General features: G+C 42.0%; 3 protein-coding genes across 5 annotated transcripts; 1 reads left to right on the top strand and 2 right to left on the bottom strand.

The window, feature by feature from the left end:
• Positions 1–13,903: 13,903 nt before the first annotated feature.
• On the top strand, positions 13,904–35,031 carry LOC129846011 (endonuclease domain-containing 1 protein-like). Of its 3 annotated transcripts, XM_055914009.1 has the most exons (5): positions 13,904–15,222; positions 24,992–25,112; positions 29,000–29,086; positions 32,659–32,912; positions 33,202–35,031. In XM_055914009.1, the coding sequence occupies exons 2-5, from the start codon at positions 25,103–25,105 to the stop codon at positions 33,925–33,927; spliced, it is 1,077 nt and encodes a 358-aa protein (XP_055769984.1). In that variant the 5' UTR covers positions 13,904–15,222; positions 24,992–25,102; the 3' UTR covers positions 33,928–35,031. The 3 variants fall into 3 exon arrangements, with proteins under 3 accessions (XP_055769984.1, XP_055769985.1, XP_055769986.1); XM_055914010.1 differs by lacking the exon at positions 29,000–29,086; XM_055914011.1 differs by lacking the exons at positions 24,992–25,112; positions 29,000–29,086.
• A 12,627-nt stretch (positions 35,032–47,658) lies between these two features.
• Positions 47,659–53,801, bottom strand: LOC129846013 (collagen alpha-1(IV) chain-like). The gene is made up of 2 exons (XM_055914014.1): positions 53,776–53,801; positions 47,659–51,538 (listed from the first exon to the last, which is right to left on the bottom strand). The coding sequence occupies exons 1-2, from the start codon at positions 53,799–53,801 to the stop codon at positions 48,202–48,204; spliced, it is 3,363 nt and encodes a 1,120-aa protein (XP_055769989.1). The 3' UTR covers positions 47,659–48,201.
• Positions 53,670–64,005, bottom strand: LOC129846012 (endonuclease domain-containing 1 protein-like). The gene is made up of 4 exons (XM_055914013.1): positions 63,928–64,005; positions 62,721–63,086; positions 56,443–56,699; positions 53,670–54,549 (listed from the first exon to the last, which is right to left on the bottom strand). Exons 3-4 carry the CDS (start codon positions 56,455–56,457, stop codon positions 53,860–53,862), a joined length of 705 nt encoding a protein of 234 aa, XP_055769988.1. The 5' UTR covers positions 56,458–56,699; positions 62,721–63,086; positions 63,928–64,005; the 3' UTR covers positions 53,670–53,859.
• Between the last annotated feature and the right edge of the window lie 8,084 nt (positions 64,006–72,089).

Here is a 72,089-nt window from a genome sequence, read left to right as displayed (position 1 = left end):
TCATTTAGTTGGACACATCTTCCTCTGTTCCAGTCAGTTGTACATATATCTGTAATGTAGGTGAGGCCTTTATGAGACATCATACTAAATATTTGGACTTCTTTGAGTTTTTGTGTCAAAGGCGTTAAATATTGTGGAATATGAATGAATGTGAACTCAGCAACCGTAACCTTGGTGCTGCTATTACATGGAAAGTGCAGACAACATTTCACAACATTTTCAACACTGTGGAAGCACCTGAATTGTGTCTTTGTATTTTGTGTCTGTTTTTTCTTTCTTCCGAAAGACAATCCACAATGGACCATTTAACTTATTTTATTTCAATTTTATTTCAGTTCATTCATCAAATTCACAAGATCAACCTTTACCTGTTTCTTTGGAAACAAAATGAGTGAAATAACGTTTTAATTGTCAACTGACTACTTCAGTAAGTCTTGTCTGAAACCAGAACGGCCCAAAGGACAAGAGCCTCTTGTTTCTGTAGCATGAAGCAGCTTGATGTACAAGTACTGGACAGGAAGCAAGTCTGTTAGAAGGCCTTGTACCCCATCATCTCCTTAATGCTGAGTGCCAAGCAGAGACGCATCTAGTCCCATTTTTTACAGTCTTTGGTATGACTCAACCAGGGATCAAACCCCAATCCCCTACCAGAGTGGACATTCTACCCACAAGCCACTAAGTTGGCAAATGACTGCTTGCAAGTCAGATAATTATGCCAGACAGGACTCATTTAACAACCAAGTACATGTTGATCTGGTCAATGTAATAAATAAACTGAAAAGGAAGTTGACTGCTTACAGGCCGGATGCTCTGTTTACTTCAGACACACCTTCTCCCAGATATCATGACAGAAGAGTTCCTCATTCAGTAAGATAATGTTTACTCAGTGACATCTTGAGGCATTGATAGATCATGAGAGAGGAAGAAAAACTCTGTGTACATAGTCACTACATCCGGGTTCAGCATCTAGGAGAACAGAGAGGGTACATTCATTCTGCATTAAACTAACAAGTCAAGGTTCATCTGGGGAATTTGATCATCAGTTGGCCAGACAACCGTCAGGAGAAGGAAGGGAAGGGGGTTAAAAACATTTAAATGATTTGTCCTGCTAAGATTTAGTTTATGAAATCATGGTCAAACAATGTCAATGTGTTAAAGGTTGACTTTGGGGAAAAACGCAAAAATAACAGCTTGAAACTGTACAGCTGATCAATGTACCATCATACCCGGTCATTTAATTATGAATTAGAAGTTCAAATCCTGACTGATCTCTACAGCTTCGATCCAAAAACAAATACCCAAGTCTGCCCATTTCTTTAAAACACTTATTCTAGGAAAAGTCAAGACATGACATTCTCAATGGCAGATTTAGGGCAAATGTTTAATTCAGATGAAGTTAATTAAAATGTCTGTGGTGGTTCTTGTGAAAAGGCCCAGAGGTGTGATCACAGGAGGTGAGTCAGTCCCATGGAATAGACCTACAGGAGGTGAGTCAGTCCCATGGAATAGACCTACAGGAGGTGAGTCAGTCCCATGGAATAGACCTACAGGAGGTGAGTCAGTCCCATGGAATAGGCCTACAGGAGGTGAGTCAGTCCCATGGAATAGACCTACAGGAGGTGAGTCAGTCCCATGGAATAGACCTACAGGAGGTGCATCAGTCCCATGGAATAGACCTACAGGAGGGGGGTCAGTCCCATGGAATAGACCTACAGGAGGTGCGTCAGTCCCATGAAATAGACCTACAGGAGGTGAGTCAGTCCCATGGAATAGGCCTACAGAAGGAGCGTCAGTCCCATGGAATAGACCTAAAGGAGGTGAGTCAGTCCCATGGAATAGACCTAGAGGAGGTGAGTCAGTCCCATGGAATAGACCTACAGGAGGTGAGTCAGTCCCATGGAATAGACCTACAGGAGGTGAGTCAGTCCCATGGAATAGGCCTACAGGAGGTGAGTCAGTCCCATGGAATAGATCTACAGGAGGTGAGTCAGTCCCATGGAATAGACCTAAAGGAGGTGAGTCAGTCCCATGGAATAGACCTACAGGAGGGGGGTCAGTCCCATGGAATAGACCTACAGGAGGTGAGTCAGTCCCATGGAATAGATCTACAGGAGGTGAGTCAGTCCCATGGAATAGACCTAAAGGAGGTGAGTCAGTCCCATGGAATAGACCTACAGGAGGGGGGTCAGTCCCATGGAATAGACCTACAGGAGGTGAGTCAGTCACATGGAATAGACCTACAGGAGGTGAGTCAGTCCCATGGAATAGACCTACAGGAGGTGAGTCAGTCCCATGGAATAGACCCACAGGAGGTGAGTCAGTCCCATGGAATAGACCTACAGGAGGTGAGTCAGTCCCATGGAATAGACCCACAGGAGGTGAGTCAGTCCCATGGAATAGACCTACAGGAGGTGAGTCAGTCCCATGGAATAGACCTACAGGAGGTGAGTCAGTCCCATGGAAAACACCTACAGGAGGTGAGTCAGTCCCATGGAATAGACCTACAGGAGGGGTGTCAGTCCCATGGAATAGGCCTACAGGAGGTGAGTCAGTCCCATGGAATAGGCCTACAGGAGGGGAGTCAGTCCCATAGAATATCCCTACAGGAGGTGAGTCAGTCCCATGGGATAGACCTACAGGAGGGAAGTCAGTCCCATGGAATAGAACTACAGGAGGGGAGTCAGTCCCATGGAATAGGCCTACAGGAGGTGAGTCAGTCCCATGGAATAGGCCTACAGGAGGGGAGTCAGTCCCATGGACAAGACCTACAGGAGGTGAGTCAGTCCCATGGAATAGACCTACAGGAGGTGAGTCAGTCCCATGGAATAGGCCTACAGGAGGGTGGTCAGTCCCATGGAATAGACCTACAGGAGGTGAGTCAGTCCCATGCAATAGACCTACAGGAGGTGAGTCAGTCCCATGGAATAGGCCTACAGGAAGGGTGTCAGTCCCATGGAATAGTCCTACAGGAGGTGAGTCAGTCCCATGGAATAGACCTACAGGAGGTGATTCAGTCCCATGGAATAGACCTACAGGAGGTGAGTCAGTCCCATGGAATAGACCTACAGGAGGTAGGTCAGTCCCATGGAATAGACCTACAGGAGGTGAGTCAGTCCCATGGAATAGACCTACAGGAGGGGAGTCAGTCCCATGGAATAGACCTACAGGAGGTGAGTCAGTCCCATGGAATAGACCTACAGGAGGGGAGTCAGTCCCATGGAATAGACCTACAGGAGGGTAGTCAGTCTCATGGAATAGACCTACAGGAGGTGAGTCAGTCCCATGGAATAGACCTACAGGAGGGGAGTCAGTCCCATGGAATAGACCTACAGGAGGGGGGTCAGTCCCATGGAATAGGCTTACAGAAGGTGAGTCAGTCCCATGGAATAGACCTACAGGAGGTGAGTCAGTCCCATGGAATAGACCTACAGGAGGTGAGTCAGTCCCATGGAATAGACCTACAGGAGGTGAGTCAGTCCCATGGAATAGACCTACAGGAGGTGAGTCAGTCCCATGGAATAGACCTACAGGAGGTGCGTCAGTCCCATGGAATAGACCCACAGGAGGTTAGTCAGTCCCATGGAATAGACCTACAGGAGGTAGGTCAGTCCCATGGAATAGACCCACAGGAGGTGAGTCAGTCCCATGGAATAGACCTACAGGAGGTGAGTCAGTCCCATGGAATAGAACTACAGGAGGGGAGTAAGTCCCATGGAATAGGCCTACAGGAGGTGAGTCAGTCCCATGGAATAGGCCTACAGGAGGGGAGTCAGTCCCATGGACAAGACCTACAGGAGGTGAGTCAGTCCCATGGAATAGACCTACAGGAGGTGAGTCAGTCCCATGGAATAGGCCTACAGGAGGGTGGTCAGTCCCATGGAATAGACCTACAGGAGGTGAGTCAGTCCCATGCAATAGACCTACAGGAGGTGAGTCAGTCCCATGGAATAGGCCTACAGGAAGGGTGTCAGTCCCATGGAATAGTCCTACAGGAGGTGAGTCAGTCCCATGGAATAGACCTACAGGAGGTGATTCAGTCCCATGGAATAGACCTACAGGAGGTGAGTCAGTCCCATGGAATAGACCTACAGGAGGTAGGTCAGTCCCATGGAATAGACCTACAGGAGGTGAGTCAGTCCCATGGAATAGACCTACAGGAGGGGAGTCAGTCCCATGGAATAGACCTACAGGAGGTGAGTCAGTCCCATGGAATAGACCTACAGGAGGGGAGTCAGTCCCATGGAATAGACCTACAGGAGGGGAGTCAGTCTCATGGAATAGACCTACAGGAGGTGAGTCAGTCCCATGGAATAGACCTACAGGAGGGGAGTCAGTCCCATGGAATAGACCTACAGGAGGGGGGTCAGTCCCATGGAATAGGCTTACAGGAGGTGAGTCAGTCCCATGGAATAGACCTACAGGAGGTGAGTCAGTCCCATGGAATAGACCTACAGGAGGTGAGTCAGTCCCATGGAATAGACCTACAGGAGGTGAGTCAGTCCCATGGAATAGACCTACAGGAGGTGAGTCAGTCCCATGGAATAGACCTACAGGAGGTGCGTCAGTCCCATGGAATAGACCCACAGGAGGTTAGTCAGTCCCATGGAATAGACCTACAGGAGGTAGGTCAGTCCCATGGAATAGACCCACTGGAGGTGAGTCAGTCCCATGGAATAGACCTACAGGAGGTGAGTCAGTCCCTTGGAATAGACCTACAGGTGAGTCAGTCCCATGGAAAATACCTACAGGAGGTAGGTCAGTCCCATGGAATAGACCTACAGGAGGGCTGTCAGTCCCATGGAATAGGCCTACAGGAGGTGAGTCAGTCCCATGGAATAGGCCTACAGGAGGTGAGTCAGTCCCATGGAATAGACCTACAGGAGGGGAGTCAGTCCCATGGAATAGACCTACAGGAGGGGAGTCAATACCATGGAATAGACCTACAGGAGGGGAGTCAGTCCCATGGAATAGACCTACAGGAGGGGAGTCAGTCCCATGGAATAGACCTACAGGAGGGGAGTCAGTCCCATGGAATAGACCTACAGGAGGTGAGTCAGTCCCATGGAATAGACCTACAGGAGGTGAGTCAGTCCCATGGAATAGACCTACAGGAGGGGAGTCAGTCCCATGGAATAGACCTACAGGAGGGGAGTCAGTCCCATGGAATAGACCTACAGGAGGGGAGTCAGTCCCATGGAATAGACCTACAGGAGGGGAGTCAGTCCCATGGAATAGACCTACAGGAGGTGACTCAGTCCCATGGAATAGACCTACAGGAGGTGACTCAGTCCCATGGAATAGGCCTACAGGAGGTGAGTCAGTCCCATGGAATAGACCTACAGGAGGGGAGTCAGTCCCATGGAATAGACCTACAGGAGGGGAGTCAGTCCCATGGAATAGACCTACAGGAGGTGACTCAGTCCCATGGAATAGACCTACAGGAGGTGACTCAGTCCCATGGAATAGACCTACAGGAGGTGAGTCAGTCCCATGGAATAGACCTACAGGAGGCGAGTCAGTCCCATGGAATAGACCTACAGGAGGTGATTCAGTCCCATGGAATAGACCTACAGGAGGTGAGTCAGTCCAATGGAATAGACCTACAGGAGGTGAGTCAGTCCCATGGAATAATCAATTTTATTTTTTATTTTATATAGCCCTTCGTACATCAGCTAATATCTCGAAGTGCTGTACAGAAACCCAGCCTAAAACCCCAAACAGCTAGTAATGCAGGTGTAGAAGCACGGTGGCTAGGAAAAACTCCCTAGAAAGGCCAAAACCTAGGAAGAAACCTAGAGAGGAACCAGGCTATGAGGGGTGGCCAGTCCTCTTCTGGCTGTGCCGGGTGGAGATTATAACAGAACTATGCCAAGATGTTCAAAAATGTTCATAAGTGACAAGCATGGTCAAATAATAATCATGAATAATTTTCAGTTGGCTTTTCATAGCCGATCATCAAGAGTTGAAAAACAACAGGTCTGGGACAGGTGGCGGTTCCATAACCGCAGGCAGAACAGCTGAAACTGGAATAGCAGCAAGGCCAGGCGGACTGGGGACAGCAAGGAGTCACCACGGGCGGCAGTCCCGACGCATGGTCCTAGGGCCCAGGTCCTCCGAGAGAAAGAAAGAGAGAAGGAGAAAATTAGAGAGAGCCAAGATTTTCAAAATGTTCATAAATGACAAGCATGGTCAAATAATAATCAGGAATAAATCTCAGTTGGCTTTTCATAGCCGATCATTAAGAGTTGAAAACAGCAGGTCTGGGACAGGTAGGGGTTCCATAACCGCAGGCAGAACAGTTGAAACTGGAATAGCAGCAAGGCCAGGCGGACTGGGGACAGCAAGGAGTCACCACGGCCGGTAGTCCCGACGTATGGTCCTAGGGCTCAGGTCCTCCGAGAGAAAGAAAGAGAGAAGGAGAAAATTAGAGAGAGCCAAGATTTTCAAAATGTTCATAAATGACAAGCATGGTCAAATAATAATCAGGAATAAATCTCAGTTGGCTTTTCATAGCCGATCATTAAGAGTTGAAAACAGCAGGTCTGGGACAGGTAGGGGTTCCGTAACCGCAGGCAGAACAGTTGAAACTGGAATAGCAGCAAGGCCAGGCGGACTGGGGACAGCAAGGTGTCATCATGCCCGGTAGTCCTGACGTATGGTCCTAGGGCTCAGGTTCTCAGAGAGAAAGAGAGAACGAGAGAATTAGAGAGAGCATACTTAAATTCACACAGGACACTGGATAAGACAGGAGAAGTACTCCAGGTAACCAACTGACCCTAGCCCCCCGACACATAAACTACTGCAGCATAAATACTGGAGGCTGAGACAGGAGCGGTCAGGAGACACTGTGGCCCCATCCGAAGAAACCCCCGGACAGGGCCAAACAGGAAGGATATAACCCCACCCACTTTGCCAAAGCACAGCCCCCGCACCACTAGAGGGATATCCTCAACCACCAACTTACAATCCTGAGACAAGGCCGAGTATAGCCCACAAAGGTCTCCACCACAGCACAAACCAAGGGGGGGCGCCAACCCAGACAGGAAGATCACGTCAGTAACTCAACCCACTCAAGTGACGCACCCCTCCTAGGGACGGCATGAAAGAGCACCAGCAAGCCAGTGACTCAGCCCCTGTAACAGGGTTAGAGGCAGAGAATCCCAGTGGAGAGAGGGGAACCGGCCTGGCAGAGACAGCAAGGGCGGTTCGTTGCTCCAGAGCCTTTCCGTTCACCTTCACACTCCTGGGCCAGACTACACTCAATCATATGACCTACTGAAGAGATAAGTCTTCAGTAAAGACTTAAAGGTTGAGACCGAGTCTGCGTCTCTCACATGGGTAGGCAGACTGTTCCATAAAAATGGAGATCTATAGGAGAAAGCCCTGCCTCCCGCTGTTTGCTTAGAAATTCTAGGGACAATTAGGAGGCCTGCGTCTTGTGACCGTAGCGTACGTATTGGTATGTACGGCAGGACCAACTCGGAAAGATAGGTAGGAGCAAGCCCATGTAACGCTTTATAGGTTAACAGTAAAACCTTGAAATCAGCCCTTGCCTTAACAGGAAGCCAGTGTAGGGAAGCTAGCACTGGAGTAATATGATCAAATTTCTTGGTTCTAGTCAGGATTCTAGCAGCCGTATTTAGCACTAACTGAAGTTTATTTAGTGCTTTATCCGGGTAGCCAGAAAGTAGAGCATTGCAGTAGTCTAACCTAGAAGTAACAAATGCATGGATTAATTTTTCTGCATCATTTTTGGACAGAAAATTTCTGATTTTTGCAATGTTACGTAGATGGAAAAAAGCTGTCCTTGAAACAGTCTTGATATGTTCGTCAAAAGAGAGATCAGGGTCAAGAGTAACGCCGAGGTCCTTCACAGTTTTATTTGAGACGACTTTACAACCATCAAGATGAATTGTCAGATTTAACAGAAGATCTCTTTGTTTCTTGGGACCTAGAACAAGCATCTCTGTTTTGTCCGAGTTTAAAAGTAGAAAGTTTTCAGCCATCCACTTCCTTATGTCTGAAACACAGGCTTCTAGCGAGGGCAATTTTGGGGCTTCACCATGTTTCATTGAAATGTACAGCTGTGTGTCATCCGCATAGCAGTGAAAGTTAACATTATGTTTTCGAATAACATCCCCAAGAGGTAAAATATATAGTGAAAACAGTAGTGGTCCTAAAACGGAACCTTGAGGAACACCGAAATGTACAGTTGATTTGTCAGAGGACAGACCATTCACAGAGACAAACTGATATCTTTCCCGACAGGTAAGATCTAAACCAGGCCAGAACTTGTCCGTGTAGACCAATTTGGGTTTCCAGTCTCTCCAAAAGAATGTGGTGATCGATGGTGTCAAAGGCAGCACTAAGGTCTAGTAGCACGAGGACAGATGCAGAGCCTCGGTCTGACGCCATTAAAAGGTCATTTACCACCTTCACAAGTGCAGTCTCAGTGCTATGATGGGGTCTAAAACCAGACTGAAGCATTTCGTATACATTGTTTGTCTTCAGAAAGGCAGTGAGTTGCTGCGCAACAGCTTTTTCTAAAATTTTTGAGAGGAATGGAAGATTCGATATAGGCCGATAGTTTTTTATATTTTCCGGGTCAAGGTTTGGCTTTTTCAAGAGAGGCTTTATCACTGCCACTTTTAGTGAGTTTGGTACACATCCGGTGGATAGAGAGCTGTTTATTATGTTCAACATAGGAGGGCCAAGCACAGGAAGCAGCTCCTTCAGCAGTTTAGTAGGAATAGGATCCAGTATGCAGCTTGAAGGTTTAGAGGCCATGATTATTTTCATCATTGTGTCAAGAGATATAGTACTAAAACACTTAAGTGTCTCTCCCGATCCCAGGCCCTCGCAGAGCTGTGCAGATCCAGGACAGCTAAGCCCTGGAGGAATACGCAGATTCAAAGAGGAGTCCGTAATTTGCTTTCTAATGGTCATGATCTTTTCCTCAAAGAAGTTCATGAATTTATTACTGCTGAAGTGAAAGCCATCCTCTCTTGGGGAATGCTGCTTTTTAGTTAGTTTCGCAACAGTATCAAAAAGAAATTTTGGATTGTTCTTATTTTCCTCGATTAAGTTGGAAAAGTAGGATGATCGAGCAGCAGTGAGGGCTCTTCGGTACTGCACGGTACTGTCTTTCCAAGCTAGTCGGAAGACTTCCAGTTTGGTGTGGCGCCATTTCCGTTCCAATTTCCTGGAAGCTTGCTTCAAAGCTCGGGTATTTTCTGTATACCAGGGAGCTAGTTTCTTATGACAAATGTTTTTCGTTTTTAGGGGTGCAACTGCATCTAGGGTATTGCGCAAGGTTAAATTGAGTTCCTCAGTTAAGTGGTTAACTGATTTTTGTCCTCTGACGTCCTTGGGTAGGCAGAAGGAGTCTGGAAGGGCATCAAGGAATTTTTGTGTTGTCTGAGAATTTATAGCACGACCTTTGATGCTCCTTGGTTGGGGTCTGAGCAGATTATTTGTTGCGATTGCAAACGTAATAAAATGGTGGTCCGATAGTCCAGGATTATGTGGAAAAACATTAAGATCTACAACATTTATTCCATGGGACAAAACTAGGTCCAGAGTATGACTGTGGCAGTGAGTAGGTCCAGAGACATGTTGGACAAAACCCACTGAGTCGATGATGGCTCCGAAAGACTTTTGGAGTGGGTCTGTGGACTTCTCCATGTGAATATTAAAATCACCAAAAATTAGAATATGATCTGCTATGACTACAAGGTCTGATAGGAATTCAAGAAACTCAGAGAGGAACGCTGTATATGGCCCAGGAGGCCTGTAAACAGTAGCTATAAAAAGTGATTGAGTAGGCTGCATAGATTTCATGACTAGAAGCTCAAAAGACGAAAACGCCATTTTTTTTTTTGTAAATTGAAATTTGCTATCGTAAATGTTAGCAACACCTCCGCCTTTGCGGGATGCACGGGGGATATGGTCACTAGTGTAACCAGGAGGTGAGGCCTCATTTAACACAGTAAATTCATCAGGCTTAAGCCATGTTTCAGTCAGGCCAAGCACATCAAGATTATGATCAGTGATTAGTTCATTGACTATGACTGCCTTTGAAGTGAGGGATCTAACATTAAGTAACCCTATTTTGAGATGTGAGGTATCACGATCTCTTTCAATAATGGCAGGAATGGAGGAGGTCTTTATCCTAATAAGATTGCTAAGGCGAACACCGCCATGTTTAGTTTTGCCCAACCTAGGTCGAGGCACAGACACAGTCTCAATGGGTATGGCTGAGCTGACTACACTGACTGTGCTGTTGGCAGACTCCACTAAGCTGGCAGGTTGGCTAACAGCCTGCTGCCTGGCCTGCACCCTATTTCATTGTGGGGCTAGAGGAGTTAGAGCCCTATCTATGTTGGTAGATAAGATGAGAGCACCCCTCCAGCTAGGATGGAGTCCGTCACTCCTCAGCAGGTCAGGCTTGGTCCTGTTTGTGGGTGAGTCCCAGAAAGAGGGCCAATTATCTACAAATTCTATCTTTTGGGAGGGGCAGAAAACAGTTTTCAACCAGCGATTGAGTGCTGAGACTCTGCTGTAGAGCTCGTCACTCCCCCTAACTGGGAGGGGGCCAGAGACAATTACTCGATGCCGACACATCTTTCTAGCTGATTTACACGCTGAAGCTATGTTGCACTTGGTGACCTCTGACTGTTTCATCCTAACATCGTTGGTGCCGACGTGGATAACAATATCTCTATACTCTCTACACTCTCCAGATTTAGCTTTAGCCAGCACCATCTTTAGATTAGCCTTAACGTCGGTAGCCCTGCCCCCTGGTAAACAGTGTATGATCGCTGGGTGATTCGCTTTAAGTCTAATACTGCGGGTAATGGAGTCGCCAATGACTAGGGTTTTCAATTTGTCAGAGCTAATGGTGGGAGCCTTCGGCGTCTCAGACCCCGTAACGGGAGGAGTAGAGACAAGAGAAGACTCAGACTCAGACTCCGACTCGCTACATAATGGGGAGAACCGGTTGAAAGTTTCTGTCGGCTGAATGAGCGACACCGGTTGAGCATTCCAACAGCATTTCCCTCCAGAAGCCATGAGAAAGTTGTCCGGCTGCGGGGACTGTGCGGGGGGATTTATACTAACGTTACTATCTATCTGTACTGAATAGACCTACAGGAGGGGGGTCAGTCCCATGGAATAGACCTACAGGAGGGGGGTCAGTCCCATGGAATAGACCTACAGGAGGGGGGTCAGTCCCATGGAATAGACCTACAGGAGGTGAGTCAGTCCCATGGAATAGACCTACAGGAGGGGAGTCAGTCCCATGGAATAGACCTACAGGAGGTGAGTCAGTCCCATGGAATAGACCTACAGGAGGTGAGTCAATACCATGGAATAGACCTACAGGAGGGGAGTCAGTCCCATGGAATAGACCTACAAGAGGGGAGTCAGTCCCATGGAATAGACCTACAGGAGGTGAGTCAGTCCCATGGAATAGACCTACAGGAGGTGAGTCAGTCCCATGGAATAGACCTACAGGAGGGGAGTCAGTCCCATGGAATAGACCTACAAGAGGGGAGTCAGTCCCATGGAATAGACCTACAGGAGGTGAGTCAGTCCCATGGAATAGACCTACAGGAGGTGAGTCAGTCCCATGGAATAGACCTACAGGAGGGGAGTCAGTCCCATGGAATAGACCTACAGGAGGGGAGTCAGTCCCATGGAATAGACCTACAGGAGGTGAGTCAGTCCCATGGAATAGGCCTACAGGAGGTGAGTCAGTCCCATGGAATAGACCTACAGGAGGTGACTCAGTCCCATGGAATAGACCTACAGGAGGTGAGTCAGTCCCATGGAATAGGCCTACAGGAGGTGAGTCAGTCCCATGGAATAGACCTACAGGAGGTGAGTCACATTTGATTAGTTACAGCATTTTCCGTAGAAACGTACAGAGGAGTTTATGCAAATCAACCCTTTCTGTTTTGACATCTGAAGGAGGAGTCTCTGAAATAACTATTTAAAGCAGTCTGTCCTGACTCAGCTCAACAGTCTCCAGTCTACCAACTGGTCTCTGTAACTTCATCTTTGTCTCTGTGGTGTACAGTCTTCAGGTGATGATGGGGGTATTGAATCATCTCTCTACTCTCCTCCTCCTCTCTTCTCTCTAAACTCCACAGCCGCATTTCATTAAAAATTCATGTGAGTTATGGAACAATGCTTGAAAGTGCAGATTGTTTGAAATATCTGGGACTGAGGATATATTTTGAATTGTCTTTAGGAAAAGCATATAGATTACATTAGTAAAACAATGAAGTATAAGAATGTGGTTACTATACAGATCTAAGAAATTATTTACTGTATCTGTTAGAAAGACCTTGGTAACCCAACTCAAATCAAATCTAGTTCTATTGGTCACACGTGCCCGAATACAACAGGTGTAGTAGACCTTACAGTGAAATGCTTACTTACAAGCCCTTAAACAACAATGCAGTTTAAAAAAAATACCCCTGAAAAGTAAAAGATAAGATTAACAAATAATTAAAGACAGCAGTAAATAACAAGAGCAACATAGAAGGGGGACAATGCAAATAGTCTGGGTAGCTATTTGACTAGATGTTCAGGAGTCTTATGGCTTGGGGGTAGAAGCTGTTTAGAAGCCTCTTGGACCTAAACTTGATGCTCCGGTACCGCTTGCCATGTGGTAGCAGAACGAACAGTCTATGACTGGGGTGGCTGGAGTCTTTGACAATTTGTAGGGCCTTCCTCTGACACTGTCTGGCATAGAGGTCCTGGATGGCAGGAAACTTGGGCCGTACACACAACCCTCTGTTGTGCCTTGCGGTCGGAGGCCAAGCAGTTGCCATACCAGGCAGTGATGCAACCCGTCAGGATGCTCTCGATGGTGCAACTGTAGAACATTTGAGGATCTGAGGAGCCACGCCAAATATTTTCAGTCTCCTGAGGGGGAATAGGCTTTGTCTTGCCCTCTTCACGACTGTCTTGGTGTGTTTGGACATGATAGTTTGTTGGTGATGTGAACATCAAGGAACTTGAAGCTCTCAACCTGCTCCACTACAGCCCTGTCGATGAGAATGGGGGCGTGCTCGGTCCTCCTTTTCCTATAGTCCACAATCATCTCCTTTGTCTTGATCATGTTGGGGGAGAGGTTGTTATCCTGGCACCACCCGGCCAGGTCTCTGACCTCCTCCCTATAGGCTGTCTCATCGTTGTCGGTGATCAGGCCTACCACTGTTGTGTCGTCTGCAAACGTAATGATGGGGTTGGAGTTGTGCCTGGCCATGCAGTCATGAGTGAACAGGAGATGACAGAGCACACACCCCTGAGGCGCCCCGTGTTGAGGATCAGCGTGGCGGATGTGTTTTTACCTACCCTTACCACCTGGGGGCAGCCCATCAGGAAGTCCAGGATCCAGTTGCGGTGGGAGGTGTTTAGTCCCAGGGTCCTAAGCTTATTGATGATCTTTGAGGGCCCTATGGAGTTGAACGCCGAGCTGTAGTCAACAAACAGCATTATCACACAGGTGTTCATTTTGTCCAGGTGGGAAATGGCATAAATAATACAATGGTCATAAACTGTACAACACAAGCAGAGAAGAAGTCTAAGAACATTGGAATCATTGTGAATGCAGCTTAACGTTTTTGGGGGTCTTCCTGATTTCCTCGGTGCAAGAAATCCTGTCGGTGAATGTAGCCCCATCACAGGCCCCTGAGCCGGTGTAGGGATGTATTTTGGAGTGGACTGGGATTAAAGACGTATGATGTTTTTTTTAGTTGACGTGTTTTATTTTATATGATATCGTTCTACCTCTTATCCGGGATATGGTTTTTACGTTTCTTATTTAATACCTCGTCCAGCTGGTGGCGGTAATGCACCTTAACATTGGATGTCAACCGCCGTTAAACTCCATCGAAGAAGAAGACACTTTCCCTTCATCGGATCATTGTTTAAACCACAAGGAGAGTTACAGAGGAAGTATCTTTAATAAGGTTGGATGAAATGGATTGTAATCTTATTGCTACATCTGGGAAGTTGTAAGAAGAATGGAAAAGCGAATTGAAAACATTATACAGTTCTATCTCTGCAGTCATCTACCTATGATACCCGTAGCATTGGTTTGGTATCGGTAACTACCGGTACAATCAGCGGCCACTTGTCTGCATTTTCAATAATGTTTTTACAATCGTAGCTATTTTAATGCATACTATCGCTTAAATTCGTGCTTTGTTGTATGGTGTAAGACGTCTGTGAAGTTGTGAAATCGTGTTTACGTGATGCAGGCTACAGTACAGTAACTTTAGCATGCTACTGTACAGTAGTTTATTTTCGGTTCCAGTGTATAACAGTTTTATTCAACATGTATCAGTCATGGATTAGCTAATACATGTATTATGTTATCTAGTTTAATGGTGTGATAATCGGGATATTTGCTTTGCATTTCAATCTGCACATGAATATGGTTCTGCAATGTATTGCAATGTTAGGTAGGCTACTCAAGTCCCTTGGCATTCTGCAAGCATGAATACTTTACAATAATGGAAGATATGCATTGTGTTAATCTTACTATTTGTCCATGTATTGAATGATACACAGCTTTCCATAAATGCAGTGTGGACTTTTTACAGATGAAACCCCTTCCATTATGACACTCCCTTCCTGTATCTGTCATAAAGGCCTATGCATTCTTTGTCCTTTAGTTACACAACTAAATCTAGTATCTGTCACTTACCTTTCATGCTGTAGATCTGCTGTCATGGTGCTGAGAATGCTTAGTACTGTATCTGTCACTTACCTTTCATGCTGTAGATCTGCTGTCATAGTGCTGAGAATGCTTAGTACTGTATCTGTCACTTATGTATTCTCTGTATGTATTAGGTATGAACCCTTAGACATACAGGTACCTCCTGCGCTCCCTCCTGCCTCACGTTCGGCCCCTGTCCTTGGTGATATACCCCAGACCCCCTTGTATCCACCCCAGGCTTCTGAACTTGCCCCAGTGGGGTGAAGACCAGAAGAGGGTGATGTCCTTCCTGCCTCTCTCTCCCTTAAATGCAGCTGGTGATTCCAGAGATCTGGCAGTCATCTCTCAACAAGAAACAGCAGCAGTGGATTGCCCGGACGCTGTTTACCAGGAGCCTTCTACAGAGCTCACAGTTCATCACTGTCCTTTCCCTGGAGGGGTGAAGACCAGAAGAGGGTGATGTCCTTCCTGCCTCAGAATGTGCTGGGGTGAGTTTTTCCATTATAAATGAGCAGCTTACAAATGGTAATTTAATATTTTCTTCTCTCATGATCTATCAATGTCTCAGGATGCCACTGGGTAAATATTATCTAACTGATTAACTTTTACGTGATGATATGTGGAAGAAGATGTGTCTGAAGTAAACAGAGGAACTGGCCTAGAGTTAGTCCTGTCTGGTATAATTAGTGGTCAAGACTGGACAAGGAGGGTTGGATAAACTCCTCTGTATGAAGATGAGTCCTGTCTGGTATAATTAGTGGTCAAGACTGGACAAGGAGGGTTGGATAAACTCCTCTCTATGAAGATGAGTCCTGTCTGGTATAATTAGTGGTCAAGACTGGACAAGGAGGGTTGGATAAACTCCTCTGTATGAAGATGAGTCCTGTCTGGTATAATTAGTGGTCAAGACTGGACAAGGAGGGTTGGATAAACTCCTCTGTATGAAGATGAGTCCTGTCCGGTATAATTAGTGGTCAAGACTGGACAAGGAGGGTTGGATAAACTCCTCTGTATGTGGAACAGGTGTGACTATTTATCATGTGTAACAATCAAACCTCCCTATTGGCTGTGTGTTCCACATTCTAAAGTAGAAACATCATTTTACTGGCTGAAATATTGTCCAGAAATGACCTCATTGGACAGAAAGGGGAACTCCTCCCCACACGCATGTTGAACAAATATAATGTTTCCCTGAAACAAAGGATTCCTGTAGTTTCATGAAATGAGAAATTGATTCATAGTATATCATACATCATACAAGCCAACATTCAAGGCAACAATATATATATAATATATAGTTTTGAGGCCCTGAAGTAAATATACTTGTCTCCTTTTTGTTAAGTTATTGACCTGTGGAACATTCACCTACTGGGTCAATTGTAACATTTATTTCCCTCCACCTTTGGTTGAATTGTAAATGACTGGTATGTCCTAGGAATATACTTAGTGTGTAATGGTAGCCGAGGTATGTTTGTTTGCACAAAAATATAATTAATAAACTGAATTCTAAAAGTGTTCGTCTGTTCCCCAGTCTCCTCTACTCTTACTGAGAAAAGGCCTCAACTGAAGAATCTACAGCTGCTGAGTCTGAGGTGTTAAACAGTCCAGTGCTGCTCTGACCACAGTGTTGTTAGGAACCACATTTTCTAACTCTACATACACAGCCTTGTGTCAGCTCTTACTGTGACCTACTTCAGTTACTGAAAATATACTCAGCAGTTCTGAGTTCTGCCTCAGAATGTGCTGGGGTGAGTTTTTACATAATAAATGAGAAGCTTAGAAATGGTATTTTGATATATTCTTCTCTCATGATCTATCAATGTCTCAGGATGCCACTGGGTAAACATTATCTAACTAAATTATTAACCTTTATGAACTTTTCTGTGATGATATGTGGAAGAAGATGAGTTCTGTCTGGTATAATTAGAGGTCAAGACTGGACAAGGAGGGTTGGATAAACTCCTCTGTATGAAGATGAGTCTTGTCTGGTATAATTAGTGGTCAAGACTGGACAAGGAGGGTTGGATAAACTCCTCTGTATGAAGATGAGTCCTGTCTGGTATAATTAGTGGTCAAGATTGGACAAGGAGGGCTGGATAAAGACCGTCAATATATTATTGTCAGGAAATACAATTCTTCAGGAAAGGGAATATGAACTAGAACTGGTGTGACAAATCAAATGTAAACCTACTGTCAGTCTACTTCCTGGGACTGGTGACAAATCAAATGTAAACCTACTGTAGTTCTACTTCCTGGGACTGGTGTGACAAATCACATGTAAACCTACTGTCAGTCTACTTCCTGGGACTGGTGACAAATCAAATGTAAACCTACTGTAGTTCTACTTCCTGGGACTGGTGTGACAAATCAAATGTAAACCTACTGTAGTTCTACTTCCTGGGACTGGTGTGACAAATCAAATGTAAACCTACTGTAGTTCTACTTCCTGGGACTGGTGTGACAAATCAAATGTAAACCTGCTGTAGGTCTACTTCCTGTAACTGGTGGTGATCAGACCTCCAGGCCTTTTAACAAGAACCATCACAGACGTGTTTGAGGAATTTAAAATAGGCTCTAAATCTGTCATTGTAAAAGTATTTTCCCCGACCCCATTTCTCCGACCCCATGCCCCCCTATTATACAACAGAAATGTGCACTTCTACTACCACAGTACCCAACCTTCTGATATGTGTATTTATACTACCACAGTACCCTCTGATATGTGTATTTATACTACCACAGTACCCAACCCTCTGATATGTGTATTTATACTACCACAGTACCCTCTGATATGTGTATTTATACTACCACAGTACCCTCTGATATGTGTATTTATACTACCACAGTACCCTCTGATATGTGTATTTATACTACCACAGTACCCTCTGATATGTGTATTTATACTACCACAGTACCCAACCCTCTGATAAGTGTATTTATACTACCACAGTACCAAACCCTCTGATAAGTGTGTATTTTACTACCACAGTACCCTCTGATATGTGTATTTATACTACCACAGTACCCTCTGATATGTGTATTTATACTACCACAGTACCCAACCCTCTGATATGTGTATTTATACTACCACAGTACCCTCTGATATGTGTATTTATACTACCACAGTACTCTCTGATATGTGTATTTATACTACCACAGTACCTAACCCTCTGATATGTGTATTTATACTACCACAGTACCCTCTGATATGTGTATTTATACTACCACAGTACCCTCTGATAAGTGTGTATTTATACTACCACAGTACCCAACCCTCTGATATGTGTATTTATAATACCACAGTACCCTCTGATATGTGTATTTATACGACCACAGTACCCTCTGATATGTGTATTTATACTACCACAGTACCTAACCCTCTGATATGTGTATTTATACTACCACAGTACCCTCTGATATGTGTATTTATACTACCACAGTACCCTCTGATATGTGTATTTATACTTCCACAGTACCCTCTGATATGTGTATTTATACTACCACAGTACCCAACCCTCTGATAAGTGTGTATTTATAATACCACAGTACCCTCTATGTGTATTTATACTACCACAGTACCCTTTTATATGTGTATTTATACTACCACAGTACCTAACCCTCTGATATGTGTATTTATACTACCACAGTACTCTCTGGTAAGTGTGTATTTATACTACCACAGTACCCAACCCTCTGATAAGTGTGTATTTATACTACCACAGTACCCAACCTTCTGATATGTGTATTTATACTACCACAGTACCCAATCCTCTGATATGAGTATTTATACTACCACAGTATCCTCTGATATGTGTATTTATAATAACACAGTACCCTCTGATATGTGTATTTATACTACCACAGTACCCAACCCTCTGATAAGTGTGTATTTTACTACCACAGTACCCAACCCTCTGATATGTGTATTTATACTACCACAGTACCCTCTGATATGTGTATTTATACTACCACAGTACCCTCTGATATGTGTATTTATACTACCACAGTACCCAACCCTCTGATTTGTGTATTTATACTACCACTGTACCCAACCCTCTGATATGTGTATTTATACTTCCACAGTACCCTCTGATATGTGTATTTATACTACCACAGTACCCAACCCTCTGATAAGTGTGTATTTATAATACCACAGTACCCTCTATGTGTATTTATACTACCACAGTACCCTTTTATATGTGTATTTATACTACCACAGTACCTAACCCTCTGATATGTGTATTTATACTACCACAGTACTCTCTGGTAAGTGTGTATTTATACTACCACAGTACCCAACCCTCTGATAAGTGTGTATTTATACTACCACAGTACCCAACCTTCTGATATGTGTATTTATACTACCACAGTACCCAATCCTCTGATATGAGTATTTATACTACCACAGTATCCTCTGATATGTGTATTTATAATAACACAGTACCCTCTGATATGTGTATTTATACTACCACAGTACCCAACCCTCTGATAAGTGTGTATTTTACTACCACAGTACCCAACCCTCTGATATGTGTATTTATACTACCACAGTACCCTCTGATATGTGTATTTATACTACCACAGTACCCTCTGATATGTGTATTTATACTACCACAGTACCCAACCCTCTGATTTGTGTATTTATACTACCACTGTACCCAACCCTCTGATATGTGTATTTATACTACCACAGTACCCTCTGATATGTGTATTTATACTACCACAGTACCCAACCCTCTGAAAAAGTGTGTATTTATACTACCACAGTACCCAACCCTCTGATAAGTGTGTTTTTATACTACCATAGTACCCAATCCTCTGATATGAGTATTTATACTACCACAGTACCCTCTGATATGTGTATTTATACTACCACAGTACCCTCTGATATGTGTATTTATACTACCACAGTACCCAACCCTCTGATATGTGTATTTATACTACCACAGTACCCAACCATCTGATATGTGTATTTATACTACCACAGTACCCTCTGATATGTGTATTTATACTACCACAGTACCCTCTGATATGTGTATTTATACTACCACAGTACCCTCTGATATGTGTATTTATACTATCACAGTACCCTCTGATATATGTATTTATACTACCACAGTACCCTCTGATATGTGTATTTATACTACCACAGTACCCAACCCTCTGATATGTGTATTTATTCTACCACAGTATCCAACCCTCTGATATGTGTATTTATACTACCACAGTACCCTCTGATATGTGTATTTATACTACCACAGTACCCTCTGATATGTGTATTTTTCCGACCACAGTACCCTCTGATATGTGTATTTATACTCCCACAGTACCCTCTGATATCTGTATTTATACTACCACAGTACCCTCTGATATGTGTATTTATACTACCACAGTACCCTCTGATATGTGTATTTATACTTCCACAGTACCCTCTGATATGTGTATTTATACTACCACAGTACCCAACCCTCTGATAAGTGTGTATTTATAATACCACAGTACCCTCTTATATGTGTATTTATACTACCACAGTACCTAACCCTCTGATATGTGTATTTATACTACCACAGTACTCTCTGGTAAGTGTGTATTTATACTACCACAGTACCCAACCCTCTGATAAGTGTGTATTTATACTACCACAGTACCTTCTGATATGTGTATATATACTACCACAGTACCCAATCCTCTGATATGAGTATTTATACTACCACAGTACCCTCTGATATGTGTATATATACTACCACAGTACCCAACCCTCTGATAAGTGTGTATTTTACTACCACAGTACCCAACCCTCTGATATGTGTATTTATACTACCACAGTACCCTCTGATATGTGTATTTATACTACCACAGTACCCTCTGATATGTGTATTTATACTACCACAGTACCCTCTGATATGTGTATTTATACTACCACAGTACCCAACCCTCTGATATGTGTATTTATACTACCACAGTACCCAACCCTCTGATATGTGTATTTATACTACCACAGTACCCAACCCTCTGATAAGTGTGTATTTATACTACCATAGTACCCAATCCTCTGATATGAGTATTTATACTACCACAGTACCCTCTGATATGTGTATTTATACTACCACAGTACCCTCTGATATGTGTATTTATACTACCACAGTACCCAACCCTCTGATATGTGTATTTATTCTACCACAGTACCCAACCCTCTGATATGTGTATTTATACTACCACAGTACCCAACCATCTGATATGTGTATTTATACTACCACAGTACCCTCTGATATGTGTATTTATACTACCACAGTACCCAACCCTCTGATAAGTGTGTATTTTACTACCACAGTACCCAACCCTCTGATAAGTGTGTTTTTATACTACCATAGTACCCAATCCTCTGATATGAGTATCTATACTACCACAGTACCCTCTGATATGTGTATTTATACTACCACAGTAACCTCTGATATGTGTATTTATACTACCACAGTACCCAACCCTCTGATATGTGTATTTATTCTACCACAGTACCCAACCCTCTGATATGTGTATTTATACTACCACAGTACCCTCTGATATGTGTATTTATACTACCACAGTACCCTCTGATATGTGTATTTATACTACCACAGTACCCAACCCTCTGATATGTGTATTTATTCTACCACAGTACCCAACCCTCTGATATGTGTATTTATTCTACCACAGTACCCAACCCTCTGATATGTGTATTTATACTACCACAGTACCATCTGATATGTGTATTTATACTACCACAGTACCCTCTGATATGTGTATTTATACTACCACAGTACCCTCTGATATGTGTATTTATACTACCACAGTACCCTCTGATATGTGTATTTATACTATCACAGTACCCTCTGATATATGTATTTATACTACCACAGTACCCTCTGATATGTGTATTTATACTACCACAGTACCCAACCCTCTGATATGTGTATTTATTCTACCACAGTACTCAACCCTCTGATATGTGTATTTATACTACCACAGTACCCAACCATCTGAAATGTGTATTTATACTACCACAGTACCCAACCATCTGAAATGTGTATTTATACTACCACAGTACCCTCTGATATGTGTATTTATACGACCACAGTACCCTCTGATATGTGTATTTATACATCCACAGTACCCTCTGATATCTGTATTTATACTACCACAGTACCCTCTGATATGTGTATTTATACTACCACAGTACCCTCTGATATGTGTATTTATACTTCCACAGTACCCTCTGATATGTGTATTTATACTACCACAGTACCCAACCCTCTGATAAGTGTGTATTTATAATACCACAGTACCCTCTTATATGTGTATTTATACTACCACAGTACCTAACCCTCTGATATGTGTATTTATACTACCACAGTACTCTCTGGTAAGTGTGTATTTATACTACCACAGTACCCAACCCTCTGATAAGTGTGTTTTTATACTACCACAGTACCCAACCTTCTGATATGTGTATATATACTACCACAGTACCCAATCCTCTGATATGAGTATTTATACTACCACAGTATCCTCTGATATGTGTATTTATAATAACACAGTACCCTCTGATATGTGTATTTATACTACCACAGTACCCAACCCTCTGATATGTGTATTTATACTACCACAGTACCCTCTGATATGTGTATTTATACTACCACAGTACCCTCTGATATGTGTATTTATACTACCACAGTACCCAACCCTCTGATATGTGTATTTATACTACCACAGTACCCTCTGATATGTGTATTTATACTACCACAGTACCCAACCCTCTGATATGTGTATTTATACTACCACAGTACCCTCTGATATGTGTATTTATACTACCACAGTACCCAACCCTCTGATAAGTGTGTATTTATACTACCATAGTACCCAATCCTCTGATATGAGTATTTATACTACCACAGTACCCTCTGATATGTGTATTTATACTACCACAGTACCCTCTGATATGTGTATTTATACTACCACAGTACCCAACCCTCTGATATGTGTATTTATTCTACCACAGTACCCAACCCTCTGATATGTGTATTTATACTACCACAGTACCCAACCATCTGATATGTGTATTTATACTACCACAGTACCCTCTGATATGTGTATTTATACTACCACAGTACCCTCTGATATGTGTATTTATACTACCACAGTACCCTCTGATATATGTATTTATACTACCACAGTACCCTCTGATATGTGTATTTATACTACCACAGTACCCTCTGATATGTGTATTTACACTACCACAGTACCCTCTGATATGTGTATTTATACTGTCACAGTACCCTCTGATATATGTATTTATACTACCACAGTACCCTCTGATATATGTATTTATACTACCACAGTACCCTCTGATATGTGTATTTATACTACCACAGTACCCAACCCTCTGATATGTGTATTTATTCTACCACAGTACCCAACCCTCTGATATGTGTATTTATACTACCACAGTACCCTCTGATATGTGTATTTATACTACCACAGTACCCTCTGATATGTGTATTTATACGACCACAGTACCCTCTGATATGTGTATTTATACTCCCACAGTACCCTCTGATATCTGTATTTATACTACCACAGTACCCTCTGATATGTGTATTTATACTACCACAGTACCCTCTGATATGTGTATTTATACGACCACAGTACCCTCTGATATGTGTATTTATACTCCCACAGTACCCTCTGATATCTGTATTTATACTACCACAGTACCCTCTGATATGTGTATTTATACTACCACAGTACCCTCTGATATGTGTATTTATACTTCCACAGTACCCTCTGATATGTGTATTTATACTACCACAGTACCCAACCCTCTGATAAGTGTGTATTTATAATACCACAGTACCCTCTTATATGTGTATTTATACTACCACAGTACCTAACCCTCTGATATGTGTATTTATACTACCACAGTACTCTCTGGTAAGTGTGTATTTATACTACCACAGTACCCAACCCTCTGATAAGTGTGTATTTATACTACCACAGTACCCAACCTTCTGATATGTGTATATATACTACCACAGTACCCAATCCTCTGATATGAGTATTTATACTACCACAGTATCCTCTGATATGTGTATTTATAATAACACAGTACCCTCTGATATGTGTATTTATACTACCACAGTACCCAACCCTCTGATAAGTGTGTATTTTACTACCACAGTACCCAACCCTCTGATATGTGTATTTATACTACCACAGTACCCTCTGATATGTGTATTTATACTACCACAGTACCCTCTGATATGTGTATTTATACTACCACAGTACCCTCTGATATGTGTATTTATACTACCACAGTACCCAACCCTCTGATATGTGTATTTATACTACCACAGTACCCTCTGATATGTGTATTTATACTACCACAGTACCCAACCCTCTGAAAAAGTGTGTATTTATACTACCACAGTACCCAATCCTCTGATATGAGTATTTATACTACCACAGTACCCTCTGATATGTGTATTTATACTACCACAGTACCCTCTGATATGTGTATTTATACTACCACAGTACCCAACCCTCTGATATGTGTATTTATTCTACCACAGTACCCAACCCTCTGATATGTGTATTTATACTACCACAGTACCCAACCATCTGATATGTGTATTTATACTACCACAGTACCCTCTGATATGTGTATTTATACTACCACAGTACCCTCTGATATGTGTATTTATACTACCACAGTACCCTCTGATATATGTATTTATACTACCACAGTACCCTCTGATATGTGTATTTATACTACCACAGTACCCTCTGATATGTGTATTTACACTACCACAGTACCCTCTGATATGTGTATTTATACTATCACAGTACCCTCTGATATATGTATTTATACTACCACAGTACCCTCTGATATGTGTATTTATACTACCACAGTACCCAACCCTCTGATATGTGTATTTATTCTACCACAGTACCCAACCCTCTGATATGTGTATTTATACTACCACAGTACCTTCTGATATGTGTATTTATACTCCCACAGTACCCTCTGATATCTGTATTTATACTACCACAGTACCCTCTGATATTTGTATTTATACTACCACAGTACCCTCTGATATGTGTATTTATACTACCACAGTACCCTCTGATATGTGTATTTATACTACCACAGTACCCAACCCTCTGATATGTGTATTTATACTACCACAGTACCCTCTGATATGTGTATTTATACTACCACAGTACCCAACCAGGAGATACCTACAGAGCTCACAGTTCATCACTGTCCTTTCCCTGGTGGGGTGAAGACCAGAAGAGGGTGATTTCCTTCCTGTGTCCAAGGCCTGCCTCAAAATGTGCTGGGGTGAGTTTTTACACAATAAATGAGAAGCTTAGAAATTGTAATTTAATATTTGATTCTCTCATGATCTATCAATGTCTCAGGATGCCACTGGGTAAACATTATCTTACTGAATGATGAACCTGGAAATAAAGGATTTCTATTGTTTCCTGAAATAATAAATTATTGATAGTATATCATGTCATACAAGCCAACATTCAAGGCAACACTTTATGTAAACAATTATCAAATAAACATCCACATCTTTAAATCAAAACTACAAAGGTACATTTACAAGAAGTAAAGTTGTGGGACCTGCTTCAGCTGTTTAACATTTTTATGGTGATTTGAAGTAACATTTTGTTTTACTTAAGTGAAGCAGACATTTTAAATGTTATACATGAAGGTAGGGTAGACTGGGGAACAAAGTAACACAGGGTCAGTTGTAACAGATAAATAAGTCCAATTAGAAACCAGGTAGAAAGCTCTTATTCAATGTGATAATGGTTGGTTAGTGTCTCTACATGACCAAGAGGTTTTGTTTAAATCCATTGATGACTTTTAGTTTTATTGAAGAAGAAAAAGGGTTTTGAGGCCCTAAAGTAAATATACTTGCTGCTTCTCTTTTTGTTAAATTATTGACCTGTGGAACATTCACCTACTGGGTCAATTATACCATTTAATATCTGCCACATTTGGTTGAATTGTAAATGACTGGTAGGTCCTAGGAACATACTTAGTGTGTAATGGTAGCTGAGATATGTATGTTTGTATAAAAATATGATTCCTCTAACTTAAATAATATTTTCATAATAAACTAAAGTCTAAAAGTGTTAGTTTGTTCCCCAGTCTCCTCTACTCTTACTGAGAAAAGGCCTCAACTGAAGAATCTACAGCTGCTGAGTCTGAGGTGTTAAACAGTCCAGTGCTGCTCTGACCACAGTGTTGTTAGGAACCACATTTTCTAACACTACAGACACAGCCTTGTGTCAACTCTTACTGTGAACTACTTCAGTTACTGGAAATATACTCAGCAGTTCTGAGTTCTGTCTCAGAAGGTGCTGGGGTGAGTTTTTACATAATAAATGAGGAGCTTAGAAATGCTATTTTAATATATTCTTCTCTCATGATCTATCAATGTCTCAGGATGCCACTGGGTAAACATTATCTAACTAAATGATTAACTTTTCTGAACTTTTCTGTGATGATATGTGGAAGAAGATGAGTTCTGTCTGGTATAATTAGTGGTCAAGACTGGACAAGGAGGGTTGGATAAACTCCTCTATATGAAGATGAGTCCTGTCTGGTATAATTAGTGGTCAAGACTGGACAAGGAGGGTTGGATAAACTCCTCTATATGAAGATGAGTCCTGTCTGGTATAATTAGTGGTCAAGACTGGACAAGGAGGGTTGGATAAACTCCTCTATATGAAGATGAGTCCTGTCTGGTATAATTAGTGGTCAAGACTGGACAAGGAGGGTTGGATAAACTCCTCTGTATGAAGATGAGTCCTGTCTGGTATAATTAGTGGTCAAGACTGGACAAGGAGGGTTGGATAAACTCCTCTGTATGAAGATGAGTCCTGTCTGGTATAATTAGTGGTCAAGACTGGACAAGGAGGGTTGGATAAACTCCTCTGTATGAAGATGAGTCCTGTCTGGTATAATTAGTGGTCAAGACTGGACAAGGAGGGTTGGATAAACTCCTCTCTATGAAGATGAGTCCTGTCTGGTATAATTAGTGGTCAAGACTGGACAAGGAGGGTTGGATAAACTCCTCTCTATGAAGATGAGTCCTGTCTGGTATAATTAGTGGTCAAGACTGGACAAGGAGGGTTGGATAAACTCCTCTCTATGAAGATGAGTCCTGTCTGGTATAATTAGTGGTCAAGACTGGACAAGGAGGGTTGGATAAACTCCTCTGTATGAAGATGAGTCCTGTCTGGTATAATTAGTGGTCAAGACTGGACAAGGAGGGTTGGATAAACTCCTCTGTATGAAGATGAGTCCTGTCTGGTATAATTAGTGGTCAAGACTGGACAAGGAGGGTTGGATAAACTCCTCTGTATGAAGATGAGTCCTGTCTGGTATAATTAGTGGTCAAGACTGGACAAGGAGGGTTGGATAAACTCCTCTGTATGAAGATGAGTCCTGTCTGGTATAATTAGTGGTCAAGACTGGACAAGGAGGGTTGGATAAACTCCTCACTATGAAGATGAGTCCTGTCTGGTATAATTAGTGGTCAAGACTGGACAAGGAGGGTTGGATAAACTCCTCACTATGAAGATGAGTCCTGTCTGGTATAATTAGTGGTCAAGACTGGACAAGGAGGGTTGGATAAACTCCTCTCTATGAAGATGAGTCCTTTCTGGTATAATTAGTGGTCAAGACTGGACAAGGAGGGTTGGATAAACTCCTCTCTATGAAGATGAGTCCTGTCTGGTATAATTAGTGGTCAAGACTGGACAAGGAGATTTGGATAAACTCCTCTGTATGAAGATGAGTCCTGTCTGGTATAATTAGTGGTCAAGACTGGACAAGGAGGGTTGGATAAACTCCTCTCTATGAAGATGAGTCCTGTCTGGTATAATTAGTGGTCAAGACTGGACAAGGAGGGTTGGATAAACTCCTATGTATGAAGATGAGTCCTGTCTGGTATAATTAGTGGTCAAGACTGGACAAGGAGGGTTGGATAAAGACCGTCAATATATTTTTGTCAGGAAATACAATTCTTCAGGAAAGGGAATATGAACTAGAACTGGTGTGACAAATCAAATGTAAACCTGCTATAGGTCTACTTCCTGGAACTGGTGTGACAAATCAAATGTAAACCTGCTGTCGCCCTACTTCCTGGAACTGGTGTGACAAATCAAATGTAAACCTACTGTAGGTCTACTTCCTGGGACTGGTGTGACAAATCAAATGTAAACCTGCTGTCGTCCTACTTCCTGGAACTGGTGTGACAAATCAAATGTAAACCTGCTTTCGTCCTACTTCCTGGAACTGGTGGTGATCAGAACTCAAGGCCTTTTAACAAGAACCATCACAGACGTGTTTGAGGATTTTAAAATAGGCCCTAACTCTGTCATTGTAAAAGTATTTTCCCCGACCCCATTTCTCCGACCCCATGCCCCCCTATTATACAACAGAAATGTGCACTTCTACTACCACAGTACCCAACCTTCTGATATGTGTATTTATACTACCACAGTACCCTCTGATATGTGTATTTATACTACCACAGTACCCTCTGATAAGTGTGTATTTATACTACCACAGTACCCAACCCTCTGATATGTGTATTTATACTACCACAGTACCCAACCCTCTGATATGTGTATTTATACTACCACAGTACCCAACCCTCTGATGTGTATTTATACTACCACAGTACCCTCTGATATGTGTATTTATACTACCACAGTACCCTCTGATATGTGTATTTATACCACCACAGAACCCAACCCTCTGATATGTGTATTTATACTACCACAGTACCCTCTGATATGTGTATTTATACTACCACAGTATCCAACCCTCTGATATGTGTATTTATACTACCACAGTACCCTCTGATATGTGTATTTATACTACCACAGTACCCTCTGATATGTGTATTATTACTACCACAGTACCCAACCCTCTGATATGTGTATTTATACTACCACAGTACCCTCTGATATGTGTATTTATACTACCACAGTACCTTCTGATATGTGTATTTATACTACCACAGTACCCTCTGATATGTGTATTTATACTACCACAGTACCCTCTGATATGTGCACTTCTACTACCACAGTACCCAACCCTCTGATATGTGTATTATTACTACCACAGTACCCAACCCTCTGATATGTGTATTTATACTACCTCAGTACTCTCTGATATGTGTATTTATACTACCACAGTACCCAACCAGGAGCCTCATACAGAGCTCACAGTTCATCACTGTCATTTCCCTGGTAGGGAGAAGTTCTGCCTCAAAATGTGCTGGGGTGAGTTTTTACACAATAAATGAGAAGCTTAGAAATGGTATTTTAATATTTTATTCTCTCATGATCTATAACTGTCTCAGGATGCCACTGGGTAAACATTATCTTACTGAATGATGAACCTTGAAATAAAGGATTTCTATTGTTTCATGAAATAAGAAATTGATTGATAGTATTTCATGTTATACAAGCCAACATTCAAGGCAACACTTTATGTAAACAATTAGCAAATAAACGTCCACATCTTTAAATCAAAACTACAAAAGGAAATTTTACAAGAACTAAAATTGTGTGACCTGCTTCAGCTGTTTAACATTTTTATGGTCATTGAAGTATTTTTTTTTTTTTACTTAAGTGAAGCAGACATTTTAAATGTTATACATGAAGGTAGAGTAGACTGGGGAACAAAGTAACACAGGGTCAGTTGTAACAGATAAATAAGTCCAATTAGAAACCAGGTAGAAAGCTCTTATTCAATGTGATAATGGTTGGTCTCTACATGACCAAGAGGTTTTGTTTAAATCCATTGATGACTTTTAGTTTTATTGAAGAAGAAAAAGGGTTTTGAGGCCCTGAAGTAAATATACTTGCTGCTTCTCTTTTTGTTAAATTATTGACCTGTGGAACATTCACCTACTGGGTCAATTGTAACATTTAATATCCGCCACTCGGTTGAATTGTAAACGACAGGTACGTCCTAGGAACATACTTAGTGTGTAATGGTAGCTGAGATATGTTGTTTGTATAAAAATATTCATAATAAACTAAAGTCTAAAAGTGTTAGTTTGTTCCCCAGTCTCCTCTACTCTTACTGAGAAAAGGCCTCAACTGAAGAATCTACAGCTGCTGAGTCTGAGGTGTTAAACAGTCCAGTGCTGCTCTGACCACAGTGTTGTTAGGAACCACATTTTCTAACTCTACATACACAGCCTTGTGTCAACTCTTACTGTGAACTACTTCAGTTACTGGAAATAAACTCAGCAGTGGTCAGACTATAGATACATAAACAACATCAATAAATGAAACCATTATTGCCATCTTCTGGTTTCCATTAAGTGTGTTAGAGGCCAGAAAAAGTTGACTGACGTTTGATTGCTTCCTCCATTTCATTGATGGACACATCTTCCTCCGTTTCATTCAGTTGGACACATCTTCCTCCGTTTCATTCAGTTGGACACATCTTCCTCCGTTTCATTCAGTTGGACACATCTTCCTCCGTTTCATTCAGTTGGACACATCTTCCTCCGTTTCATTCAGTTGGACACATCTTCCTCCGTTTCATTCAGTTGGACACATCTTCCTCCGTTTCATTCAGTTGGACACATCTTCCTCCGTTTCATTCAGTTGGACACATCTTCCTCCGTTTCATTCAGTTGGACACATCTTCCTCCAGTTCATTCAGTTGGACACATCTTCCTCCGTTTCATTCAGTTGGACACATCTTCCTCCGTTTCATTCAGTTGGACACATCTTCCTCCAGTTCATTCAGTTGGACACATCTTCCTCCGTTTCATTCAGTTGGACACATCTTCCTCCATTTCATTTAGTTGGACACATCTTCCTCCGTTTCATTCAATTGGACACATCTTCCTCCAGTTCATTCAGTTGGACACATCTTCCTCCAGTTCATTCAGTTGGACACATCTTCCACCGTTTCATTCAGTTGGACACATCTTCCTCCGTTTCATTCAGTTGGACACATCTTCCTCCGTTTCATTCAGTTGGACACATCTTCCTCCATTTCATTCAGTTGTAAACATCTTCCTCCGTTTCATTCAGTTGGACACATCTTCCTCCGTTTCATTCAGTTGAACACATCTTCCTCCGTTTCATTCAGTTGGACACATCTTCCTCCAGTTCATTCAGTTGGACACATCTTCCTCCGTTTCATTCAGTTGGACACATCTTCCTCTGTTTCATTCAGTTGTCCTCATCTTCCTCTGTTTCATTCAGTTGTCCTCATCTTCCTCCATTTCATTCAGTTGGACACCTCTTCCTCTGTTTCATTCAGTTGGACACATCTTCCTCCAGTTCATTCAGTTGGACACATCTTCCTCTGTTTCATTCAGTTGGACACATCTTCCTCCAGTTCATTCAGTTGGACACATCTTCCTCCAGTTCATTCAGTTGGACACCTCTTCCTCTGTTTCATTCAGTTGGACACATCTTCCTCTGTTTCATTCAGTTGGACACATCTTCCTCCAGTTCATTCAGTTGGACACATCTTCCTCCAGTTCATTCAGTTGGACACATCTTCCTCCAGTTCATTCAGTTGGACACCTCTTCCTCTGTTTCATTCAGTTGGACACATCTTCCTCCGTTTCATTCAGTTGGACACATCTTCCTCCAGTTCATTCAGTTGGACACATCTTCCTCCGTTTCATTCAGTTGGACACATCTTCCTCCGTTTCATTCAGTTGGACACATCTTCCTCCGTTTCATTCAGTTGGACACATCTTCCTCCGTTTCATTCAGTTGGACACATCTTCCTCCGTTTCATTCAGTTGGACACATCTTCCTCTGTTTCATTCAGTTGGACACATCTTCCTCTGTTTCATTCAGTTGGACACATCTTCCTCTGTTTCATTCAGTTGGACACATCTTCCTCCGTTTCATTCAGTTGGACACATCTTCCTCCAGTTCATTCAGTTGGACACATCTTCCTCCGTTTCATTCAGTTGGACACAACTTCCTCCAGTTCATTCAGTTGGACACATCTTCCCCCGTTTCATTCAGTTGGACACATCTTCCTCCGTTTCATTCAGTTGGACACCTCTTCCTCCGTTTCATTCAGTTGGACACATCTTCCTCCGTTTCATTCAGTTGGACACATCTTCCTCCGTTTCATTCAGTTGGAAACATCTTCCTCCGTTTCATTCAGTTGTACACATCTTCCTCCGTTTCATTCAGTTGGACACATCTTCCTCCGTTTCATTCAGTATATTACATATCTGTAATTGAGTCAGAGTCGCTAAGCCTTGTGGGATATTAATGAATGTGAACTCAGCAACCGTAATTCCAGAACAGTCCCACTGTTGTAATAGTGTGATGTGTATCTTCTGACAGACTCTATGCTGAGTAAAGTCATGTTTTTATCCTAAAACGTTTTTCTACCAGAACCAAAGTGTGGATGCAGTCACTATTTAGAGCAGTCTAATCTCATTAACCCAGAACTATAATCTTGTGTGATTAAGATCTGGGTCCATACGTGTTAGAAACTACAGGAGGTGAGTCACATGTTATTTGTTACAGCAGTTTCCATGGAAACATACAGAGGAGTTTATGCAAATCAACCCTTTCTGTCTTGACACATGAAGGCGGAGTCTCTGAAAACCTATTTAAATCAGTCTGTCCTGACTCAGATCAACAGTCTCCAGTCTACCAACTGGTCTCTGAAATAACTATTTAAAGCAGTCTGTCCTGACTCAGATCAACAGTCTCCAGTCTACCAACTGGTCTCTGTAACTTCATCTTTGTCTCTGTGGTGTACAGTCTTCAGGTGATGATGGGGGTATTGAATCATCTCTCTACTCTCCTCCTTCTCTCTCTCCTTCCTCCTGCTCTCTCTCATGTAGTGAATAAGTTCAGTGATGTTCCAGATTGTGAGAAGTTCTTCCTGGATGGGCAAACTCCAAATCTCCCAGGTATTTTGGATGGTGGGACAGTCCAGAACCAGAACCGCTACAAGCCGATCTGCCAGTTGTTCAACAACATCTACAGGTTTGCAACTCTCTACGACACGACCAACAGGATCCCTGTGTTCTCAGCCTACAACTTCACTGGTCCTGGGTGCAACAGAACAAGTCAGACCTGGATGATCGAGCCCCAGGTAGGACTAATGTTTGTCATATAACATAACATGTGTATTTGTTTACTGGTATATATCACAGACAGTTATGTTACCTAGTCAGCCCTGGATGATAGAGCCCCAGGTAGGACTAATGTTTTGTCATATAACATGTGTATTTATTTACTGCTATAGACAAACAGTTTCTTTGAGACACGAATGTGTTGCAACCATTTTCAGCTTAAGTCTGGATTGCTATATTATGACTTTTTTTACGAGTTAATGTCTAAACTAGTTAAAGAGTTGTAATGTCTGACTGATGTTTCTGCAGCTTGAAAATTTTAATATAAAAGAGATGAAAACCCAACAAGAGTTGAAGATGCTTAATAATAAAACAGACATAAGAGTCGACCATCAGGCTGCAGACGCAGACTACAGTGCAACAATAAGTAGCATGGATCTGGACAGAGGTCACCTGTTCCCATGTAAAGCCACACCTGATGATGATACCATGAGGTCCACTTTCACCCTGACAAACGCCGTTCCCCAGGAAAGAGGCTTCAACCGAGGCAGATGGTGTAAAATGGAGGGCAGATTCAGAGTAGCTCTTATGAACTGTAAGAATAACAACAACCAGATAGAAGCCTATGTGGTGACTGGAGCAGTTCCCAACAACAACAACGTAATACTGAACAACAAAGTGAACGTCCCAGATCTCCTGTGGACAGCCTTCTGCTGTTACAACAACAAGGACAAGAAGTGGATGGCCGGAGCATACTGGGGGGAGAACAAAAAGGACAATGGTAAAATATTGAACCTGGAAACCTTGAGAGCACTCGAAGTCAAGTTGACGACAAGCTACAATGTTGATATCAAGGTGTTTCACGATAAATGTCCAAGAAAAGTTAATGTACAACAGGTTGAGAGTGTAGAAGAGGAGCCGGGGAAAAAGACGGAAGGGAGCGGAGAGGGGAGCAATAAGATGGAGAGAACATCAGGGGAGTTAAAGGAACGTGATGTCGAGGATAGATGTGATTGTGACTGTGATGAAAAGTAATGAGTTTTGTCCAGTGGTAATTCCCACAACTATTGAGTACACATTGGTTAAGTAATAAGGGTTAAATGGTTATAATAGGGTTATAATGGTTATAATAAGGGTTATAATGGTTATAATAAGGGTTATAATGGTTATAATAGGGTTATAATGGTTATAATAAGGGTTATAATGGTTATAATAAGGGTTATAATAAGGGTTATAGTGGTTATAATAAGGATTATAGTGGTTATAATAAGGGTTATAGTGGTTATAAAAAGGGTTATAGTGGTTATAATAAGGGTTATAATGGTTATAATAGGGTTATAATGGTTATAATAAGGGTTATAATGGTTATAATAAGGGTTAAAATGGTTATAATAAGGGTTAAAATGGTTATAATAAGGGTTAAAATGGTTATAATAAGGGTTAAAATGGTTATAATAAGGGTTATACTGGTTATAATAAGGGTTAAAATGGTTATAATAAGGGTTATAGTGGTTATAATAAGGGTTAAAATGGTTATAATAAGGGTTATAATGGTTATAATAAGGGTTATAATGGTTATAATAAGGGTTATAATGGTTATAATAAGGGTTATAATAAGGGTTATAATGGTTATAATTAAACAAGTTTAAGGGTTATAAACATTAAAGACAAGCTCTGTTACTTTGGCGACTAAGAAAGTATATTTTAAACCTCCCACTTTGTGCTGGATGTATCAATGTGTCGTTCAAACATATAGAATCTATGAGCAGAATTACTGTTTCCCTACATTTCACCCCCCTAGCAAATTGAGTCTTAGCCAATGAGCATCAGCCCCTCACATGTGAGTGAAAACTAGTGTGGTGGCAGAATTTGTGTTGAACTGTTGTAACTTCTCAAGGGACATGTTCTGTGTTGGACTGTGATGCCTTTCATAGAGTCCTGGTGTGTCTGGACCTTAAACACAAGGCCATTGTGTTCTGGAACTGTTGCTGTTATAAATAACTGTAACAATCTGATGGTATTATCACCTCCCACTATATAAGGGACATGGAACCATTTACTCAGGGGGTTCTTCCCTGTGAAATCACAATCATCTCCTCTGCAGCTGCTTGATTAAAGATCTTTCTATTCAATTAAAAAGTCTCTGCCTTCATCTTTGGATCTAATCTTCTACAACATTTGGTGCCGTGACCCAGATGGACTCAGACATCCCTCTGGCCACATCTTAAAGAAGGTAAGAGACCTTATTAAAACATCTCTGTGAAGGACTGTCTGTTGTCCAGCCGAGCATTAATGGTGAAAGACCTCTTGTCCTCCTCAGCCACAAAATGTTGGTGTTCAATTTGGCAGAACTATTTCTTCCCCATAACAATGAATCTAACCGGTTAACGTTAATCAATGGGAGCACAGTGGTGTCTCCAATAGTAGGGATTGGTTTACCTACAATCACCTGAAACATACTGTTGGACCAGTATATTAGGAGGGATTGGTTTACCTATAATCACCTGAAATATACTGTTGGAACGGTATATCAGGAGGGATTGGTTTAACTATAATCACCTGAAATATACTGTTGGACCAGTATATTAGGACGGATTGGTTTACCTATAATCACCTGAAATATACTGTTGGACCAGTATATTAGGTGGGATTGGTTTACCTATAATCACCTGAAATATACTGTTGGACCAGTATATTAGGAGGGATTGGTTTACCTATAATCACCTGAAATATACTGTTGGACCAGAATATTCGCAGGAATTGGATAGCCTACATTTGAATACTGCAGGTAGGAAGTGGATAGCCTGCAGGTAGGAAGTGGATATCCTGCAAGCAGGAAGTGGATAGCCTGCAGGTAGGAAGTGGATAGCCTGCAAGTAAGATTTGGATTGCCTACATTTGAATATTGCAGGTAGGAAGTGGATAGCTTACAGTATTATAATACTGTATAGATAATCAGTTTGCAAACAAGTGTCCTGCTGGAGGTGCTGATCCAGAGGGGAACTCCAGCACCAACACGTAGTGTGGAGGATGAATCAGAATTAGTTGGATAACAGAGATAAATAAGATGTTTTATTTACATAATATGCTTATGTGAGATACTTGTCATTAGAATGTCTCCCTTTGGACTATACTGTTGGCAGTTGCACTTTTCCCTTCTCAGCTGGGGCTCAGTCACTTGGGGCCCAGAGAGGAGAGAGGTCAGGCTTGTGAGAGGGGTGTATCTTGGCTATAAAAGATCTTGGTATTCTTTTGTAGGGACTCTCAGAATTCATTATAGACACTGAATTGATCTGAGAGTCAAAGGACGATTTTAAAGCTGACATATAATTAAAGATGGTATTTAAGTATAACTCTGACTGGTGTGTGGTTTGTAACTCTCCTCATTTGGTAATACAGGAAATTCCCACGACAGTAGACGCACATAGTTGAAGCAAAAAGTGTTCTGAGAAATATTCAGTATACATTCCCTTATGGATCATTTGACAAGGTGAACCACTGTATGACTGTCTAAAGGGTGTCAAACAAAGATTTGGAGCATTTTCTAAGCTTTTAAAACAGCTTCCAACAAAACATATTATCACCAAGTTAATCAGAGCCTTCATCCAGAATGAAAGGAAAACCACCCAGGTAATACATGTTGAAACAAAAGCCATGTCCTGTTCCATAGGACCGATGAATGTTGAACATCATTTTCTGTAATACATGTTGTAACAAAACCCATGTCCTGTTCCATAGGACCGATGAATGTTGAACATGATTTTCTGTAATCACCCACTCAACCGTTTAACTTGCTACGTAGAGACCGGTTAACTGAACTGAAGGCTACAATTTACTGTACTCAAGATGGAGTTTTCGTTGACATCCCAACAATGAAGTTCTAACCCAATTAGCGAGTAGGCACATTTGAACCACTCCCCAAGATGGAGTGGGAAACTGGCTCTCTCTGTCAATCCCAGAACTGGGCAATTCCAGTCCTCGGGGCCTGATTGGTGTCACACTTTTCCCCCATCCACCCCATCTAGCAAACACACCTGGTCTATCCTGTCTCAGGTGACTCATTACGGACAGAGCACTCCAATGACAGTGGACTGATAGGCAGTGCCAGCCCAGTTATAATACATGTTGATCCTAGAAAGAAACTAGACTTGAGAGCTACAATACCTTAAATGAGATGCTGCCATCTGGTGTTTGGGTTAAAGATAAGCTTGCTGTGGACCCATTGATAAGCCACCAGTGAAAGTGAGTGGTATTCACTGAACTCAGGCTGTAAAGGACACATTGATAAGCCACCAGTGAAAGTGAGTGGTATTCACTGAACTCAGGCTGTAAAGGACCCATTGATAAGCCACCAGTCTAATAAGGAAATATGGGAGTCATTTGAAGAAGCTAATGTTTAAATACAAGGTTACATGATGATCAGAGGGATTGAGCCTTGGGACTGATATGAAATGAGATGCTGCCATCTGGTGTTTGGGTTAAAGATAAGCTTGCTGTGGACCCATTGATAAGCCACCAGTGAAAGTGAGTGGTATTCACTGAACTCAGGCTGTAAAGGACCCATTGATAAGCCACCAGTGAAAGTGAGTGGTATTCACTGAACTCAGGCTGTAAAGGGAACATTTGGAACAGAGGTATGAATAATTGAATATGACACGTTTTTGACGATAACCAACTACTATGTCTTAACTTGATAGTGTGAATAACACCAGTGACTTAAGGATGAAGGTAATGTCATCTAAAACAATACTCTGTTTCCAGTACGTGGAACACTGTCCAAAATGTAAATAGATCCCAGTAAACGTTCTGAGGACCAGGACTATAAAAAAAGGAACAAGCTGATAAGCCAGCAGCAACTTTTTGAAAGACCGAGTGGATTTGTTAAGTGACTAAGATACTGTAGAAGAGTATTGAAAACAGCATATACATATGAGATGAGTAATGCCAGATATATGTAAACATTATTAAAGTGGCCAGTGATTCGTAGTCAATGTCTATAGGCAGGAGCCTCTAATGTGCTAATGATGGCTGTTTAACAGTCTGATGGCCTTGAGATAGAAGCTGTTTTTCAGTCTCTTGGTCCCAGCTTGATGCACCTGTACTGACCTCGCCTTCTGGATGGTAGCGGGGTGAAGAGGCAGTGGCTCGGGTGGTTGATCTTTTGTTGACGTTGGGTGAGAGGTTGTTTCCCAGGCATCACACTCCCAGAGCCCTCACCTCCTCCCTGTAGGCTGTCTCGTCATCGTTGGTAATCAAGCCTACTACACTTGTGTCATCTGCAAACTTGATGATTGAGTTGGAGGCGTGCTTGGCCACGCAGTCATGGGTGAACAGGGAGTACAGGAGGGGGCTGAGCACGCACCCTTGTGGTGCCCCAGTGTTGAAGATCAGCGGAGTGGAGGTGATGTTTCCTACCTTCACCACCTGGGGACGGCCCATCAGGAAGTCCTCAAAGTGTGCAAAGAATGTGTTTATCCTGTCCGGAAGCAAGACGTCTGTCTCGGCGACGTTGCTGGTTGTCCTTTTGTAGTTCGTGATTGTCTGTAGTCCCTGCCACAAACGTCTCGTGTCTGAGATGTTGAATTGCGACTCCACTTTATCTCTATAATGACGTTTAGCTGGGTTTGATTGCCTTGTGAAGTGAATAACTGCACTGTTTATACTCTGCCATATTACCAGTCTCCTTGCCATGGTTAAATGTGGTGGTTCAGGCTTTCAGTTTCACCCAACCGCTCCCCGTTTCTTCAGCTGGTTGTTCAGTACAGCACCATTTCTATTCAACTGAACGCTCCATTACGTTTTAATGTACTGAACAAACTATTTAGTTTAATGTACTGGACATACTATTTAGTTTAATGTACTGAACATACTATTTAGTTTAATGTACTGAACATACTATTTAGTTTAATGTACTGAACACACTATTTAGTTTAATGTACTGAACATACTATTTAGTTTAATGTACTGAACGCAGCCCTGCATTGTCTGGAATAATAACCATTCTTAGTGTGTGTGTCCCAAATGGCACCCTATTCCTTATGTAGTGCAGGTCCTGGTCTAAAGTAGTGCACTACATAGGGAATAGTGTTCAAATAGGTCCTGGTATAAAGTAGTGCACTACATAGGGAATAATGGTCAAATCGGGCCTGGTCTAAAGTAGTGCACTACATAGGGAATAATGGTCAAATCGGGCCTGGTCTAAAGTAGTGCACTACATAGGGAATAATGGTCAAATAGGTCCTGTTCTAAAGTAGTGCACTACATAGGGAATAGTGGTCAAATAGGCCCTGGTCTAAAGTAGTGCACTACATAGGGAATAGTGGTCAAATAGGCCCTGGTCTAAAGTAGTGCACTACATAGGATATAGGGTTCAAATAGGCCCTGGTCTAAAGTAGTGCACTACATAGGGAATAATGGTCAAATAGGCCCTGGTCTAAAGTAGTGCACTACATAGGGAATAATGGTCAAATAGCCCCTGGTCTAAAGTAGTGCACTACATAGGGAATAATGGTCAAATAGGCCCTGGTCTAAAGTAGTGCACTACATAGGGAATAGTGGTCAAATAGGCCCTGGTCTAAAGTAGAGAACTACATAGGGAATAGGGTTCGAATAGGCCCTGGTCTAAAGTAGTGCACTACATAGGGAATAGTGGTCAAATAGGCCCTGGTCTAAAGTAGAGCACTACATAGGGAATAGGGTTCAAATAGGCCCTGGTCTAAAGTAGTGCACTACATAGGGAATAGTGGTCAAATAGGTCCTGGTCTAAAGTAGAGCACTACATAGGGAATAATGGTCAAATAGGGTCCTGGTCTAAAGTAGTGCACTACATAGGGAATAGGGTTTAAATAGGCCTTGGTCTAAAGTAGAGCACTACATAGGGAATAGTGGTCAAATAGGACCTCGTCTAAAGTAGTGCACAACATAGGGAATAATGGTCAAATAGGTCCCGGTCTAAAGTAGTGCACTACATAGGGAATAGTGGTCAAATAGGGCCTGGTCTAAAGTAGAGCACTACATAGGGAATAATGGTCAAATAGGCCCTGGTCTAAAGTAGTGCACTACATAGGGAATAGTGGTCAAATAGGTCCTGGACTAAAGTAGAGCACTACATAGGGAATAGTGGTCAAATAGGCCGTGGTCTAAAGTAGTGCACTACATAGGATATAGGGTTCAAATAGGCCCTGGTCTAAAGTAGTGCACTACATAGGGAATAATGGGCAATAGGTCCTTGTCTAAAGTAGTGCACTACATAGGGAATAGGGTTCCATTTGGGACGAAGAAATACATCACTGACCTGGGAGAAAACATGGAGAACCCTTGTACTCACCATGTTACCAATCTGTCACCAATCACTTTGCTGATCCATCAGAAACCAATAAATATCTCCAGGTCTGTTGAACAAAGTGATTTTCATTGTAACTGGGGTCATACACACACACACACAGACACACAGACAGACAGACAGACAGACAGACAGACTGACAGACACAGACAGACAGACAGACAGACAGACAGACAGACAGACAGACAGACTGACTGACTGACTGACTGACTGACTGACTGACTGACTGACTCACAGACTGACTCACAGACTGACTCACTGACTCACAGACTGACTCACAGATTGACTCACAGACTGACTGACTGACTGACTGACTGACTGACTCACAGACTGACTGACTGACTGACTGACTGACTGACTGACTCACAGACTGACTGACTGACTCACAGACTGACTGACTGACTCACAGACTGACTGACTGACTGACTGACTGACTCACAGACTGACTGACTGACTGACTGACTGACTCACAGACTGACTCACAGACTGACTGACTGACTCACAGACTGACTGACTGACTCACAGACTGACTCACAGACTGACTCACAGACTGACTCACAGACTGACTGACTGACTGACTGACTGACTCACAGACTGACTCACAGACTGACTCACAGACTGACTCACAGACTGACTCACAGACTGACTCACAGACTGACTCACAGACTGACTCACAGACTGCAGTGATTGTCATTATAGTGTAATTTATTTTTGTATTTATTTTCTATTGTACAGAGTTGTCTACTGTTGTCTGTCGCCCCCCAGTGGTTCTTTGTTGTAAGAACGAACTTATTTCCGTCCCAAATGGTACCCTATTGTAGTGCACTATAAAGGGAATAGGGGACCATTAGGGACGTATCTAACTGGAATATGTTGTTGCACTACGTCCTAATGATTAGCTCTGGTCCAGGGTGTGACGTGCATCTTGATGGTGCTGAACCGTCTTGATGGATTTAACACCCTGGACCAGAGCTACCTAACAATACACAGCTGGATAATAAGTCCTGTTATCTGATATTCTGAATAATGTTGTATTTTATACGTTGTTAAACTGATAAAAAAGGAGAAACCCGCACACTGCTCTTGCTAGTATCACTGCTCTTTATTCAGCTTTCCGTATCGGCCTCAAGGCCTTCGTCAGAGCTTTGTGAGTGTTATTCGTTTGCACCCTTATGTAGACATTGCATCGAATGGGGTTGGAGTCGAGGGGAAATTAACATGTGTTACCAAATATAGCAATGTGCATTTCATAAGTATTCTAATAAAGTGTGTACATAAAACGTATTAAACACGTCCAGGACCGGACCTGGACGTTCTGCCCCGGACCTGGACGTTCTGCCCCCCCCCCCCCCCCCCCCAGCTAATAGTCGGAGGAACAGAACATAATAGCAGCCCAATTAATAGTCCTCTGCTACAAATTAAACACTATTTTAACACATCTGGTTAGTAGGGTATATAATCAGTTCAATGTCAGTAAAATAGCCTTGTATTTTCAATCTGATTACATTGATAAAATCACCAGTGGCCTGGTTGTTCTGCCGCCCATCACGAGACAAAAATAATGACATCTTAGACATCCTCATGGATCTAAACTTGGCACTTTCAAAAGTGACCTTCCCACCCAGACAGAGGCTCCACTGACGCAGAAAACTGTAAGCTTCAACCGCTGGCTTCTCGTCCCTTGTAAAACCCAACAACAGAAGTGCTTCACTAAAAGCTGCCTGTGATTAAACAAATATATTCTATTTTCAGAAAGAGAAAAGCTCAATTAATAGGGACAGAATAGTAGAGTCAGTTTTTTTGTATCTCTTCGAATATTATAGGCTGCAGCTCAGCTTCAGATTGTCATAGAGAGGAATCAATATATCTCCATATGCATCGGAGTCCCGTCTTTCTCGGGCATTTCAGAGCTTGTTTCTACTATAAGACGTCACAGAGTTAAGCATTGTTATAGAACGCTTGATATCATCTGGATACGTTTTATGTATTTATTTACAAATATAAAGAAAACAATAGTTAACATTTTTGCTCTTTGCTTTAACAAAGGATACGTGATACCCTCAGTCAATTCTATCCCTGGTTTTAGTCAAACACACCAAGCCCTTCCCAGACACGGAGGTATTTAATCAGAACCAAACACACCAAGCCCTTCCCAGACAAGGAGGTATTTAATCAGAACCAAACCCACCAAGCCCTTCCCAGACACGGAGGTATTTAATCAGAACCAAACACACCAAGCCCTTCCCAGACACGGAGGTATTTAATCAGAACCAAACACACCAAGCCCTTCCCAGACACGGAGGTATTTAATCAGTACATGCGACAGTATTGTAGTATTTGTCTATACCGACATCTATGGAGGATAATTGTGTCCGTCAAACAGGAAGTCTTACCACTTATTTATTGGAGGATGAAGAAATAATCTCCAATGATCTGTGTAATTGTGTGTTTCTGACCGTTAACATGTTGGGTGGACGCGTGTACATATAGGAGGTTCCTGACCAGGCAGAAGGGAGTTTCACTTTAACCGCTGCATCGGAGAGTTACAATGTTGCTGTCACTATGCAACCTACTACCTACAGTAGGAAAACGAGTTTCTGATTAATAATATCACACCTGTTATCACACATGGTACGACCCCATAATTGTTACAATTAAAATAGAAATAACACTTTTATATTACATATTTATCATATATGTTAATATTCCTGTAGAACTGTAAAACACAGTAAGATCATTTGAGCTTTGGAAACAAGCGCTTTCATAAATGCATGGTGGGCCTCGTTATAAATGGGTGGGCCTCGTTATAAATGGGTGGGCCTCGTTATAAATGGGTGGGCCTCGTTATAAATGGGTGGGCCTCGTTATAAATGGGTGGGCCTCGTTATAAATGGGCGAGCCTCGTTATAAATGGGCGGGCCTCGTTATAAATGGGTGGGCCTCTTTATAAATGGGTAGGCCTCTTTATAAATGCATGGTGGGCCTCGTTCCGCTGGAGCAGTGTAAAATAAGCTTTCTGTCAATGACCCAGCCTTAACGAATTTGGTTTATTTCCATATTGAATGTGATTGTCCAACATCATCATGTATTTATTGTGTAGAGTGGCCTCTTTCCTCTGCTGTGGTGCTGCATTGCAGTCAGCGATGTTTTCTCTCGGTAGCTGTCCAGGGTCCTGAAATCTCTTTCTTCTTTCCTTGTAATAGACAAGTCTTGGTCTCTCCACCCTCTCCCCGCCATCCTCCCATTGTAGTTGGCCACCGAAAACTTTCGTTGCCCCTCATCTCTTGGGAAATTCCCCTCCTTAGGTTAGGCTACTGTCTTAATCACTAACGTTAACAGGTTAGTTAGGCTACTGTCTTAATCACTAACGTTAACAGGTTAGGTTAGGCTACTGCCTTAATCACTAACGTTAACAGGTTAGGTTAGGCTACTGCCTTGATCACTAATCGTCTTCCTCACAAACACACTTTAAAAAAAATACAATTATTTATTTGGCAGATTTATTTATTCATGTTTAACAATAGTATAATCCCATATAAAGACACACCTCACCATAGCTACCAAGGATAGTGTGAGTGAACTTCGGGAGAAGGGGGAATGGGGTGGGGGAGGGAACTGTAGCAGCTCTATGAGCTGGTGGCTGGGGCGCCGCGGGCGGTGTAGTGACCGAACAGGGGCGACGGAGGGCGGCAGACAATTGTCAAAATATCGCCTCAAATTCAAGTGCTGCCACAGGCGACGGTCTAATGGGAGGGCTGGCCCTGAACACGTCTGTTAACCCACAATGAGGACATCAAGTAAGTTTTCATAAATCATTGGGTTCCGTTCAAGAAGAAACGTCAGAGTAGTCTGAAGTGGAGGCATTAATTCATGTTGACATTTACAACATAACATGCATGGACATTTCATCATTAAGACCTTTAGGGAATCATGTCTGGAGGGTGAAAATCCCAAATCATTCTCATTAGCTCAGTGTTATATCACCTCCCCTGTCTGATATCTTGACTTTCTCTCTGTCACACAACCTAAAGGTATTAATGTCATGTTGTAGGTCATTACAATGTTCTGCGACTGGATAATCCCTGTCGTTACTCCTGATTGAACTTTTTTGTTCACTAATTCTCTGAGATAACGAGAGGTTTTACCTACATAACACAACCCACATGGACATTTAATCATGTAGATAACATGGGTGGTGTTTACCTACATAACACAGCCCACATGGACATTTAATCATGTAGATAACATGGGTGGTGTTTACCTACATAACACAACCCACATGGACATTTAATCATGTAGATAACATGGGTGGTGTTTACCTACATAACACAGCCCACATGGACATTTAATCATGTAGATAACATGGGTGGTGTTTACCTACATAACACAGCCCACATGGACATTTAATCATGTAGACAACATGGGTGGTATTTACCTACATAACACAACCCACATGGACATTTAATCATGTAGATAACATGGGTGGTGGAACACGTAATAATGTGGCTGGAAGTTTGGCATGGACCAATTAGTCGCCTAAATTGCGACCTCTCCTATATACAATACGGGTGGGTTCTTAAATTTACCCGACCTCTCCTATATACAATACGGGTGGGTTCTTCAATTTACCCGACCTCTCCTATATACAATACGGGTGGGTTCTTAAATTTACCCGACCTCTCCTATATACAATAAGTGGTGGGTTCTTAAATTTACCCGACCTCTCCTATATACAATACGGGTGGGTTCTTAAATTTACCCGACCTCTCCTATATACAATACGGGTGGGTTCTTAAATTTACCCGACCTCTCCTATATACAATAAGTGGTGGGTTCTTAAATTTACCCGACCTCTCCTATATACAATACGGGTGGGTTCTTAAATTTACCCGACCTCTCCTATATACAATAAGTGGTGGGTTCTTAAATTTACCCGACCTCTCCTATATACAATACGGGTGGGTTCTTAAATTTACCCGACCTCTCCTATATACAATACAGGTGGGTTCTTAAATTTACCCGACCTCTCCTATATACAATAAGTGGTGGGTTCTTAAATTTACCTGACCTCTCCTATATACAATAAGTGGTGGGTTCTTAAATTTAACCGACCTTTCCTATATACAATACGGGTGGGTTCTTAAATTTACCCGACCTCTCCTATATACAATACGGGTGGGTTCTTAAATTTACCCGACCTCTCCTATATACAATACGGGTGGGTTCTTAAATTTACCCGACCTCTCCTATATACAATACGGGTGGGTTCTTAAATTTACCCGACCTCTCCTATGTACAATACGAGTGGGTTCTTAAATTTACCCGACCTCTCCTATATACAATAAGTGGTGGGTTGTTAAACTCAGCTGGCAGAGCTGGGTCAGAGCGACTTACATTAAGTGGTGTGTTGTTAAATTCAGCTGGCAGAGCTGGGTCAGAGCGACTTACAATAAGTGGTGTGTTGTTAAATTCAGCTGGCAGAGCTGGGTCAGAGCAACTTACAATAAGTGGTGGGTTGTTAAATTCAGCTGGCAGAGCTGGGTCAGAGCGACTTACAATAAGTGGTGGGTTGTTAAATTCAGCTGGCAGAGCTGGGTCAGAGCGACTTACAATAAGTGGTGGGTTGTTAAATTCAGCTGGCAGAGCTGGGTCTGATAAAACATAACAATGGTTCTAAAGAGTTAACTTATCCATGAAGAACTTCTCACAATCTTCAACGTCACTGAACTTCACCACTACATGTCTGTGCATCTGTCTGTCTGTCATTCTGTCTGTGTGACTCTGTCTAGATTTAGGTTCCCAAGGAAGGTACTCCTGATAGCGCTCAAACCCGTCTGGATCTTGACACTCTGAACATACGTTCTGCATCATATCTCTTACACCAGATATTATATTTTTGTATTTTGTACTTTGTAAAAGGGTATTTTCTTTTTGCTTGTTGCAAAAACTTAAAAACCTGCTTGGAACGAAATACTGCTGTGAAACCTACAGGAGCCGTATCTTAATTTGATCATCCTGTTGTTGTAGGAATTTTCCTGCACAGAATGAAATGCTAATTTGTAATGTATTCCAGGTTAAAAAGGCTTCTAAAGTTTGTATTTTCTTCTTTAAAATGTCATAATTTTTTGACCATACAACTTTTTGAACAACCCCTAGAGAAAATGTCCATTAATTAAAAACAACATAACAATTTCCTGTTGCTGCTGGATCATTTCTGTTGTGTGAAACTGTCTCAAATGAATATATGGCATTTCTCTCTCTCTCTGCCTCCATCTCTCTCTCTCTCTCTCTGCCTCTCTCTCTCTCTCTCTCTCTGCCTCCATCTCTCTCTCTCTCTCTCTGTCTCTCTCTCTCTCTCTCTGCCGCCATCTCTCTCTCTCTTGAATATGAATATATTCATCCAAGGTATTTTTTTCTATTCACTACTAAAGTGACACATCATTTTCCAGGAAGTAGCCTTGTAGTTTTTGTAGTCTTTCTGAATAGTCTTCAATGGGCAAAAACGCATCGCAATGGTCTTCAAGCCAAATAATCCATAAAAGGAATCTAGGCAGAGGTAAATTCATCCAAAAACGAAATATGTATTTTATATATATATACATTATATATATATCAATCAATCAATTGAAACCTGTCCTGTCCACAGAGGTCATGGATTGGAGGTTTGAAAACTGAAACAAGGCTGACCTCTGCTGGTGAGTAAATTTGAGAACACTGCTTGAAAATCATTTTAAAAATTATTTAACCTTTATTTAACTCGGCAAGTCAGTAAAGAACAAATTATTATTAATTATTATTAATTGACCAGCTCCAGGTATGTTTTGAGACATGGTAGCTTCTTGACCAGCTCCAGGTATGTTTAGAGACATGGTAGCTTCTTGACCAGCTCCAGGTATGTTTAGAGACATGGTAGCTTCTTGACCAGCTCCAGATATGTTTTGAGACATGGTAGCTTCTTGACCAGCTCCAGGTATGTTTAGAGACATGGTAGCTTCTTGACCAGCTCCAGGTATGTTTAGAGACATGGTAGCTTTTTGACCAGCTCCGGGTATGTTTTGAGACATGGTAGCTTCTTGACCAGCTCCAGGTATGTTTAGAGACATGGTAGCTTCTTGACCAGCTCCAGGTATGTTTTGAGACATGGTAGCTTCTTGACCAGCTCCAGGTATGTTTAGAGACATGGTAGCTTCTTGACCAGCTCCAGGTATGTTTTGAGACATGGTAGCTAGCTGGTATGCTGGACCATAGCTGGTTGGACACATAGTTACGGCAAAGTTTGAATGAATAACTGACAACTAAAATAGTACTTTCAATCATTTATATTTTTAGCTCAAATAACGTGGTTTAGTATTGAAATGGAACATGTTGGAGTCACTTGGTTACATTTAAACAGCATGAGAACAAAACACCAGACTCTCACAGGCTTCATTCATTATAGATGTTTATTCCTTCAAATGGGAAGAAGATGGATACATGCAGTGATAGAATTACATTCAGAACATATAATAGTATCTCTATGGTAACAGTGATAGAATTACATTCAGAACATATAATAGTATCTCTATGGTAACAGTGATAGAATGACATTCAGAACATATAATAGTATCTCCATGGTAACAGTCATAAGGAAGTCACAACCTGACAAACTGTAGGCCAGGGTTGGGGTTAATTCCATTTCAATTCCAAATGTTCCTCATTGAAAAGCATTGAAGAGAAATGGATTTCCAGTGTACTTCTAGAACTGACTGGAATTGAAATGGAATTGATCTCAACCCTGCTGGAAGCCTAATTATTAACATTAACAAGAGTAATGGCAGCACATCATCAAGGAATTAAACTGTATTTTATTCATTAAAATAGAATTCTGTTCCCTTACATACTTTTTATATTTGATATAAACAGAGAAGAGTATAGACTATAGATATATATAGACATAGAAGAGAATAGAGGGGAGAGAAGAGTATATACTATAGATATATATAGACATAGAAGAGATGGACAGAGAGGGAAGATACGAGACTATAGATACATAGACATAGAAGAGTTGGGTAGATACACGTATCAGTGGGTACCATTATAACCACTATTACCCTATAACCCTCATTACCCGTATTACCACTATAACACTTATAACAATTATTACCACTACAACCCTTATAACCACTATAACCCTTATAACCCCTATAACCCGTATTACCACTATAACCCCTATAACCCTTATAACCACTATAACCCTTATAACCACTATAACCCGTATAACCACTATAACCCTTATAACCACTATAACCCTTATAACCCCTATAACCCGTATAACCACTATAACCCTTATAACCCCTATAACCACTATAACCCGTATAACCACTATAACCCCTATAACCCTTATAACCACTATAACCCTTATAACCCCTATAACCCGTATAACCACTATAACCCTTATAACCCCTATAACCCTTATAACCACTATAACCCGTATAACCACTATAACCCTTATAACCACTATAACCCTTATAACCCCTATAACCCGTATAACCACTATAACCCGTATTACCACTATAACCCTTATAACCCCTATAACCCCTATAACCACTATAACCCGTATAACCCCTATAACCCCTATAACCCCTATAACCCGTATAGCCACTATAACCCGTATTACCACTATAACCACTATAACCCTTATTACCCCTATAACCCTTATTACCACTATAACCATTATAACCCGTATTACAACTATAACCCTTATTACCACTATAACCCATATTACCACTATAACCCATATTACCACTATAACCCCTATAACCCCTATTACCACTATAACCCGTATTACCACTATAACCCGTATTACCCCTATAACCCTTATTACCTCTATAACCCGTATTACCACTATAACCCTTATAACCCCTATAACCCTTACTACCACTATAACCCTTATAACCCCTATAACCCTTATAACCCCTATAACCCGTATTACCACTATAACCCGTATTGCCCCTATAACCCCTATAACCCCTATAACCCCTATAACCACTATAACCACTATAACCCATATTACCACTATAACCCATATTACCACTATAACCCGTATTACCCCTATAACCCCTATTACCTCTATAACCCTTATTACCACTATAACCCTTATAACCCCTATAACCCCTATTACCACTATAACCCTTATTACCCCTATAACCCTTATTACCACTATAACCCTTATTACCCCTATAACCACTATAACCACTATAACCCGTATTACCACTATAACCCGTATTACCACTATAACCCGTATTACCCCTATAACCCTTATTACCACTATAACCCTTATTACCACTATAACCCGTATTACCCCTATAACCCTTATCACCCCTATAACCCTTATCACCCCTATAACCCGTATAACCCTTATCACCCCTATAACCCGTATTACCACTATAACCCGTATAACCCCTATAACCCTTATTACCCCAATAACCACTATAACCCGTATTACCACTATAACCCGTATTACCACTATAACCCGTATTACCCCTATAACCCTTATTACCACTATAACCACTATTACCCGTATTACCACTATAACCACTATTACCCGTATTACCACTATAACCAATATAACCCTTATTACCCCTATAACCCCTATAACCCGTATTACCACTATAACCCTTATTACCCCTATAACCCTTATTACCACTATAACCACTATAACCCGTATTACCACTATAACCACTATAACCACTATAACCCGTATTACCACTATAACCCGTATTACCCCTATAACCCCTATAACCCCTATAACCCGCATTACCACTATAACCCTTATTACCACTATAACCACTATAACCCTTATTACCCCTATAACCACTATAACCCTTATTACCCCTATAACCACTATAACCACTATAACCCTTATTACCCTTATAACCACTATAACCCGTATTACCCTTATAACCACTATAACCCTTATTACCCCTATAACCCGTATTACCCTTATAACCACTATAACCCTTATTACCCCTATAACCACTATAACCACTATAACCCTTATTACCCTTATAACCACTATAACCCGTATTACCCTTATAACCACTATAACCCTTATTACCCTTATAACCACTATAACCCGTATTACCCTTATAACCACTATAACCCTTATTACCCCTATAACCCTTATTACCCCTATAACCCTTATAACCCTTATAACCACTATAACCCTTATTACCCCTATAACCCTTATTACCCCTATAACCCTTATAACCCCTATAACCCTTATAACCCCTATAACCCTTATTACCACTATAACCCTTATAACCACTATAACCCTTATAACCACTATAACCCTTATTACCCTTATAACCCTTATAACCACTATAACCACTATAACCACTATAACCACTATAACCCTTATTACCACCATAACCCTTATTACCACTATAACCACTATAACCACTATAACCACTATAACCACTATAACCACTATAACCCTTATTACCACCATAACCCTTATTACCACTATAACCACTATAACCACTATAACCACTATAACCCGCATTACCACCATAACCCTTATTACCATTATAACCCTTATTACCACTATAACCCTTATAACCACTATAACCCGTATAACCCCTATAACCCTTATTACCCCTATTACCCCTATAACCACTATAACCCTTATAACCACTATAACCACTATAACCCCTATAACCACTATAACCACTATAACCACTATAACCCTTATTACCACCATAACCCTTATTACCCCTATAACCACTATAACCACTATAACCACTATAACCCTTATTACCACTATAACCACTATAACCACTATAACCACTATAACCACTATAACCACTATAACCACTATAACCCTTATTACCACCATAACCCTTATTACCACTATAACCACTATAACCACTATAACCACTATAACCCGCATTACCACCATAACCCTTATTACCATTATAACCCTTATTACCACTATAACCCTTATAACCACTATAACCCGTATAACCCCTATAACCCTTATTACCCCTATTACCCCTATAACCACTATAACCCTTATAACCACTATAACCACTATAACCCCTATAACCACTATAACCACTATAACCACTATAACCACTATAACCCTTATTACCACCATAACCCTTATTACCCCTATAACCACTATAACCACTATAACCACTATAACCCTTATTACCACTATAACCACTATAACCACTATAACCACTATAACCACTATAACCACTATAACCCGCATTACCACCATAACCCTTATTACCATTATAACCATTATAACCACTATAACCCTTTTACCCCTATAACCCCTATAACCCCTATAACCCGCATTACCACTATAACCCTTATTACCACTATAACCACTATAACCCTTATTACCCCTACAACCACTATAACCCTTATTACCCCTATAACCCGTATTACCCTTATAACCACTATAACCCTTATTACCCCTATAACCACTATAACCACTATAACCCTTATTACCCTTATAACCACTATAACCCGTATTACCCTTATAACCACTATAACCCTTATTACCCTTATAACCACTATAACCCGTATTACCCTTATAACCACTATAACCCTTATTACCCTTATAACCACTATAACCCGTATTACCCTTATAACCACTATAACCCTTATTACCCCTATAACCCGTATTACCCCTATAACCCTTATAACCCTTATAACCACTATAACCCTTATTACCCCTATAACCCTTATTACCCCTATAACCCTTATTACCCCTATAACCCTTATAACCCCTATAACCCTTATAACCCCTATAACCCTTATTACCACTATAACCCTTATAACCACTATAACCCTTATAACCACTATAACCCTTATAACCACTATAACCCTTATAACCACTATAACCCTTATTACCCTTATAACCACTATAACCACTATAACCACTATAACCACTATAACCACTATAACCACTATAACCACTATAACCCTTATTACCACCATAACCCTTATTACCACTATAACCACTATAACCACTATAACCACTATAACCACTATAACCACTATAACCACTATAACCACTATAACCACTATAACCCTTATTACCACCATAACCCTTATTACCACCATAACCCTTATTACCACTATAACCACTATAACCACAATAACCACTATAACCACTATAACCACTATAACCACTATAACCACAATAACCACTATAACCACTATAACCCGCATTACCACCATAACCCTTATAACCACTATAACCCGTATAACCCCTATAACCCTTATTACCCCTATAACCCCTATAACCACTATAACCCTTATAAACACTATAACCACTATAACCCCTATAACCACTATAGCCACTATAACCACTATAACCCTTATTACCACCATAACCCTTATTACCCCTATAACCACTATAACCACTATAACCACTATAACCCTTATTACCACTATAACCACTATAACCACTATAACCACTATAACCACTATAACCACTATAACCCGCATTACCACCATAACCCTTATTACCATTATAACCCTTATAACCACTATAACCCTTATTACCCCTATAACCCGCATTACCACCATAACCCTTATTACCACTATAACCCTTATAACCACTATAACCCTTATAACCCTTATTACCCCTATAACCCGCATTACCACCATAACCCTTATTACCACTATAACCCTTATAACCACTATAACCCTTATTACCCCCTATAACCCTTATTACCACTATAACCCTTATAACCCCTATTACCCTTATTACCACTATAACCCTTATTACCCCTATAACCCTTATTACCACTATAACCCTTATTACCCCTATAACCCTTATTACCACTATAACCCTTATTACCCCTATTACCCTTATTACCCCTATAACCCTTATTACCCCTATAACCCTTATTACCACTATAACCCTTATAACCCCCTATAACCACTATAACCACTATAACCCTTATAACCACTATAACCCTTATAACCACTATAACCACTATAACCCTTATAACCACTATAACCCTTATAACCACTATAACCCTTATAACCACTATAACCCTTATTACCCCCTATAACCCTTATTACCACTATAACCCTTATAACCCCTATTACCCTTATTACCACTATAACCCTTATTACCCCTATAACCCTTATTACCACTATAACCCTTATAACCCCCTATAACCACTATAACCACTATAACCCTTATAACCACTATAACCCTTATAACCACTATAACCCTTATTACCCCTATAACCCTTATTACCCCTATAACCCTTATTACCCCTATAACCCGCATTACCACCATAACCCTTATTACCACTATAACCCTTATTACCACTATAACCCTTATTACCACTATAACCCTTATTACCCCTATAACCCTTATAACCCTTATAACCCTTATTACCACTATAACCCTTATTACCACTATAACCCCTATAACCCTTATTACCACTATAACCCTTATTACCACTATAACCCTTATAACCCCTATTACCCGTATTACCCCCTATAACCACTATAATCATTACTCTAACCGTAACAAGTGGTTGCATATCAACATCATTTCAACAGAGTTTAGTTGATAGTTTGTTGATATAGTCTGAGCATCTGTACCTTGATCATCCAATTCTATTCATCATGGAATTGTAAAGATTCCTGACTGTGGAAGAAATGATTTGAAGAGAATTCTTCCAACTGGGTGGGTTAGAGGTAATGGTCGGTTTAGGACCTCTTGGACAATCCTTGGGGAACACCTGGACACGACCACCATGGTGAAATTGGTTCAACATCTTTTCGAGTGCTCCCAAGGTTTCTGGTTTCAATGTTTTCCTCTTTACCTTCTTGTTCCACCCCCAGTGTGCTTCGGCCATCCACTTTTTCTTCTTGTTCAAACAGCAGTAGGCTGTCCACATGAGATCTGGGATGTTCACTCGGTCGTTCAGTGCGTTCTTCAGTGTGTTGTTCAATGCGTTCTTCATTGTGTTGCTCTTACTGGGCACCGCTCCAGTCACCACATAGGCCTTTATCTTCCTGTTGTTACTAAAACAGTCCGTCATCAGCTTTTCTCTGACATTTCTCTCCATTTCCTTCCAGCTGCCATCGTTGAAGGACACCACCTGGGGAACGATGTTGGTCAGGGTAAAGGTGGACTTCTGAGTATCAAGGTCATGAGCATGTGAATTTGGGAAGAGGTGACCTCTGTTCACCCCTTTATTTTGTATTGAGTTCTTATAGTCGTAGTTCCCAGCCTGGTGTTGATAGTGTTCTCCCATCATCTTCATTTCAGGGCTGTTGTTTACCCCGTTGAGCTGCAGGAAACAATCATACATCCATTCATTCACAACCTTTCTGTACAATAAACCCTCTTTTCTGTACAATAAACCCTCTTTTCTGTACAATAAACCCTCTTTTCTGTACAATAAACCCTCTTTTCTGTACAATAAACCCTCTTTTCTGTACAATAAACCCTATTTTCTGTACAATAAACCCCCTTTTCTGTACAATAAACCCTCTTTTCTGTACAATAAACCCTATTTTCCGGGGGAGGAGGTTCACAATCAAGACAATCAATCAAGTCTCTACACCCTCCATAGTGGTAGTTTTATATTCTGTAACATAACTGTCTGTGATATACAGTTGAAGTCGGAAGTTTACATACACCTTAGCCAAATAGATTTAAACTCAATGTTTCACAATTCCTGACATTTAATCCTAGTACAAATTCCCTGGTAGGTCAGGTAGGATCACCACTTCATTTAAAGAATGTGAAATGTCAGAATAATAGTAGAGAGAATGATTTATTTCAGCTTTTACATACACGTTTACATACACTCAATTAGTATTTGGTAGCATTGCCTTTAAATTGTTAACTTGGGTCAAACATTTCAGGTAGCCTTCCACAAGATTCGCACAATAAGTTGGGAGCATTTCGGCCCATTCCTCCTGACAGAGCTGGTGTAACTGAGCCAGGTTTTTAGGCCTCCTTGCTCGCCCACGCTTTTTCAGTTCTGCCCACAAATGTTCTATAGGATTGAGGTCAGGGCTTTGTGATGGCCACTCCAATACCTTGACTTTGTTGTCCTTAAGCCATTTTGCCACAACTTTGGAAGTATTCTTGGGGTAATTATTCGTTTGGAAGACCCATTTGCGACCAAGTTTTAACTTCCTGACTGATGTCTTGAGATGTTGCCTCAATATATCCACATAATTTTCCTACCTCATGATGCCATCTATTTTATGAAGTGCACCAGTCCCTCCTGCAGCAAAGCACCCCCATCAGACCAGAGGACATTTCTCCAAAAAGTACGATCTTTGTCCACATGTGCAGTTGCAAACCGTGGTCTGGCTTTTTTATGGCGGTTTTGGAGCAGTGGCTTCTTCCTTGCTGAGCGGCCTTTCAGGTTATGTCGATATAGGACTCGTTTTACTGTGGATATAGATACCTTTGTACCTGTTTCCTCCAGCATCTTCACAAGGTCCTTTGCTGTTGTTCTCGGATTGATTTGCACTTTTCGCACCAAAGTGCGTTCAGCTCTAGGAGACAGAACGCGTCTCCTTCGCGAGCGGTATGACGGCTGCGTGTTCCCATGGTGTTTATACTTGCATACTATTGTTTGTATAGATGAACGTGGTACCTTCAGGTGTTTGGAAATTGCTCCCAAGGATGAACCAGACTTGGAGGTCTACAATTTTGTTTCTGAAGTCTTGGCTGATTTCTTTAGATTTTCCCATTATGTCATGCGAAGAGGCACTGAGTCTGAAGGTAGGCCTTGAAATACATCCACAGGTACACCTCCAGTTGACTCAAATGACGTCAATTAGCCATTTCAGAAGCTTCTAAAGCTATGACATAATTTTCTGGAATTTTCCAAGCTGTTTAAAGGCACAGTCAACTTAGTGTATGTAAACTTCTGACCCACTGGAATTATGATACAATTAATATTCTGACACAAATCGGTGATACAATGAATTATAAAAGTGAAATAATCTGTCTGTTAACAATTGTTGGAAAAATTACTTGTGTCATGCAAAGTAGATGTCCTAACCGACTTGCCAAAACTATAGTTTGTCAACAAGAAATGTGTGGAGTGGTTGAAAAATGAGTTTTAATGACTCCAACCTAAGTGTCTGTAAACTTCTGACTTGAACTGTATAGCAGTAAACAAATCATGTCATGTTATATGAAAAAACATTAGTCCTACCTGGGGCTCTATCATCCAGGGTTGATTTGGTCTGGGGTCTGTAGGAGGACCAGTGAAGGTGTAGGCTGAGAACACAGGGATCCTGTTGGTCGTGTCGTAGAGAGTTGCAAACCTGTAGATGTTGTTGAACAACTGGCAGATCGGCTTGTAGCGGTTCTGGTCCTGGACTTTCCCACCAACCAAAATACCTGGGAGATTTGGAGTTGTCTCCTCCAGGAAGAACTTCTGGCACTGTGGAACATCACTGAACTTCTTCACTACACGAGAGAGAGCAGGAGGAAGGAGAGAGAGAAGGAGGAGAGTAGAGAGATGATTCAATACCCCCATCATCACCTGAAGACTGTACACCACAGAGACAAAGATGAAGTTACAGAGACCAGTTGGTAGACTGGAGACTGTTGAGCTGAGTCAGGACAGACTGCTTTAAATAGTTATTTCAGAGACCAGTTGGTAGACTGGAGACTGTTGAGCTGAGTCAGGACAGACTGCTTTAAATAGGTTTTCAGAGACTCCTCCTTCAGATGTCAAGACAGAAAGGGTTGATTTGCATAAACCCCTCTGTATGTTTCCATGGAAACTGCTGTAACAAATAACATGTGACTCACCTGTAGTTTCTAACACGTATGGACCCAGAACTTAATCACACAAGATTATAGTTCTGGGTTAACGAGATTAGACTGCTCAAATAGTGACTGAATCCACACTTTGGTTCTGGTAGAAAAAGGTTTTAGGATAAAAACATGACTTTACTCAGCATAGTCTGTCAGAAGATACACATCACACTATTACAACAGTGGGACTGTTCTGGAATTACGGTTGCTGAGTTCACATTCATTAATAACTTCTTAAGACTAGGCGGCGGTATTTTCGTTTTTGTCTAAAAAACGTACCCATTTGAAACTGCCTATTTCTCAGCCCCCGAAACTAGAATATGCATATAATTGTCAGATTAGGATAGAAAACACTCTAAAGTTTCCAAAACTGTCTTAATATTGTCTGTGAGTTAAACAGAACTGATATTGTAGGCGAAAACCGGAGGAAAATCCAATCAGGAAGTGCCCCTGTTTTTGAAACCTCTCTGTTCCTATGCATCCCTATTGCCCATTTATAGGGATATCAACCAGACATCTTTTTCTATGGCTTCCCTAAGGTGTCAACAGCCTTTAGACATAGTTTCAGGCTTTTATTTTGAAGAATGAGCGTGAACGACCACATTGCGTAAGTGGATATGTGGGGGCTCTCAAAGTGAGTTGTGCGCAAAAGGGAAAGGCAGCCATTGATACTCCCGGTCCTAGTGAAAAGCCAACTGTCCCGGTTGATATATTATCGAATAGACATTTGAAAAACACCCTGAGGATGGGATATAAAAAACGTTTGACATGTTTCTGTGGACATTATGGATATAATTTGGAATTTTTGTCTGCGTTGTCGTGACCGCTCTTTCCGGTGGATTCCTGGGCATAACGCAGCAAACTAATGGAGGTATTTGGATATAAAAAATATCTTTATGGAACAAAAGGAACATTTGTTGTCTAACTGGGAGTCTCGTGAGTGAAAACATCCGAAGATCATCAAAGGTAAACGATTAATTTGATTGCTTTTCTGATTTTCGTGACCAAGTTACCTGATGCTAAGTGTACTTATTGTTTCGTCCAGCGATCGATAAACTTACACAAACGCTTGTATTGCTTTCGCTGTAAAGACGACAGGTGGATTAACAAAAGGCTAAGCTGTGTTTTGCAATATTGCACTTGTGATTTCATGAATATGAATATTTTCTAGTAATATTATTTACCTGTGGCGCTATGCTACGCTATGCTAGTCAGCGTTTCTGATGACAATTATCCCGGATCCGGGATGGGTGGTTATCCCACAAGGCTTAACACTTCTAACTCAGCAACTCAAAGAAGTAAACTTGCATTTCCCTTGACCAGCAAGTCAACATATTTAGTATGATGTCTCAAAGGCCTCACATACAGTCGTGGCCAAAAGTTTTTAAAATGACACAAATATTAATTTTCACAAAGTCTGCTGCCTCAGTTTGTATCATGGCAATTTGCATATACTCCAGAATGTTATGAAGAGTGATCAGATGAATTGCATTTAATTGCAAAGTCCCTCTTTGCCATGCAAATTAATTGAATCCCCAAAAAACATTTCCACTGCATTTCAGCCCTGCCACAAAAGGACCAGCTGACATCATGTCATTGATTCTCTCGTTAACACAGGTGTAAGTGTTGACGAGGACAATGCTGGAGATCACTCTGTCATGCTGATTGAGTTTGAATAACAGACTGGAAGCTTCAAAAGGAGGGTGGTGCTTGGAATCATTGTTCTTTCTCTGTCAACCATGGTTACCTGCAAGGAAACATGCGCCGTCATCATTGCTTTGCACAAAAAGGGCTTCACAGGCAAGGATATTGTCACGCCCTGACCATAGTTTGCTTTGTATGTTTCTATGTTTTGTTTGGTCAGGGTGTGATCTGAGTGGGCATTCTATGTTGTATGTCTAGTTTGTCTGTTTCTGTGTTTGGCCTGATATGGTTCTCAATCAGAGGCAGGTGTTAGTCGTTGTCTCTGATTGGGAACCATATTTAGGTAGCCTGTTTTGTATTGTGGGTTGTGGGTGATTGTTTCCTGTTTCTGTGTCTTTGTGTATGTCACCATACGGGACTGTTGCGTTTTCGTTCGTTTGTCCGTTTATTGTTTTGTATGGTTATTCAGTGTTATTCGTTAATAAAAGTAACGATGTATTCATATCACGCTGCGCATTGGTCCTCCGATCCTTCTTACTACTCATCCTCAGATGAGGAGGACGACGAAGATGACAGATATTGCTGCCAGTAAGATTGCACCTAAATCAACCATTTATCGGATCATCAAGAACTTCAAGGAGAGCGGTTCAATTGTTGTGAAGAAGGCTTCAGGGCGCCCAAGGAAGTCCAGCAAGCGCCAGGACCATCTTCTAAAGTTGATTCAGCTGCGGGATCGGGGCACCACCAGTACAGAGCTTGCTCAGGAATGGCAGCAGGCAGGTGTGAGTGCATCTGCACACACAGTGAAGTGAAGACTTTTGGAGGATGGCCTGGTGTCAAGAAGGGCAGCAAAGAAGCCACTTCTCTCCTGGAAAAACATCGGGGACAGACTGATATTCTGCAAAAGGTACAGGGATTGGACTGCTGAGGACTGGGGTAAAGTAATTTTCTCTGATGAATCCCCTTTCCGATTGTTTGGGGAATCCGGACAAAAGCTTGTCTGGAGAAGACAAGGTGAGCGCTACCATCAGTCCTGTGTCATGCCAGCCAACAGTAAAGCATCCTGAGACCATTCATGTGTGGGGTTGCTTCTCAGCCAAGGGAGTGGACTCACTCACAATTTTGCCTAAGAACACAGCCATGAATAAAGAATGGTACCAACACATCCTCCGATAGCAACTTCTCCCAACCATCCAGGAACAGTTTGGTGATGAACAATGCCTTTTCCAGCATGATGAAGCACCTTGCCATAAGGCAAAAGTGATAACTGAGTGGCTCGGGGAACAAAACATCGATATTTTGGGTCCATGGCCAGGAAACTCCCCAGACCTTTATCCCACTAAGAATTTGTGGTCAATCCTCAAGAGGCGGGTGGACAAACAAAAACCCACAAATTCTGACAAACTCCAAGCATTGATTATGTAACGGCGGTCCTCCTCCTCTTCTACCGAAAAGGAGGAGTAGTGATCGAACCAAGGCGCAGTGGAGTTTAACGACATAATTTATTTAACAAAACACGAAAATGACTAAACTAACAAAAACAACAAACGGTGTAGACAGACCTATACGACGAACTCACATAAAACAAGAAGAACGCACGAATAGGACAATTAGACTACACAAACCGAACAAACCGTAACAGTCCCGTATGGTGCAAACAATTACACAGACACGGAAGACAATCACCCACAACGAACACTGTGACAACGCCTACCTAAATATGACTCTTAATTAGAGGAACGCCAAACACCTGCCTCTAATTAAGAGCCATACCAGGCAACCCAAAACCAACACAGAAACAGAAAACATAGAATGCCCACCCAACCTCACGTCCTGACCAACTAACACACATAACAAACTAACATAAATAGGTCAGGAACGTGACAGATTATGCAATAATGGGATGCCATCAGTCAGGATGTGGCCCAGAAGTTAACTGACAGCATGCCAGGGCAGATTGCAGAGGTCTTGAAAAAAAGGGTCAAATATTGCAAATATTGGCTCTTTGCATCAACTTCATGTAATTGTCAATAAAAGCCTTTGACACTTATGAAATGCTTGTAATTATTCTTCAGTATTCCATAGTAACATCTGACAAAAATATCTAAAGAGCCTGAAGCAGCAAACTTTGTGGAAATTAATATTTGTGTCATTCCCAAAACATTTGGCCAAGACTGTATACTACCACAGGAGAAACCATGTCTGTGTCTAATGCAGCTGGTTTGACCCTCTGGGAAGAATAAACTTGGTTTGGTTCAAGTTGTCACTCTAGTAATAGAACCTAACAGCATATTCTGTGGTCTGACCACTGCTGAGTTTATTTCCAGTAACTAAAGTAGGTCACAGTAAGAGTTGACACAAGGCTGTGTATGTAGTGTTAGAAAATGTGGTTCCTAACAACACTGTGGTCAGAGCAGCACTGGACTGTTTAACACCTCAGACTCAGCAGCTGTAGATTCTTCAGTTGAGGCCTTTTCTCAGTAAGAGTAGAGGAGACTGGGGAACAAACTAACACTTTTAGACTTTAGTTTATTATGAAAATATTATTTAAGTTAGATTAATAATATTTTTATACAAACAACGTATCTCAGCTACCATTACACACTAAGTATGCTCCTTGGACGTACCAGTCATTTACAATTCAACCAAAGGTGGAGGGAATTAAATGTTACAATTGACCCAGTAGGTGAATGTTCCACAGGTCAATAATTTAACAAAAAGAGAGGAGGCAAGTATATTTACTCAAGTGTCTCAAAAACCTTTTTTTATTGAAGAAAAAACGTATATAAAACTAAAAGTAATCAATGGATTTAAACAAAACCTCTTGGTCATGTAGCGACTAGAGCGATATGGCCAAAAGATCATATTATATTTTTCACATTTTTGACGGTATTTAATGTTTTTGATTAATAAAAGTTGTCCATTTTCTTTATGAGTAGTGTGTGATCCTACGGTGGCAACACATATATTCTGAATTATTTCAATGTCAATTATTTCAAAGTCTTTCTCCATTCTGATTGGCTTATTCTGTTCAATTCAACTTCAACCTAAAATCATTTCCTGCATTTCCATCTTTGTCTGCATTTCCTGCACTCATTTCAGATCATTTCCACAGGGCCACGATGTTCTGAAAGTAGCAAAGGGCCTGAGACCACACAGGTGTGGTTGATGGCTCATAGCAGAGTGACAAACCACAGTCATGCTTTTCTCATCTTAGATACCTTGTATCTAATCCAATGCAACAATGTTAAGGTATGATTGACGTATGCATTTGACATAGGTTGTCCACACCACCTGGTATAAAGAGTGTTGTCTCCTGTTTTACCACACAGATCTTTACTATAGACTACTGAGGTATTCTGGATGTGAATCTCTGTCTGCAATTACATTTTATTACTAAAGAGTTTTACACCAAGGTTCCTGTGTCATCTATCTGGAAGACTGATTGTTGAAGGAAACTCACATCACCCCAGACAAAGGACACTATGAATCAATTTCTTATTTCATGAAACTACAGGAATCCTTTGTTTCAGGGAAATATTATATTTGTTCAACATGCGTGTGGGGAGGAGTTCCCCTTTCTGTCCAATGAGGTCATTTCTGGACAATATTTCAGCAAGTAAAATGATGGTTCTACTTTAGAATGTGGAACACACAGCCAATAGGGAGGTTTGATTGTTACACATGATAAATAGTCACACCTGTTCCACATACAGAGGAGTTTATCCAACCCTCCTTGTCCAGTCTTGACCACTAATTATACCAGACAGGACTCATCTTCATACAGAGGAGTTTATCCAACCCTCCTTGTCCAGTCTTGACCACTAATTATACCAGACAGGACTAACTCTAGGCCAGTTCCTCTGTTTACTTCAGACACATCTTCTTCCACAAATCATCACAGAAAAGTTAATCAGTTAGATCATGTTTACCCAGTGGCATCCTGAGGTATTGATAGATCATGAGAGAAGAAAATATTAAATGACAATTTGTAAGCTGCTCATTTATTATGGAAAAACTCACCCCAGCACACTCTGAGGCAGGCCTTGGAGACAGGAAGGACATCACCCTCTTCTGGTCTTCACCCCACCAGGGAAAGGACAGTGATGAACTGTGAGCTCTGTAGGAGGCTCCTGGTAAACAGCATCTGGTAAATCCACTGCTGCTTCTTGTTGAGAGATGCCCGCCGGCTCTCTGGAATCACCAGCTGCATTTAAGGGAGAGAGAGAGGCAGGAAGGACATCACCCTCTTCTGGTCTTCACCCCACTGGGGCAAGTTCAGAAGCCTGGAGTGGATACAAGAGGGCCTGGGGTAGATCACCAGGGACAGGGGCCGAATGTGAGGCAGGAGGGAGCGCTGGAGGTACCTGTATGTCCAAGGGTTCATACCTAATACATACAGAGAATACATAAGTGACAGATACAGTACTAAGCTTTCTCAGCACCATGACAGCAGATCTACAGCATGAAAGGTAAGTGACAGATACTAGATTTAGTTGTGTAACTAAAGGACAAAGAATGCACAGGCCTTTATGACAGATACAGGAAGGGAGTGTCATAATGGAAGGGGTTTCATCTGTAAAAAGTCCACACTGCATTTATGGAAAGCTGTGTATCATTCAATACATGGACAAATAGTAAGATTAACACAATGCATATCTTCCATTATTGTAAAGTATTCATGCTTGCAGAATGCCAAGGGAATTGAATAGCCTACCTAACATTGCAATACATTGCAGAACCATATTCATGTGCAGATTGAAATGCAAGGCAAATATCCCGATTATCACACCATTAAACTAGATAACATAATACATGTATTAGCTAATCCATGACTGATACATGTTGAATAAAACTGTTATACACTGGAACCGATAATAAACTACTGTACAGTAGCATGTTAAAGTTACTGTACTGTAGCCTGCATCACGTAAACACTATTTCACAACTTCACAGACGTCTTACAACATACAACAAAGCGCGAATATAAGCGATAGTATGCATTAAAATAGCTACGATTGTAAAAATAGTATTGAACATGCAGACAAGTGGCCGCTGATTGTACCGGTAGTTACAGATACCAAACCAATGCTACGGGTATCATAGGTAGATGACTGCAGAGATAGAACTGTATAATGTTTTCAATTCGCTTTTCCATTCTTCTTACAACTTCCCAGATGTTGCAATAAGATTACAATCCATTTCATCCAACCTTATTAAAGATACTTACTCTATAACTCTCCGTTTGATGTAAACAATGATCCGATGAAGGGAAAGTGTCTTCTTCTTCGATGGAGTTTAACGGCGGTTGACATCCAATGTTAAGGTACATTACCGCCACCAGCTGGACGAGGTATTAAATAAGAAACGTAAAAACAATATCCCGGATAAGAGGTAAAACGATATCATATAAAATAAAACACGTCAACTAAAAAAAACATCATACGTCTTCAATCACAGTCCACTCCAAAATACATCCCTACACCGGCTCAGGGGCCTGTGATGGGGCTACATTCACCGACAGGATTTCTGGCACTGAGGAAATCAGGAAGACCCACAAAAACGTTCAGCTGCATTCACAATGATTCCAATGTTCTTAGACTTCTTCTCTGCTTGTGTTGTACAGTTTATGACCATTGTATTATTTATGCCATTTCCCACCTGGACAAAATGAACACCTGTGTCCTGTGTGATAATGCTGTTTGTTGACTACAGCTCTGCGTTCAACTCCATAGGGCCCTCAAAGATCATCAATAAGCTTAGGACCCTGGGACTAAACACCTCCCACCGCAACTGGATCCTGGACTTCCTGACGGGCTGCCCCCAGGTGGTAAGGGTAGGTAACAACACATCCGCCACGCTGATCCTCAACACGGGGCGCCTCAGGGGTGTGTGCTCAGTCACCTCCTGTTCACTCATGACTGCATTGCCAGGCACGACTCCAACCCCATCATTACGTTTGCTGATGACACAACAGTGGTAGGCCTGATCACCGACAACGATGAGACAGCCTATAGGGAGGAGGTCAGAGACCTGGCCGTGTGGTGCCAGGATAACAACCTCTCCCCCAACATGATCAAGACAAAGGAGATGATTGTGGACTATAGGAAAAGGAGCACCGAGCACGCCCCCATTCTCATCGACAGGGCTGTAGTGGAGCAGGTTGAGAGCTTCAAGTTCCTTGATGTTCACATCACCAACAAACTATCATGGTCCAAACACACCAAGACAGTCGCGAAGAGGGCAAGACAAAGCCTATTCCCCCTCAGGAGACTGAACATATTTGGCGTGGGTCCCCAGGTCCTCAAAATGTTCTACAGCTGCACCATCGAGAGCATCCTGACGGGTTGCATCACTGCCTGGTATGGCAACTGCTTGGCCTCCGACCGCAAGGCACAACAGAGGGATGTGTGTACGGCCCAGGTTTCCTGCCATCCAGGACCTCTATGCCAGACAGTGTCAGAGGAAGGCCCTACAAATTGTCAAAGACTCCAGCCACCCCAGTCATAGACTGTTCATTCTGCTACCACATGGCAAGCGGTACCGGAGCACCAAGTTTAGGTCCAAGAGGCTTCTAAACAGCTTCTACCCCCAAGCCATAAGACTCCTGAACATCTAGTCAAATAGCTACCCAGACTATTTGCATTGTCCCCCTTCTATGCTGCTCTTGTCATTTACTGCTGCTCTTTAATTATTTTAATTAAATAAAGGTAAATACATTTAATTTGTGCCTTTGCATTTGATTTGATAGCCTTCACATGCCCCACAGGGCTCAAACTGTTTGAATCAATGTTGTTTTCTGCGCATTAACTTAGCTAGCCAACGTTGCCATGACATCGCCTAGAAGTGTGATCGGGGATTTCTATTGGACAGTTTCTATACATCTTTATACTTGTTAAGAGATGTCGCCACTAGATGGCGCTGCTGTTCTGTGTATCTGAGTGTGATACTATATAGTACTAGTGAGCCAAGTTAGGCATGACTTACTACTTGCTGAATGGAGCTGTATGCGTACTACGGAGTTATGCGGAAGTAAAGACTAACTAATCAACATTACCTTGCTCTTGTATAGAATAAACACCGTACAAAACACTACTAAACCATCTTTGGAATAACTGACAACTCAAAGAGGGCTTTCAATAATCACTATTTTTAGCTAAAATACATTTCTCGAATGTTGAATTGTCTCATATGGGAATCACTTGGCTAAATTTACAAGCCATACGTACAAAAAAACAGACTTTCAAATGCTTTATTACAGATATTTTATTCCTTCCAAGAAGAAGATTGATCACATTTAGAAAATATAGTAGGATCTCTATGGTTACAGTGATAAAACAAACAGAACCTGACAGGGGAATAAGGGAAACCTAGTCAGTTGAAGGAATTAATCCCAAATATGTCTTCCACATCAAACCCAAGCCCTCTGAATCAGAGAGGTGGGGGGGACAGCCTTAATCAACATCCACGGCACCCAGGGAACAGTAACTGTTGTTGGGGGTTAAATGCCTTGCTCAAGGGCAGAACGGCAGATGTTTCCACCTTGCCTTCTCAGGGACTAGAACAAGCAACCTATCAGTTACTGTCACAACGTTCTAACCTCTAGACTACCTACAGTATACAGGGGCAATATGCAGCTCAAACAATAACACATTGTCTCACCCGTCACTGTTTGGGTTAACAGCTGAGGGATAAGGGCTGGAGAAATGTAAACACTCTCAAATTCATAGACAGAGCTTCTGATGCAATGACTGACAATCCATGATATCAAAATTATAGTTTTAACCATGTTTTGAGGGTATACAATGTTTGTTTACAACTAATACAGCTGTCTACTAAAGCAGGTCAGGTCAGTAGTCTACTAAAGCAGGTCAGGTCAGTAGTCTACTACAGCAGGTCAGGTCAGTAGTCTACTACAGCAGGTCAGGAGTCTACTACAGCAGGTCAGTAGTCTACTAAAGCAGGTCAGGTCAGTAGTCTACTAAAGCAGGTCAGGTCAGTAGTCTACTAAAGCAGGTCAGGTCAGTAGTCTACATTAAACAGGGTAGTACAGTAGTCTACTGTGCTAATAGTTCAGAAAGTATTGTCATTAATAGTGAATGTTGATCACAGCGTGAAACTCAGGTCAGACTAAACCAGGTCCATTATTACCTGCTTGACCTGATGATGTCACAGGTTCCTGGTGGTTATGTCACTACATCATCATCACCAGCACAGAAACAAATACAACAGGTAGGTAATAACCTTTGACCCCAACAGAGGAACAGACACAGTCATCATCATAGACTCAATGATCATGTTCATCCCCCCCATCCTTGAGGGGAAGCGCTCTTGGAGTATCACCTTTTGGACACTGATCTGGGGGGTTATGGGTTAGTGGTAGGGTTAGGGGGTAGTGGTAGGGTTAGGGGTTAGTGGTAGGGTTAGGGGTTAGTGGTAGGGAGTAGGGGTTAGTGGTAGGGTTAGGGGGTAGTGGTAGGGAGTAGGGGGTAGTGGTAGGGTTAGGGGTTAGTGGTAGGGAGTAGGGTTAGGGGTTAGTGGTAGGGTTAGGGGTTAGTGGTAGGGTTAGGGGTTAGTGGTAGGGTTAGGGGGTAGTGGTAGGGAGTAGGGGGTAGTGGTAGGGTTAGGGGGTAGTGGTAGGGAGTAGGGGTTAGTGGTAGGGTTAGGGGGTAGTGGTAGGGAGTAGGGGGTAGTGGTAGGGTTAGGGGGTAGTGGTAGGGAGTAGGGGGTAGTGGTAGGGTTAGGGGTTAGTGGTAGGGTTAGGGGTTAGGGGGTAGTGGTAGGGGTTAGTGGTAGGGTTAGGGGTTAGTGGTAGGGAGTAGGGGGTAGTGGTAGGGTTAGGGGGTAGTGGTAGGGTTAGGGGTTAGTGGTAGGGTTAGGGGGTAGTGGTAGGGTTAGGGGGTAGTGGTAGGGTTAGGGGGTAGTGGTAGGGGTTAGTGGTAGGGTTAGGGGTTAGTGGTAGGGAGTAGGGGGTAGTGGTAGGGTTAGGGGTTAGTGGTAGGGAGTAGGGGTTAGTGGTAGGGAGTAGGGGGTAGTGGTAGGGTTAGGGAGTAGGGGTTAGTGGTAGGGTTAGGGGTTAGTGGTAGGGAGTAGGGGGTAGTGGTAGGGTTAGGGGGTAGTGGTAGGGTTAGGGGGTAGTGGTAGGGTTAGGGGTTAGTGGTAGGGTTAGGGGGTAGTGGTAGGGGTTAGGGGGTAGTGGTAGGGTTAGGGGGTAGTGGTAGGGTTAGGGGTTAGTGGTAGGGTTAGGGGGTAGTGGTAGGGTTAGGGGTTAGTGGTAGGGTTAGGGGTTAGTGGTAGGGTTAGGGGTTAGTGGTAGGGTTAGGGGTAGTGGTAGGGTTAGGGGGTAGTGGTAGGGTTAGGGGGTAGTGGTAGGGGTTAGTGGTAGGGTTAGGGGTTAGTGGTAGGGTTAGGGGGTAGTGGTAGGGGGTAGTGGTAGGGTTAGGGGTTAGTGGTAGGGTTAGGGGGTAGTGGTAGGGAGTAGGGGGTAGTGGTAGGGTTAGGGGTTAGTGGTAGGGTTAGGGGTTAGTGGTAGGGTTAGGGGGTAGTGGTAGGGTTAGGGGTTAGTGGTAGGGTTAGGGGTTAGTGGTAGGGAGTAGGGGTTAGTGGTAGGGTTAGGGGGTAGTGGTAGGGGTTAGGGGTTAGTGGTAGGGTTAGGGGGTAGTGGTAGGGTTAGGGGGTAGTGGTAGGGTTAGGGGTTCGTGGTAGGGTTAGGGGTTAGTGGTAGGGTTAGGGGGTAGTGGTAGGGTTAGGGGTTAGTGGTAGGGTTAGGGGGTAGTGGTAGGGTTAGGGGGTAGTGGTAGGGTTAGGGGTTAGTGGTAGGGAGTAGGGGGTAGTGGTAGTGGTAGGGGTGGACTGGACACCCCCACCATAATGATGGTTCAGCATGTTATTCAGGCTGTCCACAGGAGATCTGGGACTCTGTTGTTCAGATCGTTGTTGATGTTGTTGAGAACTGCTCCAGTCACCATAGACTGTTGTCTGGTCGTTAGCATCCTTACAGTTCTTCACAAGAGCTTCTCTGACTCTCCATTTTACACCATCTGCCTCGGTTGAAGGATCTTTCCTGTGGGGAACGGCGTTTGTCATGGTGAACGTGGACTTCTTGGTATCATCATCATGTACTAACATGGGAAAAGGTGACCTCTGTCCATATCCATGTTGTTTTATCGTAGTCTGTATCCGCAGCCTGGTGGTCGACTCTTACACCGTTATAATCTACCTCCATGTCACGTTGACTCTTACACCTTTATAATCTACCTCCATGTCACGTTGGGCATTTATATCTTCAAGCTGCAGAAACATCAGTCAGACATTAAAACTCTTTTTAAAGTTCATACGTTTAACTCACACAAAAAGTCACAATTTCACAATCCAGACTTAAGATGTGTTTCAAAAAGGAGTGTACATATTTGACAAAGCGGTTTTATGCGCTGACAGAATGGAAGATGATAATTAGGAGTTTTTAAAATTATGAGTCCTCACTGTCCGACGCCGAGTCAAGACCGAGACACTCAAATTGTGGTCTCGATACTGGACTCCAAGTACTACAACACTGGCTTGCACTAAACCAGGAGAATGTTATTGAATTGTGACTAGAAAAACAAATTTAGTTCACTTCAGAGAGTTTTCACTTATACAAAGTATCAGGAGTCGACTGTCAATCATCACCTTCCAAAATATTCCAATATCCTGAATGAGTAGAATTAGATGAGAATGGATGAGAAACACTCTTGGACAGATGGAAGCAAATGTATCCGACACCAAGACACTCATGATGTGGTCTGGAGACGGAACTGGAGTCCTACAACACTGCTTCATCCCAATGTAAGCTAAATGTGTTGGATACGAAACAAACCCTGGCATTTTATAAAGGAGAACATGTCCAAATTAATTATATGCATGCATATCAAACCGGAATATATATTAAATGAATACATTATGTGGTAAAACCGTGTTGTGTTTGTGTGTGTAACGGATGTGAAATGGCTAGCTAGTTAGCGGGTACGCGTTAGTAGCGTTTCAATCAGTTACGTCACTTGCTCTGAAACCTAGAAGTAGTGTTGCTCCTTGCTCTGCAAGGGCCGCGGCTTTTGTGGAGCGATGGGTAACGATGCTTCGTGGGCGACCGTTGTTGATGTGTGCAGAGGGTCCCTGGTTCGCGCCCGTGTCGGGGCGAGGGGACGGTTTAAAGTTATACTGTTACATGTGCACAGAGACAGAACCTCCCTATCAGAAAACACCTTTACTTGACATCATAAAATAAACATTACATAACTTAGGGTCGGCTCGATCCTTCTTCAGGGCCGCCTCCTCGTATTCGGTTCCCAACCCCGGGAGCTTCTCGCCCTCCTCTCTTTTCCTCCCCCGCAGCGCTCCATTTAGGCGGCCTGCACGGCTGGTTGGTACTCTCCCATAATTGCTGCCATCAGCGTCTCCATTCCGGGTTCTCCCAGCAGAGGGAGCCAACGTCACGGCACGTACCTCCCCTCTATCACCATCCCCGGGGTAGACCTCCCAGGATACCACCATTGTTGTGTTTCTCCTCGCAGGGGATTAGACAGATGAACTGCATCCTGTCCAAGCCTCCAAACCAGAACCGTGGGGAGACGTCAGCACTGGTCCTTTTTAATAATATAAACTCTTATTGGTTTCCTGTATCTGTGCATGAACCCTTGGAACACAGTCCATTGTAGAAAATAAGTCATCCCCAAGTGAGGGACATCAAGGAGATGAACCTCCAACACTCGAAAGCTTGTTGGGTACATGAAGGCTCATGACAGTTACGTATTCTTTGTTCCAGACCCTTTCTGACCTCATTCAACTAATTGTGATCTACATTGAGGACCATGAATAGTTGAACAAGGTGTTTGTGCTGGGCTGGCAGGAAAGATAACGTGTCCACAGTGCAGTACCCTGGGACAGAAATCACCCACATCTGTATTTTACAATGAGCTTTATGAGTTATAATGAGCGGACAATTCTGCATGATAGAGAACAATGTGTGGATCTACTTCCATCTAACCACAGTGATGCTGCTGAATAAACTCCTAACTAACTCCTGGGAGAGGGTGATGTTCCTGCTGGACCGGAGGTTCCCAACTTCTTTACATCTGTCTGGGTGATGGGGAGGGATGTGCTTCAACCTGAGGAGAGCAGAAACATGAGGGGGGGAATTAACCTCACTGCTCAAATGTCAGTGTTGGTTCAAGTTGCTGAGAACCTCCAACTACCTTTATTAATGTGCAATGGTTTTGTAAACAGTTTTGCATATTCATAGGCTTGATCAAATTGTAGGCATTGTATGTAATCAGCTATACACTCGTGGTGGTGGAAAACGGTGTTTCATTAAGTAGGCATGTGTAACGGATGTGAAATGGCTAGCTAGTTAGCGGGTACGCGCTAGTAGCATTTCAATCAGTTACGTCACTTGCTCTGAGACCTGAAGTAGGGTTTCCCCTTGCTCTGTTACTGTTCCCTGGGTGTCGTGGATGTTGATTAAGGCTGTCCCCCCCACCTCTCTGATTCAGAGGGGTTGGGTTAGATGCAGAAAACACATTTGGGGTGAATTCCTTCAACTGACTAGGTTTCCCTTATTCCCCTTATCGGTATGTCAGGTTCTGTTTGTTTTATCACGGTAACCATAGAGATCCTAATTTAGTTTCTAAATGTAATCAATCTTCTGATTGGAAGGAATAAAATATCTGTAATGAAGCATTTGAAAGTCTGGTGTATTGTACATATGGCTTGTAAATGTAGCCAAGTGATTCCCATATGAGACAATTCAACATTGGAGAAATGTATTTGAGCTAAAAATAGTGATTATTGAAAGCCCTCTTTTAGTTGTCAGTTTTTCCAAAGATGGTTTAGTAGTGTTTTGTACGGTGTTTATTCTATACAAGAGCAAGGTAATGTTGATTAGTTAGTCTTTACTTCAGCATAACTCTGTAGTACGCATACAGCTCCATTCAGCGCTTAGTAAGTCATGCCTAACTTGGCTCACTAGTACTATATAGTATCACACTCAGATACACAGAACAGCAGCGCCATCTAGTGGCGACATCTCGCAACAAGTATGAAGATGTATAGAAACTGTCCAATAGAAATCCCCGATCACACTTCTAGGCGATGTCATGGCAACGTTGGCTAGCTAAGTTAATGCGCAGAAAACAACATTGATTCGAACAGTTTGAGCCCTGTGGGGCATGTGAAGGCTATCAAATCAAAAGCACAAATGAAATGTATTTACCCTTATTCAATTTAAATAATTAAAGAGCAGTAAGTTACAAGAGCAGCATAGAAGGGGACAATGCAAATAGTCTGGGTAGCTATTTGATTAGATGTTCAGGAGTCTTATGGCTTGGGGGTAGAAGCTGTTTAGACGCCTCTTGGACC

The sequence above is a fragment of the Salvelinus fontinalis genome, unplaced genomic scaffold, assembly GCF_029448725.1.
Source record: "Salvelinus fontinalis isolate EN_2023a unplaced genomic scaffold, ASM2944872v1 scaffold_0428, whole genome shotgun sequence".
Classification (NCBI taxonomy): Eukaryota; Metazoa; Chordata; class Actinopteri; order Salmoniformes; family Salmonidae; genus Salvelinus; species Salvelinus fontinalis.
Note: the sequence above shows the minus strand (reverse complement) of the source record. Positions and strands in the feature narration are given on the sequence as shown.

Coding starts and splice junctions, on each gene's coding strand:
- LOC129846011 (XM_055914009.1), top strand. Junction 29,087..32,658: donor CTGCCTCAAAATGTGCTGGG/GTGAGTTTTTAC, acceptor TCTCTCATGTAG/TGAATAAGTTCAGTGATGTT. Junction 32,913..33,201: donor CCTGGATGATCGAGCCCCAG/GTAGGACTAATG, acceptor ATGTTTCTGCAG/CTTGAAAATTTTAATATAAA.
- LOC129846013 (XM_055914014.1), bottom strand. CDS start 53,801: ATGTTGATATGCAACCACTTGTTACG. Junction 51,539..53,775: donor ATATGCAACCACTTGTTACG/GTTAGAGTAATG, acceptor ATAGGGGTAAAA/GGGTTATAGTGGTTATAATG.